Here is a 72089-nt window from a genome sequence, read left to right on the forward strand (position 1 = left end):
GGTGGAGCTATTCCAAGAGGAAAAGAAGACTACTTGATTAAGGCGGAGCTATCCCAAGAGGAAAGAAGACAATTGAAGACAATTAATGGAATTTGATTCAATGTGGAGATTGTTGGGAAATTGCTTCAAATTCCAATTGTGACATGGAAAGTCAATTAGGTTTCCTAGTTGAAGAAGGAAAAATTAATTTGGGTTTCCTTTGTGTGGAAGGAAAGACTATTCTTTGGGGTGGAAAGAAAGTTTATTCCTTGGTGTGAAAGGAAAGACTATTCTTTGGTGTGGAAGGAAAGTCTATTCCTTGGCATGGAAGGGAGACTATTCCTTGGTGTAGAAGGAAAGTCTATTCCTTGTTAAAGAAGTAATGTATTCCTAGTTCAAAAGAAAATAGGAAAAAAGTTTTATAAATAGACAATGCTACAAAGAATTTGGCGGCTTTGGCTTTGGCTTTGGCTTTGGCTTTGACTTTGGCTCAAGGGTTCTCCCTATAGGAAGAGGGAAAATAGAGCGTGAAACCAAAAGAGAAAAAAAGGATTTTTGCTTGGGAGGAACACAAGAGGAAGGAGAGAGTAAGGTATTGTCGCCTTCGAGAAGATAGCCAAGGAGGAGAAAGCAAAGTGTTGCCGCCTTCGAAGAGATAGCCATGGAGGAGAAAGTAAAGTGTTGCCGCCTTCGAGGAGATACCCAAGGAGGAAAAAGCAAGGTATTACCCCCTTTAAGGAAATAACCAAGGAGGAGAGAGTAAAGGGTTGCCGCCTTTGAGAAGATAAGCAAAGAGGAGAGAGCAACGTATTACTACCTTCAAGAAGATAGCCAAGGAGGAGAAAGTAAAGGGTTGCTGGTTTCAAGAAGATAGTCAAGGAGGAGAGATCAAAGTGTTGCTGTCTTCGAGGAGATAGCCAAGGAGAGCTATGTAGAAAAGAGAAAGAAGAAAAAGCGAAAGCTAGAGATGAGAGAGCATAGGGTAGCCGCATTTAGATGAGAGCAAAGAAAAATAAGAGAGTTTTTTTTAGCCGTAAGACATACACAAGAAATGTTGGATTAAGATAGATTGACCTTGGTTAATTAATTCAATTACCCAAGTTGATTAATTAAGTCAAATTACATGAAAATCATGGAGGCACCAACAAATCACCAAATAACTAATATGCAGCAGAAAATAAAATAACAAGGTGAATTGTTAACAAATGGGGAAAACCTCTCGCAAGGCAAAAACCCCATCGAGTGAATTCAAGGTCACCATTTCCAAGAATCCACTAATCAATAATCAAGCGGTTACAAGTATAAGGAATCTTATCACTACCTTGGCCTATCCCAAAATACCAACTTACAGTTAAACTTTCGCTTCAATACCCAATTGGACTTGATCTTGTAGTAGCCTTCTTTCCTTTGTTGCACAAATCTCCAATCTGTGATTAACTCCTTTGCATGCATCCCAGTACGTGACTAATTCCAGCAACTTCAATGATTGTTGTTAGCTGCAAAATTCTTCACTTCATCAACAATTAAGATTAGGAAATACTTGGTTGCAAAACTCAAAGGCGTACAAAATGTAGTAGCTTCTCACAGAGTATATATGTTCTAGGTCTCTATTTTCATACTAGATGACTTTTAAAATAATCTTTATATATGACTAGGGTTTTGAGAAAAGAAATCTTAATCATCCAAGTCATTAGGGGCTGACTTTCAGATCTGGAAATTTTGAAATTGTAGATCTTGATAGATCGAGTTTGTGTCAAGCTTCTCCATTAATCCTCAATAGCAACATCTGTCAAGCTTGTGTTGAAACTTAATGAAACAACTTTTCTTCACTTGTTTCTTGGATCAACCTTCATGTCTTTAATGGAATCACTTGATATGTTTGAACAACATATTTCTTGATACATTAAACCCAACTTAGATCTACCCAATTACAAGTAAAGTGTGTTTTGTCAAAGGATTCGCTAATTACATAGAAAACATGACCCTAACAATCTCCCACTTTGGCAATCTGTGATAAAACCACAAGCATAATTAGGAGAGAAGTATAAAACAACAATCTCCATAACTATTACACAAAAGGTACATAAGTTTAACAACTACTATGAACTCTTGAAAAACTTTGCAAAAAGTGAGATCATGTCATAAAATACTTGCAACCTATCTTAAGTGAAACACTTAATCAAGATCCATCAAGGCATCAAGTTTGAAATATAGACAACTTATATAAATTAAGAAACATGTGTATAAAGAGAGAGAAGAAACACCACATGTGAGATAAGGTGAAGAACATACATCATCATCATATATATAGAAAGAAGAAGTACAATGTACGTAAAAAGGTCACGAGACCAAGGTACATGTAATGAGAACTATACAACAAAAACCTCACTACATATCTCAAAAACACTCTCCCCATATCACTAGACTAGTGCTCCCTTTAACATCAAGACTACTCTTTCATAACCAAAACTACTCTCCCTTTTTGTCACAAGCGATAAAAGGTGAATCACAAAGAGACGGTTATATCATCATCGTACTCGGGGCCAGAAGCATCATCACCATCATCATCTCCACTAGCCGAAGACTTTGTAGAAGTTTCGGGTGAAGGAGGAGCAAAACCACCATGGCGTGATTGCCGACAAGCAATACGGAATTCTAGTGTTCATCTGACACATCTCTTCAGAAAGATGGTCAAGACAACTACCAAAATCAATACGCATGAGCTGAATCTGATCCAAGATGGCAGTAAGAGATGCCTCTACTCTAGAAGAAGAAGATGAAGTAGATTAAGAAGGGGGTCGAGGGGCATAGGCAGCATCCTCTGCAGCACGAATGTCAGCCTCCTCCTATTGAGTGGGAATGGACTCCACATAAGGCTGCTTGACCTTAGCAGCTAGCTGTGCATCACTCCTTCGTATAGATTCCTAACTAATAGCACCTATGATAGGAAAGAAAGGGGAAATGGGAATAGGAATGTGCATGTGTGAGAATGCGTGTGATACCTAAAAAAAATATTAGCTTATCACGTGTAGCAGTGTCTTGATAGATATCTAGCATAGATATTATCATGTGTGAAGGAATGTCTATAGAGAGACCTTCCAAGTAGGAGAAAAGAAAACGGGCATGGGGCTTAGTGATGGTGTTATAGTGAGACTGTGGAGTGAGAGCAAAGGTTATCACCATATTAAGGATCCTTGGACCCCTAGCGAAGTCGAGTGTGATGAAGTTAAGAAGTTTACCCCACACCATGCTTTCTCATAAAATCGTGAGGCCAACTTGTCCTGAGAGATGGAACAGAGATGAGGATGACTAGGATAGTCCAGATGAGCTACCCTAGGAACGTGTAGTACCTTGGAAATGGGTTTTAGGGCAACTACGATACGTGTTCCTGTGAATATTGTAGTAAACTGAGGAATAGAGGTATCAATAATGTGTATGTTGGAGTAGAACTCCTATATAAACACACTAAGGCACCTTAAGGGTTTCTCGCAGAGAGATTCCCAACCTTGAGTGCTAAATGCATCGGGAAGAGGTGTGTCTAAAAAATCAAACAGAATGACTTGGCGTTCCGAATGAATCGCCCAGTCACTAAAGTTCTCATCAAAATCCTTTTAGGGTTTCAAATCACGGAACCAATCTCTAACTGGAAGAGAAGGAAGAGAATAAGATGAAGAACCATAGCGAGATATCAGGTTCTTAGAAGGTGCAGATTTTTTAGTTGCCATGTCAGGAAGCTAACGAAAGACAAATGGGAGAGACGCAACAACAAGATAGGCTTAGAATCAAAAAGAAGGAAAAGATCAATGCATGAAAATGCATGAGCATGTTATGTGCAATCTAACACAAAGGTTCATGGGCAAAACCCAAACCAATAGGCAACACAACATATTGTATAGGCAAGATTACAACCTAGAATGCATGAAACATGATTATAATCCTTGAAAATGCAATGCATGAGCATGTGATAAGCATTACAACAAAGCCCAACCCAAAAATTTTGATAAAAACTCAAAAACCCTAAATTTTCCCCAAAAAAAAAAAAAAAAAGACAAAAAATCTAGGTCTAAATGCATGAAAGAAGAGGAAAAGAAGAGATAGAGACCACTTACTAAAGGATTGAAGCTTGGAAGAGGCCCAAAAAGAAAAGGGAAGAAGGATTTTAGTGAAGAAGAAGGGTTTGGATCGAGAGAGAAGAAAGAGAGATTGAAATATTTAAGTGAAAACAGAATTAGGTCGAGCCTCAAGTATATATAGATCCAGGCATCTCAATATATCGAGGAGGTATCGAGAACAGAAACTCAATAGATCGAGAGGTATCGAGGAGGTGTCGATGGCCAAACTTCTTCGATGGATCGAGGAGGTGTCAAGCTTCTATCGAGCAAACAGAGAGTTTAGAAATTTGCCTTAATGCATTGGGCTATCTATTGAGAGGTATCGAGAAAACCCAGAAAATCTTCAATAGAAGAAACTTGTGTCGAGAGGTATCAAATTGGTGTCGAGAGGTATCGAACTGCTGTCGAGCTTCTATTGAGCCAGTATCGAGCAAATAGAAACTAGGTTTTTCAAGGAGGGAAAAACACATGTGATGAATACAAACAAGATAGACACCAAACCAAACATCAAAGAAGCATGTTAAGCACTCAAACATAGCAACATCTCTAGATGCAAAGCATTCTGAGATCAACACACACACACACACACACACACACACACTAAACAAGTCTAACCAATTTTATTTTAAAAAACAAGTCAAGACAGTCTAGTAAGCTTATACTACCACATGTATTCCTTGTGATAGCCAAATCACATTGTACCTGTACAATAGGATCAAGAGTAGCAAAGAGTATGTGTGTTGTGTGTGAAACTTTTGCAAGAAAGCATAAGTGTCTCATCATAGGAAAAAAAATGATATAAGAGAATCAAGAACATCCACACACAATTATAACTATTTGATGGAGACCATCACCTTTAAGGTACATCATATAACTCCCACATCTCCTAGAAACACACTTGCAACCATATATAAAAGCATTTTGATTCTTTTTGCTTTTCATATTCTTTGCATATTTTTCTTTTAAGCATAAAAAGGCATATCATGCATGGGCATATAGGAGAGAGAAAAGAATTACCCAATTATGTATGCCAAACATCCTTTCATGCTGTGCAAGTGCTACACCTTATCAAGCATGGTTTTTATGAATTGCACACAGATGTTTATGATTGATGAGTTTTAGTGGTGAGATGGTTATTTATGCCTTTCTCTTGGGATTTTTTAGTCCTTTCTGTCAAAAAGAGTGATAAGGATATGAATGATACACGATTAACCAAATCATACAAATCACACAACAAGCTACAAAGCTCACATTGCTTAGTTGTGCATGAAGATGCTCATCTAAGCTACAAGTGATACAAAGTTTAAGAAACCTTGTTTTAAAGGCCATCCAAGGGTACACAAGTACCAGTATACACAAACACACATTGTTTTTGTATTTTTTCATTTTTTTTATTGAAAGCAAAAAAACAAAACACAAAAATAAACATATTAAAAAGTAATAAAAACTAGACTGACTCAAAAACAAACAAGAAATGCAAGATTAGGGAAGGAATCACTTGAAGGAGTCTTTTTCCTTCCAAACAGGAGACTTGGAAGGAGATGAAGTTTTCTTGTTCTGAGACCTCTGCATAGGTGAATAGGAAGGAGGATTAAACCCATTGAAATTCTTTAAGAACAGCACTGCCTTTAAGAGTTCCCCAAGAGAAGCCAAAGAGTTTTGAAGTTGATTTTGGCCTCCAAAAGATAACACACTATTGCTTTATTGTGTGACAAGCCACTAAAAGCAATTTGGATGAGTATGTCCCGAAGCTCCACAGTGATGATTGAAGTGAGGTTTCTTCGGTTGAGACTTCTTCTTAGTGGAGTGATGATTGTTTTGCTTATTTTCTTTAACAAACTTAGGGGGTGCTCCTAGAATGGATTTACCTTTATCAAGCTTATCCTCACTAAAAATTTCAAATTTAGGCTCAGTTATCTTTGGTTTAGCATTAGAAGCAGGAGGAACAAAAACAACATTATTCAATGCACTAGAGGAAGTATTACAAGAAGAGAGAGAGAGCGATCATACCTGAGACCAGTTTTATTAGATGCAGCCTTCTGGAAATTCAGCATTTCATCCAGCTTAGCACTTGAAATTCTTTTCAATTGAGCTCTCACTTGAAACAGCTCAGCATCCAGTTTCTTGGTCTTCTTGGCCAGGAAGTTGTTTTCAAACCGCAATGCTCCAATAGTTTAATTTGCTTCATCAACTTTAGTGGAGAGTTCCTCTTGTTCCAACTCCACTTCACTTAGCTTCCTTGTGGCTATACAGCTTTTCATGCTTCTCAGAATTCTTGTAAAGCTTTGAGTAGGTAGTATAGATATCATCTTTTTCATCTATCTCTTCAAACTTGGACTCCATCAGATCCTCTTCCTCATTAACAGGTTCTTCTAGTTCTTTGGAAGAATCAATAGTAGCTATAAAGGCATTGACTATTCCTTCTTGATCACTATTTTTCTAAATCTGCTTCTAGTTCAGTATCACTCAAAGTGGCAGCCAGGGAGTTGACTTGAGATAGGTGGGACATTCATGTTTCATGTGTCCATACCCTTGACACCCATACCATTTTGGACTAGCTGGTATGTTGCTAATTTGTCCAACTTCTTTAGATTCTCTCTTGAATTTATCTTGAGACTTAAATTGAGAGAATCCAGACTGTTTGTGATTCTTGTCATTTGTCTTGACATTCGCATTTTTTGATGAACTTCTTGAATTTTCATCTTTAGACAACTCATCTTCTTCATCAGTCTTGGCTTTTAGAGCCATATTCTTGCTCTTGCCTCCCTTGCCAATCCTTACTAAACCTAATTCATAGGTTTGCAGATTCCTAATCAACTCTGTCACAGGAATGGTGTCAATGTCCTTTGATTCTTCTATAGCGGTGATCTTGGCATGGAATTGCTCTGGAAGAGATCTAAGGATTTTTCCTTACAATTTTAGGCTCTGGAATCTTTTCACCTAAATTGAATGATGAATTCACTATGTCCTTGAGTTTGGCATAGAATTCATCAAATGTCTCATCATCATCCATCCCTATTTCTTCAAAACTCGTGGTAAGCCTTCGAAGCTTGGAATCTTTCATAGCTTTGGTACCTTCATTAGTGTTTTGAAGGATTGTCCATGCCTCATTCGCACTCTCAATGGATGAGTTCTTTTTAAACTCCTCGTTAGTCACAACACTAAACAAGGCATTCAACGCTCTACTTTTGAAATTTGCAACTTTGATCTTATCATTATCCTAAGATGCTAATGGATCAGTAGGTTTGGTCCATCCAACCTCGATAACCAGCTATACATTTTCATCTAAAGACTACAAAAAAGTTTTCATGCATACTTTCCAGTATGTATAATTAGTACCATAAAAAAGAGGAGATATAATCAACGATTGTCCACAATCCATAACAATATGAATCAATAGATCACACAGCAAAGATTAAAATCTAATTAAAGTGTGCCCGCTCTGATACCACTTATTGGGTTAAGATAGATTGACCCTAGTTAATTAATTCAATTACCTAAATTGATTAATTAGGTCAAATTACACGCAAATCGTGGAGACACCAACAAATCACCAAATAACTAATATGCAGCTGAAAATAAAATAACAAGGTGATTTGTTGACAAATGGGGAAAACCTCTCGCAAGGCAAAAACCCCATCGGGTAAATTTAAGGTCACCACTCCCAAGAATCCATTAATCAATAATCAAGCGGTTATACATATAAGGAATCTTACCACTACCCTGGCCTATCCCAAAATACCAACCTATAGTTGAACCTTCGCTCTAGTGCCCAATTGGACTTGATCTTCTAGTAGTCTTCTTTCCTTTGTTGCATAAATCTCCAATCTGTGACTAACTCCTTTGCACAAATCCCAATACTTGACTAACTCTAGCAACTTGAATGATTGTTGTTGGTTACAAAGTTCCACTTCATCAACAATGAAGATCAAGAAGCACTTGGTTACAAAACCCAAAGGTGTAGAAAACACAGTAGCGTCTCATAGAGTATATGTGTTTTAGGTCTCTGTTTCCATACTTGATGACTTTTAAAATAATCTTTATATATGACTAGGGTTGTGAGAAAAGAAACCCTAATCATCCAAGTCATCATGGGCCAAATTTTAGATCTGAAAACTCTGAAATCATAGATCTCGATAGATCAAGCTTGTGTCGATCTTCTCTATTAATCCTTGATAGTAGCATCTGTCGAGCATGTGTTGAGACTTAATGAAGCAACTTTTCTTCACTTGTTTCTTGGATCAACCTTCATGTTTTTAATGGAACCACTTGATATGTTTAAACAACATATTTCTTGATACATTAAACCCAACTTAGATCTACCCAATTACAAATAAAGTGTGTTTTATCAAAGGATTAGTCAATTACATAGAAAATATGATTCTAACAAGAAATATTGTAATTGATTTGAGAATAGTGAAATTATTCGAAATTTGTTTTGTGGTTTTTCCCTTCAAAGAGAAAGGATTTTCCACTTAATTATCTGTGTTCTTGTATGTAATTGCAATTTGAGATTGATAATATTGATGGTAATATTATTCAGGACCCAACAATAAATATATCACATTGTCTAGCTATTGAATAGAAAACCAGTGGGTTGCCAAGTTTAAGTGCCCACTTTTACTCATAGCTGTACATTTTTAGACCCCTTAAACACAAACAGATTAACCTAGTTATTTAGCTAAGTAATTAACTTAGGTAAATTATTCAAATCTATGTTAATACAAGTAAATCATATCATGTAAATAATACGGAAAATAAAGAACACAATGATATGATAATCCTGGAAAACCAAACTGGTAAAAAACCTGAGGAGAATTTAACCTAGCTATCTTCAAGGTAAAATGGATCCATTATGAAAGAATTGAAATTTTACAATAGCGACTTAGACCACTAACATCCTATTGTTACCTCGAGTAGAAAACTTACTACCACGACCACATGATAGCTTCGAGTCCACAGACTACTTCTTTCCTTGATTCACAGCAACCACAAGTACTCCCACTTGTGTTTTTCTTTAAGTTCTTTATGCAACAACTGAAACGATCACCAAGCTCTCGACATCAATCTTGATCTTGATAACCCTAAGTATGTAAAAGAGCAAACACATCTATATCTCATAAGAGATTCACATACACAGCATAAACAACAACATAAAAACGTGGTTAGAGTTTTTCCATTTATATTTAAGGCAAAACATAAAACCATACACGTCATATGGGCTTGGGCTGTGAAAGTTCAAATAGTGTAAAAACACCCTTGAACGTTTAGACCCCCAATTACAAAATAACCAATTCAAACTTTATGACAAACAACAAGTGTGCGGAAAATGAACACAAGCTTTAAACAGAATTGGAAAATAATCTAAGCCAATTAAAATCACATCCACAGCAGAAAATAAAAGGCAAAGATTAAGGGAAGAGAGATGCAAACACAAGGACAACACACGATGTGTTATCGAAGAGGAAACCGAAACCCTCGGCGTAAAACTTCTCCACCGCCCTCCAAGCGGTCAATAATCCACTAGAAAATGTAGTTGGAATACATGAACAGCAATAGACCCTCCAAACCTAATCTACCCGATGTACCTAAGCCCTCCAAGCTTCTTGCTCCAACGAGGTTGCGCTGAACCTTTTTCTTTTCTAGCTTCCTGGATTCCGCTACTTGATCATAGCATCCGCCATCCTTGGCATCTTCCAATACTTCCCAAAGCTCCAAAAACACTCAACACTCTGAATGGGTGTGGATAGTGTTTGGATAGAAATCTCCTCTCGATAGGTATGACAATGAGAGAGGGAATGAGAAGAGACTACAAAGATTTCTCTCTAAGAATGAGTAGCTCTCTCTAATTGGGTGGGTGTTTTGAAGAAACCTCTTTTAGGGTTTTTCTTTCTAAATAGCCACACATATTTTGTGGGAATGAGGGGTATTTATACTGGTGTGAGAAAGGAATGCAAAGAGTCAGTTTTTCCAAAATAGGGTTGGCTGGCGACTTGACCTCACGACTTGACTGAGTCGCGAGTTCAAGCCGTGAGTTAATTGAATGGCCAGTTTGGATTTTTGTCCTGTAGTGCTCTAACTGGCATAACTGTTCAGCTCCCCTGCATGCTCTGCGCATGTGCAACTTTTGGCGGCTTGCAAGCCACGAGCCTCCAGCGAGATCCAGCCGCGAGTCCTTGCTTCACTGCACAGTCTTGAGCATTTCTTCACACTCTCTCACACACTACCCTTACATGATTCCCACCTAAATACAGGGTTTCTAAGTGCTGTATTACAAGAAAATTTGTCACGGAATAAAGCCAACACATGGTTGATTAAATTCAACCTTACAGGTTTAGTTGGAAATTTTGCAGAAAAACATTTTGCACGAGGTTTGATCGATCGAGTCTAATTTTCAATCGACCGAGCCTTGCAAAAAGTGAACAATAATTTTCTGCAATTATTCAATTCCAACCTTACAATAAACATACTTTGAGCAGCCTAAATCTAGACTCTAAGTTTTGATCATGGTTTGCCAACATTACACATTGAAGTTCTAAAACATTTAGATCCTAAATCCTTAGAACATAACACTAGCTGATTTGTACTATAATTTAATAAACACAAGATTATCTTGAAAGAAAGTGAAAACTCACTAAGTGTATAAAACACTTGTGAATGTTTAGACCTCTAAAAACAAATTTTCCAATTCAAGCTTATATTCAAATAGTATATGTGCGGAATATGAAATATAAGCAATACCTAAATAAGCAAACTACTCTAAGCCATTAATTAATCACAACTAGCAGAAATTAAAAGCTAAGAGTAAGGGAAAGAGAGATGCAAACACAAGATAACATTGGTACATGTTATTGAAGAGGAAACCGAAGAACTTGATGAAAAACCTCTCCGCTGTCCTCCAAGTGGTAAATGATCCACTAGAAAATTAATTGGGATACATGAATAGCAATAAAACCTCCAAGCCTAATCTACCCAATGCACCTAAGCTCTTCAAGTTTCTTACTCTAACAAGGTTACGCTGAACTGTGTCTTCTCTAGCTTTCCGAATCTCGTAATTAGCCTATTGCATCAACCAATATGAATTGGTTCTTTCTTGAACAAATTCCCAAACACCAAGAACCTTCTCTCTACTCTGAATTTGATGAGATAAAGATTTGGTTTATAATCCTCTCATGGGTATGTCAATGAAAAGGGTAAGAGCAAAGGAATTTGAAGAATCAAGTGTATAAGATAGTGGATGAATCAATCTTGTTTTTCTCTAGGGTTTTGTCTCTCAAAATTCTCTCTAAAAGCTCTCTACATTTCATGGGTATAAGGGTATTTATAGTAGGGTATGAGATGAAATGTGAAAAGTCACTTTTTAGCAAAACAAGGTGCACTAGTGAGTTACTCGCAACTGGGATGAGTTGCGAGTTCCAGTCATCAATTACCAGACTAGGCCAGACTGTACTTTTTTTCCTGTAGTGATCCAACTATCCTGACTCTTCATATTCCTGCATGCTTCACACGTGTGCTTCATTTTCGCGAGTCACCACTCGCGAGTCAGTCACGAGTCTAGTCACGAGTCACCTTCTTGTTGCACACTCTTGATCAAGTCTTCACACTTTCTCACATACAACCCTTATATTATTCCCACCTAAATATAAGATTTCTAAATGCTGATTTACAAGCAAATTTGGCACAGAATAAAGCCAATACATAGTTGAATAAATTCAACTTTACAGAAAGAATGAAAGCATTTTTTTTATTTATTTAAAGTTTAGAGGCATTTTCCTCCACTAAAATTTGTTAAAATTTCTAGAAAGTGTATTAAATATTGGGAGATTTAATTGTCAACATTATAGTGAAAGTAGTATCTCTCATTTAAAAGACAAAAACCCAACAATGCTCTTTCTATCATCCATAATTCCATATCTATAGTCCTTAAATTGCTATATCCCAAAAGTTTAAATTCTTTAAAAATGGAATAAGGCAATCTAACGTAAAGTGTAAAAAGTTCAAGTATCAATAATTCTATTAGCAATCTTCAAATGTGTCCTAAATAAGCGCATTAAATTTCATGTTGCGACTTTCGAGGCCAATACCAAAGAGAATGTTCTCCGTTGTACGTGTTAGATAACTCAGGCTTTTATCCAAACTATTTAACAATTTTGGGTTTACTTTATCATCATCATTATGAAAGGCTACAAGCCCAATCGCATACACAAACCATTGCTTTTTTTTTTTTTTTTTTTTTTTTTATTGAATTATTCAAACATATTTGGTTTGTTGCTTGTCAAAATTAAACCATTTTCATAATTAAAAAAAGACTCAATCAAGATATCTCAACTCATGTGACTTACAAAGTATGTCACATGGAAATGTATTATTCGGGAGTTTGGAGTGTTTGCTCAAAACACAACTACAAGCGCACTTTTATTTGTATTTAAAAAAATGTCCTCCATCTACTCAAACTTTCTCACACACTTTCCAGCAACACTTCTTTCTCACACACTTTCTGACAAGACAATGCCTTAGTTCATGCCTTAGCCCAGAGAGCGAGAAAGTCATCTCTTTTATTAATATTGATTGAGTTTGTTTCTTTTGAACTTCATGATTGTTTTACTAAAGATTTTACTTCTATGAATATAACAGATAACAGTCTTTCTTCTAAAACGAAAAAAAAGAAAAAGAAAAAACCATGTCTGCCATCAACTCAAACTGGTAATTGACAATGATGATTTGGTGACTTAAAAAGAGAGAGTCATGAAGGTGCGTAAAAAAGCTCTAATTTTCACTACTGAGGTTGTTCTTCAACCTTACTACCCTATATGAAAATTCTTAGCCTAAGCTGTCCTCTATAACTATTTGAATTTTAGAGGATATTTCTATTATTTGTTAAAGCTTTCATACTATTTTTGTTGTTAGTGTTCCTATTGAATGTTTCTCGTGTCTCGTTGTAAATATATGTGAACTCTTAATTCCTTTTAAGAGTATAGCCCATGGCAACAAACTGGAAAAAAACTTCTTCTCCCAGATAAGCATTCAAAAAGCATATTTATCATATATTTGATATCTATATATTTATTTTACGCTATCCTACTTATTATTAATGGTATAATTTCTGAACAAGAAATTAAGGCAAAAATCTCATCCTAATTGATACCCAACGCTAGGCTTACCATTCTTGGTTTGTATCTCTCTACCCTTTTTTTTTTCATCTTATACACCATTGTACATCAATAGCCTCTCTTCCATACATCAAAGTTGTTACTTCCATTTATCATTCTTTTATATTTCCTTGATCTCTTTGTTGATAACATTTCTTTTATATTCTATAGGTCCTCAAACAGGAAAAAAAACGCGTTTGATTATTGATATTCTCTATATGAATCATTGAGATCTTGTATGCTTCCCATTTACCATAATATTTCACTAGAACTTCTTTTTAGAGATGATAATGAAATTATTTTTATGAATAAGAGATGTTGGTGATGGACAAGGATAGGAAAGTTTTTCCAAACTTAATTAACATGTTCTTCTCTAGGTAAAGGAAAAAAAAAAAAAAAAAAAAAAAAAAACAAGATATTTCCCATCTTCTTGGGTGTTCCTATTTCATGTTGATTGATTGGTCCAATTACATGCAAATCCCAATTGAAGGTACAACTACTTTGCTAGCCTAGAGTTAAGTGTAGTAGAAAATAAATTTGACATAGGCAATATGATTACGATAGAAAAACCTTTGCAGGAATAACCCCAATGAGTGATATTTAGGTCACCATTCCTTGAATAATCCACTAACAAACATTGAGTTTATGAGTACAAGAAATATTACCTTAGCCTGTAGTACCTACCTACCTATAGTGGAATCTACTGACCTATCCAAGCTCATATCTAACCTTGTTGGATTACTCTTTTTAGCAGAATTCTTCAAGGTACACGAATCTACCAATGTGTGGTTGAATCTTACAAAAATCCTTGATTGATGCAGTTGATTTGTGCAAAGTTCTTCACAATAACATGCTCCAATACAAATGGTAGTAACTTAGTACAAAACCTTAGGCACACAAAGTCGTAACAACTTCTTAATATGCCTGTCTCTTTGAAGTGCAGTAGAAATGCAAAATTCAGCATTCTCAAGCAATTTCTTGAACAATTTTCTTCATTCTTCAACATGGATATCCAATACACTTTTGGACACTGAAAACTTAGACTCAAAATACATATAAAGTGCATTTTGGAATGAATTTTTCAACACATTCCCTAACACCATGTTATGTTCTTAAACACATGTCAGTCAAAACCAGGGGCGGAGGGAGGGGGGGGCGAGGGGGGGCAGGTGCCCCCCCTGAACTTCCAAAATTTTTACTAATAATGACAGTACATTGCATTGAAATGTATTATTTGCCCCTCTACACAAAATAGAAAAAAACTTTTCTATTTACTGCTACATGTTTCAGAACTCAACAGCCTTAACTAATAAACTCTGAGACTACTATAACTCTAATATAAAACTATGGGTCCCATCTAGTAATGATTAAAAAATAAAAAAACCTACTGCTAATGCTATATGCCCATGCGGAATAAGAATCACAGCAGCCTAATACTAATAGAACTCTGAAAAAAAACAGAGTATATATAATACAGTATAAAGCACACCTTCCATAAAATTAAAAAAAAATTGTATGTTTTTAAAATTAAACAAGGGAAGGTAAATAATTAGTTTTTTCATAGTTTGTAATTTTGTTAATATGGTAAAGGTAAATTTGGTAATTCATTTGGTTAAACATTTTTATGCTCTACTCTCCCTCTAAATCTCTCTAATTTTAGGAGGATTAAAAATGAGGGGTTAGAAGTAGTTAGAACCCCTCCAAGTCCCTCCTCCTCCTCCCTTAAAAAAAATCCAAATAAAGTAATTTAACTTAAATAAAGTAATTTAACTTACTCTCCCTCCTTCTACTCTACTCCCTTCTACTCCCCCTCCATTCAAACAAGCTATTAGAGTATTAGAGTTTCTGTTGAGTTTTTAAAAGCATTCAAGGTGAGTTTTTAAAAACATTCAAGTCATTGAGTCTCTTTTAAATATTCACAAGTATATTGCATACTCTTAATATTCACGTTTAAATTTTTTTAGATTAGTTTTTTACTTTAAATCTTGTCTTTAACCTTGCCCCCCCTGACCTAAATTCCTGGCTCCGCCACTGGTCAAAACTGTATCTTTTGTCCACTCTAATCTTGGATCGTAGCTCTTGATCATTTTAAGAATTTATCAAATCATTCTTTCAGCTATGCCATTTTGATTTACCGATCTAAGGACTTTTAAAGATGGCCAATACTATTTGTTTCATAAAATTCTTTAAATTCATTTTATCTGAATTTGCCCTTCTATCGAATCACAAGGTCTTAATTTCATAACTACTATACTTGTCTACAATAGTTTAAACTTTTTAAATAATTTTAAAATCCTCATAATTCTATTTTAGAAAAAAAAATCATCATTTTGACTAAAATCATCAATGAAGAGAAGAAAATAGTCATTTGTACTTTCCGTCCACACACATCGCTATGAACAAGCTAGAGTCCTCTCACCATATTATTTTTTGATAGCTTAACTTGGTCAGATGTTCAATGTCAGACAGTCCTCTCACCATATTATTTTTTCACCATAAATTATGAAAGTTCAGATAGTGTATAAAACACCCTTGGACGTTTAGACCCCCAATTACAAAACAACCAATTAAAGCTTTATGACAAATAACTAGTGTGCGGAAAATGAACAAAAGCTATAAATATAATTGGTAAACAATCTAAGCCAATTAAAATCACAACCACAGTAGATAATAAAAGGCAAAGATAAAAGGGAAGGAAGATGCAAACACAAGGACAACACTCAATGTGTTATCGAAGAGGAAACCGAAGCCCTCAGCGTAAAACCTCTCCGCCGCCCTCCAAGTGGTAAGTAATCCACTAGAAAATATAGTTGGGACACATGAACAGCAATAGACCCTCCAAGCCTAATCTACCCAGTGTACCTAAGCCCTCCAAGTTTCTTGCTCCAACGAGGTTGCGCCGAACCTATTTCTTTTCTAGCTTCCCAGATTTCACTACTTGACCATAGCATCAAACAATGTAGATTGGTTCCTTCCTAACTGCTTCCCAGAACACCAAACAGCCCTCTCAGAGTAATGGATATGGTGAGAAAAGGTTTTGGTAAAAAGACCTCTCAAGGGTTTAACAATAGAGAGGAAGAGAGTTGAGGAATTTGAAGAGACTCTTATGTAAAGATTGCAGATGAATCAATCTTGTTTTACTCTAGCGTTTCTCTCTCAAAATTCTCTCTGGAAGCTCTCTTTCTTTTGTGGCTCGCAGCTTGGCCTCGCGGCTTGACTGAGTTGCGAGTTCCAGCTGCGAGGTAACTGAACTGCCAGTTGTCCTATTTTGTCCTGTAGTGCTCCAGCTAGCATAACGCTTCAACTTCTGGCATGCTTGGCACGTGTGTTGCTTCTAGCGACTTGAAGCCGCGAGTCACCCGCGAGATTAAGTCGCGAGTCTCTGTTTTCTTGCACACTTTTAAGCATTTCAACACTCTATCTCACTCACTACCCTTACAACAATCCCACCTAAATATAGGGTTACTAAATGTTGAAATACAAGCAAATTTGGCACGGAATAAAGCCAACAAGATGGTTTATTAAATTCAACTTTACAATCTCCCCATTTGGCTATTCCGTAACAAAACCCTAAAACAGACTCTAGACTTAACATGTGAGTTGGGAACAGTTGAGCAAAACTCACTCACACCTAACTCTAGAAACTGTAAAGCTCTTGAATCATATGAACATGAAACTCCTGAAACACAACAATACACCATGATCATTGTATGCAGAAAAGCATGAAATGCATATGAAGCAGGCTATACGTGATCAAGCAAAAATGGAGTTAAGAAACAAACCATGGCTTGATCAACAAAGCAATCACTATAAGGTAGTGACCACAATGTTCATTCACACTTGGAATGAACACTTGAACAAACAAGCTAACAAGCTCAATGCAAGTCACTTGCATGCCCAACACTCAACCAATGCATAATACACTAAGTATATGCATCTAGGAACAATCCTACAAGGGCACAAGAGTGACAGTACTTAACAAGAAAATGCATGACATTTAGTTAAAAGTACTGATTTAACAAAGTATAAAAGGCTGCATAAAGCATGGTACAGACCATAAAGCCTACAGATAAAGCACATAAACCCTAAAAGTTTACAAAAGCAACATGGGTACAAACACAATTATAAACTGAAGAACATCAACAATATATATATAAAGTAAACCAAGTTTCAAAAACATCCATGTGTTATAAGTTGGAATCTAACATACACCAAAACCATAGTGTATCAAACCCATAATATAAACCTATAAGATAAAAGGTAAGACCAAAACAAAAGTATGTGTACTCCCCCTATTACTATGCACACTTTCCTTTGAGCTTTCTCCCCCTTACTGTATTATCTCCCCCTTTTTGGCACAAATAGCTAAAGGCTATCATCTAACTTTTGTTGAATAGCGTCTAGCTGATTCTCTATGGTCTCGAGTCGCATTTGAACATGGTTGTTGGTGAAGTAAAGAAGTGCCACCATTTCTTCAATGCATTTCTGAATGCTTTCAAGCAAACTACCCATTCTATCAGTTTGAGGATCAGACTGTATTTGCGGAATGCTAGTTTGTTGAACTTCAGGGATGACATGCGAAGTGGGTGTGGTATGCTCATGTGTCTCTGACTCAGGAGCAGACGGAGTAACTGGAGAGATGTGTGCACTCTTTGGTATTTTAGATGAATGACTTTTGATGGCTTGTAAAGTGAACATGGAAATTGGACGCAGACGGGTTATCATTTTTCCATCTGAGGGAGGAACAATACCTTCACGAAGAATGATCATCATGATGAGACTGCAAAATGGAATACATCCTCGAGCTGCAGATCGAGCCGCGGTCTTCCTTCTGGTTTGAAAGATGTGAGCACAGATATCAATGGACGTTCCTGTAATAAGATCACATAGGAATTGAGCTCTTCCAAGATTGATGAATGTAGTGTTGGACAGTGGGTAGAGATTAGAGAACATGATCAGCTTTAGTGTGGTCAACTCTGGTGCAAACTTTGTGGTGCTTATGGATGTGCCTGTACTAGATACTTCATGGTCAGGTCCTAGAACTTGTAGAATGTCTTGAGTCTCTGGAGTTCAATCATCATACGGAGTTAGATCCACATCCATAGGTCTAGTGATGCAGAGAATTTCGACTATGGAGTTTGGGGTGATGATAAATTCCTTTCCTCTTACCCAGCAAATTAGCTTAACTCCAAGATCACTTGAATTAGAGTAGCATTCCTTAACCAGTTCATCCATTGGATTGACAAAATTCCCAAATAAGTTTGCCAATCTCTTGGCTCAAAGATTCGAGGGATAAAAGTGGTCCCTAAAGTATCAAACTCAACCACCCGTTCCACTATAGGAGATGCCCTGTCAAAAATGTTTGAGTAGATGTGTGAGGTAAGCGGGGTTCTAAACCTCTCCAAATTGGAGTCTTGAGATGACTGAGATGAGAGTTGAGTCCTTTTAGCAACTGGGGTTGATGGATCATCAGTTACAATGTCTTTGCCCTTAGAGGATTGACGAGACATCTGCAAGATAATAGGCACATAGCAAAGAACCAAAAATAGCACCACAAAAGGACAGATATCAACTTGATTAGATTCAAATATGAATGTAAACCATAGATATCACACACAATTACAAACATAAGTCATGTTAGTATAGAATGAGGCAGGTGCATCAAAATGGTGAAAAATGCAATAGAGCACAGAGTAAGACAAACTTATAGATAACTGTCAATAAGACAATGTACCATGAGTATGATATGCACAGATCAAATACAGTAGAGAAATAAGGAAGAATAGCACAAGTTAGACCAAAGAACATCAAAATGAAAAAATGAAAACCACATTCATCCAAAGTAGAGCAAATGGTAGTGGGACATAACATATAGAAAATAGAATGTTTTAAAGTAATACCCTCAAGACAGAAGCACACACATGTTATGTCAATCATAAAAACACTGTAATACAAGATAGGCAAATCAAAACCATAGACAATTTAAACTCTCATACTCACAAAAGGAGTAAAACACAGAAAAACACCAAACCCATTTACCAAATGAGTATGAAAACCAAAAAAAGCCAAAGCACAGAACAAAGATTAGCACATTGTGACCAACAATATGAAAACAAATGAAATCGGCATTGAACACAACTAACCATACCCAGCAATCTAAGAGAAAAAATTTCGAACACAGTAAGACACAAAATACAGTATCAACTCAAAGGTAAGAAAATAATACTTAAAACATAATATATGAAGTGAGGAAGAGAAGACCCATACCTTTTCTTGATGATTTTGAGAAGAAATGAAGCAACAATGGAGTTCGAAGTGGGTTACATGGAGCGTTTGGGAAGTTGCAGACAAAAGAGAAAATGAACAGTCACAAAAAGTTCGAGGGAAAACTGAAAAAGATTTTAAAAACTGTCCTCACTATGCAAAACACGCGTTTTTCGCGGCTGAGGTAAGTCACCAGATAGTTGCTAGATACACCCGCCAAAACACTTCAAGCCAAAAGTTTTGAAAAAAATTTCTAAGTGTTTTTCGCAATTGGAAGTCTCACTCACGAAGGAGTCACGAGCTGAGTCGCGAAAATCTCTGTGTACCCCTTATGACTGGACCTTCCATTCGTAAACAAGTCGCCAAAATTGACCCGCAAGCTTGCGACTGTGGCATGCGACCACAGTCGCCAAAACAGGGCAACACTGTTTTTTGAAATTTTTAGTTTTTGAAGAACAAAATACTTTCCAAAAACACCTAAAACACTCAAAAATATTTTTGAATTTAAATCAACAAACATTGAGCATGTGAAAACACATTTCATCAAGTACAATCACACAAATGAATATGGCATTTATTGAACATAAACTTGTGTGTTGTGTGTGGGTATCAACAATGAGATAGTCCTTAGTCTAATGTGAAGGTTCAATGATCAATTCAACCAAGGCATACATAATTAGCACTAGATCATATGACCCATCTCAATTATAGAAGTATGCATATATGATCCCCCACAAAACTTGATTACATAATTTAGAGCTTTACATTTGACTCCACTTTCAATCATAACATTTGATCTTTTTGAGACAATCACCTCTCATTGTGAGAATGATATTTGATATTTCACCTTGATGAGATAGCCTTTGGCTTTTTCAATAAACATTCACTTTAATTTTTGGTCGCTTTCCCTTTTTCCTAGTCGAATACTAGTATGTGCGATAGGCTTTTGCAGCTCAATATCTCTTTTCATTTGGAGATTTACATTTGGTGAGCTCTTTTTAGCAAAAACAAAAATAAAGAGTGGGAAGATATATAGACACAAGTCTATGCATGTCTCAAGATCAACATAACTATTCACTAATCATTCATGACAAGTTTGAAAATCTATTTACAATAGTCACATAGATTTCAAGATTTCTTCCACAGTGATAAGAGTGCAAAGAAACAAGCTACGCTCGTAAATGCACAAAACCATTAGCATAAAGGTACAAGGCAAAACAAGTTTTGAGACACAACTTAACAATGTCAATCAAACTTTTTGATCTTCTACTTTTTTATGTGGTTTTTTGGATTTTTGACACATAAGAAGGAAAAAATTGATCAAAAACAACAAAAAGGAATAAACGATAGAATGCAAAAATAAACAAACACATTTCAACCAGTACAATTAAAAAGCAAACAACCAAACTAAGTCACAAAGCATAGAAAGTATTGATGCATGGACATGTTGTAATGCTTATGCATGAGTACCCTTTTTCACCCACACATCACTTGCATTTGGGGTGATTTCCTTATAGGATTGGGTACGAGAGTTAGGGCTTTCAAATCTTCGTGTGAAGCTTTCCAAACAGTTGGTGAAAGCACCAATCATCTTCATCACGTCCATCATTCCGGTATCACCACTTTGATCTCTTGATGGTTCACCAACCCAATTTCTCCTGTCATTTCTAGGTCCCCGTGACCTTGGAGTAGTTGCATTATTCATTGCTCTCAGCTTTTGACAATTTGGCCAAGTATGCCCTTGAAGTCCGCAATGATGACACACATAGTTCAATCTAGGACCTCTTTGTGATCGTGAACGAGACTTGGCTCGAGATTCAGACCTGCCCACAGATTGATTACGAGGGCTATTCAACATCCGTTGGTTCTCCACATTCCTCTTCTCCTCAATCTTGGGCTTCTCAGCAGTAGGGCCAATTTCAGCTGACTCTTTGGCCTTTATAAACTTCACTTCTTTTGTGATATTACCAGATGAGCTACTCCTTCCAATATATTCCAACCCGGATTTGTCTAAAAAGCTCTTTTGTGATGAAATAACATCATCTAGTTTCTTGGTGGTGACACTCTCTATTTTAGCATTTGCTTGCACAACCTCTTGTTCAAGAAATCTCACTTTTGTGTAGGCTTCTGACAGCTCACCATTCAGTATTTCTATCTCACATTTAGCCTCCTTATAGCAAATTAGGAGACTTTTATAGTCCTTCTCTGCCTTCTTCATTTTTCTCACAGCTGCCTTGGCCACCCTTGTGTACTCACCCGACTTCTCCAGGAGTGAGTTATAATTCTCTTGAAGATTGGTTGTGCTTTCATCTTCTTCAACATGTGATTCTTTAACAACTCCCAATGATGCTTCATCACTATATTCTCCAAGTTCTCGTACAAGCAAATTCAACTCGTCTGAAGACTCAATATGGGCAATAGTCATAAAGGCTGAATAATTCCCTTCTCCGTCACAACTTTCCTCAGAATCTGAGTCGGATGAATCCGAGTCACTTAATGTCGTGGCATACACTTTGTCTTTCGACTTCAAATAATTCGGATATTCTTTCTTAAAGTGTCCATGCCCGTTGCATTCAAAATAGGTGACACCTTGTGTAGATTGGGATTCTTTTCCATCTTTCTTTTTGAATTCCCTTCCTGAACTTTAGAATTTCCCTTTATCACCAAATTTGCCATTATTCTTGAATTTCAAGAATTTTCGGAAATTTTTTACAAGGTATGCAACATCTTTGTCAACCACATCTTCATCCGATGAGTCATGGACCTCCACTTTCTCATTAATGGTCTTGAGAGCAAGAGATTTGCTTTTCCGTTGATTGGGCAACGACATTTCATAAGTGTGAAGAAAACCAACTAGCTCTTGGACTTTGATGTCATCAAGGTCTTTGCTCTCTTCAATTGCTGTCACTTTGGCACAAAAACTTTCCGGCAATGATCGAAGAATCTTCCTTACAATTTTAGAATCCTCCGTTTTCTCTCCCAAATTGAACTTGCTTACAACCACCTCATTCAGCTTGCTATAGAAAGAGTCAAAGGACTCATCCTCACTCATTTTTAGCTCCTCAAACCGAGTGGTCAGCATCTGCAGCTTGGTATCTTTCACTTTCTTCGTTCCTTCGTAGGTGGTCTCCAATATCTCCCATGCTTCTTTGGCAACGGTAATGTGAGAAATCCTAAGAAACTCATCTGGAGACACACCACAGAAAATTGCATTAAATGCTTTACTGTTAGGATTAGATGCAGCGAGTGCTGCCTTATCCCATGTGGATTTGGCTTCCTCAGGCCTGGTCCAACCTATATCAACAGCATCCCAAACTAATTCATCAATGGAACATAGAAATGCTCTTATGCGAACTTTCCAAAAAGCATAATTACTACCATCAAAATATGGAGGTGCATTTAGGGATTGAGACCGATCCATCTTAATTGAGAGTCAAGGATCACACTATGGTAATAAAATCACTATAAGTGTACCTGCTTTGATACCAATTGAAAGTTCAAATAGTGTATAAAACACCCTTGGACGTTTAGACCCCTAATTACAAAACAACTAATTCAAACTTTATGACAAACAACTAGTGTGCGGAAAATGAACAAAAGTTATAAATAGAATTGGTAAATAATCTAAGCCAATTAAAATCACAACCACAGCAGATAATAAAAGACAAAGATAAAAGGGAAGGAAGATGCAAATACAAGGATAACACTCGATGTGTTATCAAAGAGGAAACTGAAGCCCTCGGCGTAAAACCTCTTCGCCGCCCTCCAAGCGGTAAGTAATCCACTAGAAAATGTAGTTGGGATACATGAACAGCAATAGACCTTCCAAGCCTAATTTACCCAGTGCACTTAAGCCCTCCAAGCTTCTTGCTCCAACGAAGTTGCGCCGAACCTATTTCTTTTCTAACTTCCCGGATTCTGCTACTTGACCATAGCATCAACCAATGTAGATTGGTTCCTTCCTAACTGCTTCCCAGAACACCAAACAGCCTTCTCACAGTAATGGATATGGTGAGAAAAGGTTTTGGTAAAAAGACCTTTCAAGGGTTTAACAATGGAGAGGAAGAGAGTTGAGAAATTTGAAGAGACTCTTATGTAAAGATTGTAGATGAATCAATCTTGTTTTACTCTAGGGTTTCTCTCTCAAAATTCTCTCTAGAAACTCTCTTTCTTTTGTGGGTAAAAGGGGTATTTATACTGGAGTGAGAATGGAATGTGAAGAGTCAAGTTTTTCAAAATAGGGTTGGCTCGCGGCTTGGCCTCGCGGCTTGACTGAGTCGCGAGTTCCAGTCGCGAGGTAACTGAACGGCTAGTTGTCCTATTTTGTCCTGTAGTGCTCTAGCTAGCATGACGCTTCAACTTCTGACATGCTTGGCACGTGTGCTGCTTCTGGTGGCTTGAAGCCGCAAGTCACCCGCGAGATCAAGTCGCGAGTCTATGTTTTCTTGCACACTCTTGAGCATTTTAACACTCTATCTCACTCACTACCCTTACAACAATCTCACCTAAATACAGGGTTACTAAATGCTGAAATACAAGCAAATTTGGTACAAAATGCCAACAAGATGGTTGATTAAATTCGACCTTACAAATTATAAGTTTAGCAAATTTAAATGTCATCAGCACCTTGCCTATCACATTGTTTCGGTAGTCCCTAACCAACTACAGTCCTTCAAGAGAATACGATGGAACCGAGCCTCGAGAAATTAAGAGGGAGAATGAGAGAATTTAGAGATTTGGAAGAGAATTCACTGAAGTTCTTTATTGCTTAACTTCTAGGATTACAAGAACTAGCCTCTTATACTCAAGGCTTGGTTAGAAACAACTTCTTCTAGAGTACTAACTATCGTAACTAACTATATCTTTCTCCTAATAGCTATCCAACTACTATTATAGCTCATACTAACACGTCCTAATTCAAATAAGCATGTGACCTAACTGGAATAAGCATGTGCGGATTACAATTAACCATATGCCACTAATTGCACATTAACTACATGCTGTTATTGAGTTGATACTGCTTTTGTACTACTTGCTGCTACACTGAGTTTACTGCAAATATTACTCTACAACAATTGTCCAATCAGTTCATTCTTGACATTTGGCCTAGTCTTAAATAATAGTTTTCAAACTTGAATGCTTGAAAATGTGTGAAAACATAAGAGCAATTTAGACTCCCAAATTAAAGTTACAGCTCGATTGATTTTACTCTAACTTAATACTAAGTGCGGAATAGAGTAAATGCAAGCGGATAAACAAAGAAGCTACTCTAACCCATAATCATTATAACACAGCAGTAAAATGAAAGGTAAAAGAGTAGGGAAGAAGAATGCAAACACAAGATAACACGCCGATGTGTTATCGAAGAGGAAACCGAAGAACTCGGTGAAAAACCTCTCCGCCGTCCTCCAAGCAGTAATCGATCCACTAGACAATCAGTTGGGATACATGGGTTGGCAATAGACCCTCTAAGCCTAATCTACCCGATGTACCTAAGCCCTCCAAGCTCCTACTCCAACAAGGCTTCTCAGAACCATGTCTTGTCTAGCTCTCCGGATCCCGCAACAAGCTCCATGTTGCATCTGCCATCCTTGGCTACTTCCAATGCTTCCTAGTAGCACCAAAACCTCATTGAACACTCTGAAAGGGTGTGGTAAGTGTTTGGACTATCAACTTCTCAAGAATATGAAAATGGAGAGGTAGAAGTTGAGGAAAATCTACAAGCAATTGTGTAGAGAAATGTGGGTATAACAATCTCTAACTCTCAAGGTTTGTGGCTAGGGTTTTCTCTCAGAAGTATTCCTCAACATCTGTGGGTAATGTGATTATAAATAGTGTAGGCACAGAAAGTGTGTATCAGAAATGACAGTCTGGCAAAACAGAATGTTTCGCGAGTATCTCGTGGAAAGGCCTTACTCGCAAGCTACTCGTGAAACACAATCATGTGCAGGGCATGACTCTTTGCATTCCAGCCATGTGCAGGGCACATGCATCATTTCGCGGGATGCTTAGTCACGAGCTACCCGCGAAAACTCTTCTGTCTTCAATTGCTTAAGTCTTCACATACTCTCTCTCTATCACACAACCCTTACAATTAAATCCCACAATAAATACAAGGTACAAAAGATTGAATAAAATTACAGTCAAATTTAGCACGGAATTAAAGTCAACAAAACACATAATTGTAAATTACAACTTTACAAAACTGAGCATATAAATATATAATAGACATCATAAATAAAATGGCGATCTATATTTTCTAAGCAAATATGAACCTTTACTTTTTGTTTCAACGGAACTTCATTTGAGTTATTGAAACTTTGAAAGTAACATTTTCAGTTATTGGTTCATCAAAATCTAAAAAAAGCATTTACTCCCACATATTTGGTAATTAGTGCCAATGCCAAAAATGACATGTATCATTCTATTCTCTCTACTCCTTTGTATACTAACAACAAAGTTGACTCTACTTCTTTTTTTATGTCTATATCTTCAAAATATATATATATATATATATATATATATAAAACTTAGATCCCATAAAATTAATCTGGCTTTGACATTGCCCCTAGCTCTCTTTGTATACTACTTAATTCATTAGTAGCATTACATTTATTCAACCTTTACATTTATGTAGATTTGATTCCTAAACACTAACTCCTCGTCATAATTATTATGTTAATAAGAATCATATTTAATCTCTTATAGATTTTTTCCCTCAAGTTTCACCAGACTTTATAGGGATGTTTTAGGCTCATATTGCATTTGCTTTGACATGGTATGGCTCTTGTCTGTACTAAATCCAATGTCTCTAGGTATTTAATTAATATTGAAATTCAGAATCGACAAAAAGTATCAACCGATAGTTGACATGTAGATGTCAGAATAGTTTCGTTTCATTTCATTCTCTGAAAAAAAAAATCTCTGAAAAAAATAAATAAATAATCAAATAAAATGTGGCAGGAGAAAGTGACAAAAAGGGAAACATTGATGATGGCGTTGAGATTTATATGGACTTACACAAAGCTCTGCAAATTGGCGATTGGAATGCTGCCAAGGAGTTCCTTAATTGCCATCTGCACGCAATAACTGCAAAAATCACAGTTACGGACCAGACCGCACTTCATGTTGCTGCTGAAGCTGGACATGTGCATATAGTGGAGGAGTTGGTAAAGCAAATGTCTGAAGAAAATTTGGAAATAAAAGATATTTATGGTTACACAGCTCTAGCTCAGTCAGCTTATTATGGAAAGTACCGTATGGCAGAATGCATGCTTGGAGAGAATAAGAACTTGATCAGTATTGGAAATGAGTTAGGAAATATTCCAGTTGTTCTGGCTCTTTCAAACGGGCATTTAAAATGGCTCGTTATCTCTATTCGCTCACTACGCATGGAATTCTATTGCCAGAAAATGGCACCATCGGGGCTACAGTTGTTTGCGAGGCAATACAAAACAAAGCTTTGGGTAAGAATTAACTCTTCGTTTTAACTATCCGTTGAGTATTATTTCCTACTTGAAATTTTCGCAATATAATTGATTAATTTCTCTGTCCATATGGTACAACACAATAGATATTGCTTTGGATTTAGTCAAGCGTTTTCCACGTTTGGTTGTTGCTCAAGACAGATTTGGTGTATCTCCTGTGTTCGCACTGGCTCGTATGCCTGATTATTTCCTAAGTGGAAATCGGCTCGTATTTTGGAAACGATGGATCTATTCCAGTTAGTACCATCCCTTTTACTCTTCACTCTTGTTTTTCGTTGACTTGTTTTAGTATTATGCAAATAGTGGATGAATTTAATTATATAAATGTGAATTATATATGTGATGATATCCCTTAAAAAAAATCCATGGAAAAGGGGGCCTTGAGGGCCAAACTCATATCCTTCGTTTGTAGATCCAATATAACCTAGAAGAGAAGAGAAGAGATGGTGCCTTTAAGCATTATAAGAGGCCCACTTGACAAATGGATTTAATTTTATTAGGGATTTTTTAGGTAACATCATGCAACAACAGTTTTTGTTTATTTAAGAGGGGGGGGGGGGGGGGGGGGTGCCTAATTGTATCATCCAATAATGGGTTGAAATTTGGAATATCATATATCTTCATTCTTTCATATCTAAATTTACAAATTTTGTCTTTTTTTCCCCCTTTTCATATTGTGATAGTTATAATAGGAAATGAGAGATTTGAATTTTAGATGCCTCTATTAGAAACATAAAGAGGTGCTATCAAGTGCTTTGTAACTTAACTAGTTTGCACCTTTGCACCTAGATACACCAAAGTTCAAACCTCCTCTCCCTCGTTGTAACTATCAATTTTTTATTAAAAAAAGAAAAAACAAAAATAGCTGCCAATTGAATTACAAAATCTTGACAGTTAAACAAACATATCTATAGGTCGTAACACCCAACATTATTAATACTACATCGGGTAACACATGTACAAGTCTGTTTGAAATCCGCTTATTTTGTTAAAACTGAAAACTTTTTACCGAAAGTACTATAAATAAAGGTAAAAGTTAGCTGAAATAGTACAGTGAGACTCATAAATAGTAGCAAAAAGTGCAGTGGGGCCCATGAATAGTAGCAAAAATAAGCTAAATAGTAAAATAAGTTGGCCTTTTAATTTGAAGCCAAGCGCATACGTAGTGGTACTATACTACCGTTTTGATGTAATGAAAATTATTTTTCTTAAAATGTGAATAATTTCTAGAATATCCATGTGATTCATAAGCCTAAATACAAAACAATAATTCTAAAAAATTAAGTTAAGATTAACAGTCTTAAACATTATTCGAAATTAAAAAAAGTAAGATTTTACGTTGATAACTTGATCTCTTTGATAGCATTGGAAATGAAAAATAAGTATATGAAAATATGAATTTTGACATGCTTATGGAAAAAACATGCAAGAATTAGAAAAATTAAGAGGATTTATGTAAGAAATTATTTATATAAGAGACTATTTCTATAGTCGGTAATTGCATGGATCTATTTTTGATATAGATAATCCTAATTTAATATTTTAGGAATGACCAATTGAACTAAAAGACTCTTAGCATATGATCGGTCATATTTTAAATTCGTTAGAATTCTTAGAAAATCGTTACAGTTAAAGGAATACAAGTGAAATGACGTCATTTTTGTTATTATAGTATACGTATGCTTATGCAAAGTACTGGTTAACTTATATGAAAGCTATAGAAAATATTTTAATAAAATATTTGAAATTAAAAAATTATATAGATAATAGAATTATAAGGTTTAAAATATAATTTTTACAAATTATTTAAATAATATATTGTGTAAGTTTAGTGTGGGGCCAGAGAATTCGTGGCCCAGGCCCACTCTACATTAGGGCCTAAGGCCTAAGCCGAGGAGAGCTATTGCCGAGGACGCATAATGAAAGCCCAAAAAAAGGCACAAGGATATGGCCGAGGACGATCTTATGCTCAGCACCTCACAAAACGCCTGAAAAAAAGGACAAACTCAGTACAGGGGCAGGACAAGGGAGAAAGCTGCCAACATCGTAATACAGAATCCTGCATCTGACAGGCCCATACTCCAGACCATGCTATTTAACTTTTCCAACGACCCCCAACCACACGAGGTATGGATTGACAAGACAGGTCTACACCCCAGAAAGTAAAAACTTACACATGGACACTAAAAGGGGAAATGAAGACTAGTATAAAAGGGAAAGAAAGCGAAGGAGAAAGGGATCCCCCCAAGAAGGAGGAAAAAATCCTGCAAAAGGGGGAGTGGGAAGGATACTGTGCTCCTCGGACGCAATCTGAGGACTTAAATCCTACAGCCCATACCAATGGAATGCTTGGCTAGTCAAGCCAAGTCCTCCCATGTAAAAGCTTCCATAAAAATCACGACTAAACCGCTGATCGGTGACCAAGGCCCTGCCTTTCAAGCCCACTCTCTACAAATTATATTGTTAGGGCCCTTTTACATACGAGCCCAATGTCTTTCTTGGGTCGTTAAATAACCGTGTCCCTACAATTGGCGTCGTCTGTGGGAAGGTTTGCGCGTTGGCATAGGTGGCGGTGGAGTTGAGCCTCTGTCAAGCAAAGGTCTGCGAAGGTTCCTCCACTTCCAGCGACATGCTGTTGTTGCTCCAACATAAATTTCTGCTAGGGGCTACGCCTCGCAGTGCCAATGGCACGGGCAGCTCTAGGGGCTTCCAACATCAAGCTAACTCTCCCCACCTTGGTCGAGGGGCTAACCTTCGAAAAATAAATAAATAAGTAAATAAATAAATAAATAAATAAATGAATACAAGTTTTGGACAGAACCAAGGCCTTGTATGGTCCTCGGACTCAAGCCTCTGGGAAAACCAACTACTTAGAAGAAACAGTACAAGTTTTGGATAGAACCAAGGCCTTGTATGGTCCTCGGACTCAAGCCTCTGGGGAAACCAACTACTTAAATGAAACAGTACAAGTATTGGACAGAACCAATACCTTATATGTTCCTCAGACTCAAGCCTCTGGGGAAACTAACTACTTAGAAGAAACAATACAAGTATTAGACAGAACCAAAGCCTTGTATGTTCCTTGGACTCAAGCCTTTGGAGAAACCAACTACTTAGAAGAAACAATACAAGTATTGGACAGAACCAAGACCTTGTATGGTCCTCGGACTTAAGCCTCTGGGGAAACCAACTACTTAGAAGAAACAGTACAAGTATTGGACAGAACCAAGGCCTTGTATGTTCCTCGAACTCAAACCTCTAGGGAAACCAACTACTTAGAAGAAACAATACAAGTATTAGACAGAACCAAGGCCTTGTATGGTCCTCGGACCCAAGTCTCTGGGGAAACCAACTACTTAGAAGAAACAATACAAGTTTTGGACAGAACCAAGGCCTTGTATGTTCCTCGGACTCAAGCCTCTGGGGAAACCAACTACTTAGAAGAAACAGTACAAGTATTGGACAGAACCAAGGCCTTGTATGTTCCTCGGACTCAAGCCTCTGGGGAAACCAACTACTTAGAAGAAACAGTACAAGTTTTGGACAGAACCAAGGCCTTGTATGGTCCTCGGACTCAAGCCTCTGGGGAAACCAACTACTTAGAAGAAACACTACAAGTTTTGGACAGAACCAAGGCCTTGTATGTTCCTCGGACTCAAGCCCCTAGGGAAACAGACTACTTAAGAGAAAAAATACAAGTTTTGGACACAACCTGGACGTTATATGGTCCTTAAACTCTACCCCGGAAAGGAGTTACCCATTAATAGTTGGGTTAGTCCCTAGATTGAATGGAATCCCCAGTCTACCCTCGGATCCTCAATACCAGGGGAACTGATGCGGCTGTGATAGGGCTAGGTGTTATCAAAACACGGCCAAAGTCCCTCACTACTCGGCAACCCTCTCGGATGGTTCATTTTGAGTTTATCATTCTCGGACGGCTGCCTCACGCGCATTACAGAGCGCTCAGCTGTTATCTCGGTTAGTCCCATAAGTTTAATATACTGTAGGTTAGCATTTTTACATTCGATAATGTCGATAAGTTCAAGTTAATAGCTTTTTGTTTGAGGGTTTCCTGCCCTAAGTATCATTAAAGGAAAATACACATGTAGTACACCCATTCACAAAGTAATTGCTACATAATAGAAAAGTACATAGAGGAAAACAGATTCATCTTTTATTAAGACAAAGGAAGAGTACAACGTACAATGAAAGAGCTTGAATAAGCTTATGCTAGAAACTAACTACACAAGCAAAAGAAAAGATACAAGGAAGTTAACAAAAAGACAGAAGAGAGATGCAGCAGTTCTAAAACGGTGTCTACGAAAACCATTCCTTAATACTTTTACATGCCCATAACTCGGGCAGCAAAAGAGCCCAACTTGGGGCTAGCACCGTTGAAGAAAAGGTGCAGAGAGCCCAACTTGGGGCTAGCACCGTTGAAGAAAAGGTGCAGGGAGCCGGAAGTTGATGAGCCTCCATGTTAACCACGCCTGCGATAGAGCAGACGGCGCTGATGGCGGAAAACCTTACTTCTGACGCACCAAGAATCTGATGCGACCAGTACCTGCTTCGGATTTTGACTGAAAGAGGCAGAGATACCATCCCCACCTTGTCAATATGGAAGATTATCTTGAGTCTGTGTCTCCCTTGTCCAGACCGCACCACCTTGAGTCTCGGAAGGACCCGGTGCCTCTGTGGCGAGTGTAATTCCTTCACCCCCGCCCGTGCCTCAAACATATTGCACTAGGGGTGGATAACACTGGATATGGAGACTGTGGTTATGGCTGAAGGATTATAATCTTGAAGGGAGCCGAAGGGTTTATATGTAAGGGGAATAACCTCCTATCCTACTTATATAAAGGCAATGTGGTGGCATTTGATTTATGCAGGTCTCCAAGGAATGCTACGGACAAGATGGTTTTGGCTCGATTTCCAACACCATCCGCAACCATAAGATTTGAAGATCCTCGTGAAGGCACGCCTCGAGCACCGAAACGTCAAAGGACACCGCGTGAGTAAAAACTAAAGGGATGCCTCTTAATTCGGCACATCTCCCATGTAAATGGAAAAACACAAACGTCAGTAAAGTACAGAATTTGAGCAAGCCATGATGTGGGCCCAACATCATCAAAACCCTCCTCCCCGACTAAAAAGTCGGGTAGCAGGATTTTGAGGGGCTATTGTGGAGCTAGAGAATTCGTGGCCCAGGCCCACTCTACATTAGGGCTCAAGGTCTAAGCCGAGGAGAGTTATTGCCGAGGACGCATAATGAAAGCCCAAAAAAAGGCACAAGGATATGACCGAAGACGATCTTATGCTCAGCACCTCACAAAACGCCTGAAGAAAAGGACAAACTCAGTACAGGGGTAAGATAAGGGAGAAAGCTGCCAACATCGTAATACAGAATCCTGCATCTGACAAGCCCATACTCCAGACCATGCTATTTAACTTTTCCAACGACCCCCAACCACTTGAGGTATGGATTGACAGGACAGGTCTGCACCCCAGAAAGTAAAAACTTACACGTGGACACTAAAAGGGGAAATGAAGACTACTATAAAAGGGAAAGAAAGTGAAGGAGAAAGGGATCCCCCCGGGAAGGAGGAAAAAATCCTGCAAAAGGGGGAGTGGGAAGGATATTGTGCTCCTCGGACGCAATCCGAGGACTTAAATCCTACAGCCCATACCAATGGAATGCTTGGCTAGTCAAGCCAAGTCCTCCCATGTAAAAGCTTCCATAAAAATCACGACTAAACTGCTGATCGGTGACCAAGGCCCTGCCTTTCAAGCCCACTCTCTACAAATTATATTGTTAGGGCCCTTTATATACGAGCCCAATGTCTTTCTTGGGTCGTTAAATAACCGTGTCCCTACATTTAGCTTTTATCAAAACCAGGAATTATTGTAGACTATAATTTATAATAAATGGTGAAGCTTCTTTAAAATTCTTGATATATTTTGATAATTAAATTTTAATTGGAGTCTTTTTTTTTAATTTCTTCAAATGTAAGCGGAATTTAATCTATAAAAATCTATCTTAATAATTTTAATTTTATAGTGCAGTATATTGAGAAAGCACGTCCTACAAAGTATAATACTCAAGTCAAGTCACATAGCACAAGCACAATGCCCAATTTTTATTATTAATTCAAAAAATTATTATAAATGATCAAAATAAATTAAAATAAATAATGATTTTTTTAGATATATAAAATTTTTTTATACTAGAATTTTAATAAGAAAAGTATTTCTAAACCTCTTAAAGCTTTGATTATAGAGTTTCTATAATTTTAATGTGCTTATAGTGTGCCCACATAGTGAAAGTATATTTTATGACGTGTAACATTTACATCAAACCAAAATCATATTGCACAAGAATAATGTGTATGACCCAACTTAAATCAATGTTGAAAAAAAAAAACTTCTACTCATATATAACATTCTAATATTCTAATAATTTACAATTTTAGACATGAAAAAGAAACTGACAGAAAATGTGAGTCAGCACTTACAGAATATAACTAAGATTTATTATAAATTAGCTTATTTATATCTTAACCTTGTAATTATATTACTTAAAAAAAATTGGATAAATATATTACTTAAACAGTTAATTCTCATAATAATAATAATAATAATATTCACTTAAAAAGTTATACTAATATGTTCGTTTGATTTGCTTATTCCTAGTAACTTATTCTCATAGTATTTATAAAAAGATATAATTTTTGGTAATTTTTATATTAAATGTGTTGTAAAAGGCTAAAGCTGCTTTTAGCACCAGCTTTTTATTGGCTTTTTGCTGAAACTTATTTACTGTTTGTGGGCCCATGCAAGTCCCACAAAAAAACCAAGCTTATTTTGGTTCAAGTTTAGGATTCCATGTTATATGTATTCTATTGCAAAGTTTTAGTCAAAAAGTTAGCTACAATCAACTATCTATGCATCTCATTTTATAAATTTTGCTCAAAATACCAAGTCTTCTTTTGCTTCTAGTGTTCCACATTACTCTTTTGCTATAGTACTTTCAGGCAAAAATAAATCAGTTTTTTTTTTTTTTTTTTTTAGTTATAGTATTTTTAGCAAAAATCTTTCAACATTAACTTTTGTTTTTTTAGGTTTTTAAGTTTTAGCTACAAAAATTTTAGCAAAAATCTTTTAACAAAGAGAGTTGTTATTATAAAAACAGACACTAAAAACTTATTTATTTCAAAAAAAGATAAAAGTTAGTTTATTTGCAAAAAATTTGAGACAAAAAATAGTTTGTCTATATTTGCCCATATATGTAAATGGGTAACGTCATTGGACTTTATTAATTTTAACTGATTTTAAAAGATGTTTGTCTTATCTATAAATTTACTGAATTAGTTCTATACCAAAAACAATTCTAATATGTTGGGGGGACCAAAATTTGATTCCCTACAATCATTCTAAAAATAGGCTCGCATGGCATGATATCAAATGCCATAAAAGATTTGAGTGTGTCTTCCTCATCACCAATTGGTTTTGAGGTGGAATGGCATAGCTCAAAGTCTGACAAATGGTATCAGAGCCAAGGTCATGGGTTCGAGTCACGGGAGTGTCATTGTGAGGGGGGGATTGTTGGGGGGACCACAATTTGACTCCCTACAACCACTCTAAAAACAGGCCCGCGTGGCATGATGTCAAATGCGATAAAAGATTTGAGTGTGTCTTCCTCATCATCAATAAGTTTTGAGGTGGAATGACATAGCTCACGGTCCGACACAATAGTACATGTTAAAATGGGTAACGTTTGGGCCAAAAGTCTTATATTTCCAAAAAAAAGTCAATTAGGATTTAAACTTCCCTCCAAACTGTAAAATTATACAAAAACAAATAAAAAATAAAAAATAAAATGGGTAACACCTAACACCCCACAAATGTTAATGGGACGTTCCTACCAGTACCACAACTAAAATGTAAGTCCCTTACTTAAAGATTTTAATATTTTTTACGGTGTCACTTTTGTTTCCAAATTTCCAATATTTAAAATGTGTCAATCAATTGTTTGAAGAAATCATTTCCCATTAAACGAATCCGTAGTTTTCTTGATTCTATATGTGTTGCCTTTTGAACATCGCTAGTAATCTAAGATAAGGGTTAAATTTGTTGTACACAAACTCAAGTCATGATTCTAGTTCATTTTGGGGGTGTATAAAATTGTGTAAAATAGTTTGTATGTAATAAACATTACTCCTAGATAAAGCCATATTGCAATAGTTAGTGAAGTTTGAATTATATAATTATGCATGTGTGTATTTTTTTTTCTAGGTATTCATATTCATTTGGGTGGTCCCATCAATGATATTCGTTTGAACATTCAAAAACCTATGGGAAACAGAAGCCAAAGAAATGGTAAAGAAATTATTGGATCAGGTATGTCACTATACAAAGTTCCTTTTCTCAATATTTGGGTTGTAAGAGCATTCACAATAGTGGTGCTAAAATATAGCACCCAATACACTAAAAATACCCACAACATCAAAGATATTATACTTAAAAGGGATAATTACACATAACCCACCTGTGGTTTGGGCGAAAATCACTTTGCCTACCCGTGGTTTGAAAAGTATCACTTAACCCACCTGAGGTGTGTTTCCGTCACTCTCCATAACCCACCTCGGTCTCTGCCGTTACAAAAACAACTTTTAACCCCAAAACAGAACATAACGCGAATCAAAACCCCCAAAACTCAAACACTTTTCGAGAGAGACACCCAAGGTGCAATCAGGCTTGTTCTTCGCGGTTTGGAGCGTGTGGAGAGGGAGAAAGCACTTGTTTTGCATCATCGAACCTGGGCAAGGTATGTGTGATGTTTTTTCATCTGCATTTGGGTTCTTGATGTCATTTTTTTATGGTGACCCACCCACGTAGTTAGGTTTTGCTGTTCATCTGCACAGTAAAAATTTTTTTGTATGTTAAATTAGCATTTTGCTATTTATGTGTAGAATCGCTTAGGATATGCATTTTGCTATTGTTGTTTCTATAATGCATATACCTGAAGGAATCAAGTTTATTTGTCAATGATTGCACTTGTTTGTGAAGTGTGGGTAGTGTGGTCCCTATGAATTTGTTGGGAATCTGGTTTTGCATGTGCTTTATGTGGTCCTTTGTCCGTGTGTTGTTGTCAATTTGTTGGCTTGTTGTCTCTTTTGTCTTCTTCTCACTTTCTGCATGTCAGTGTGTGTAAACAAAATACTTATTTTAATTGCAGATGGATGATGTCACATTTGACCTTGAAATTCATGTTGGGGGATGTTTTGTGGAGGAGCCAACCATACAATATGTGGGTGGGTCTGTACGTTTACTGACAGAGATTGACCCTGACAAGTTGAGTTACTTTGAAATTCGGGATTTATGCCATCTAGTTGGTGCTCCTAAGGAACACAGTAGATATAAGTATTTAATTCCTGATGGTGATCTACAGCATGATTTAAGAGACATAGAAACAGATACAGATGTCGTAAACATGACTAACCTTCATAAGGCATGGTATGCTGAAAAAATCATAATCTATACTGACATAGATGTGGAGCCATTGGCAGTTGAGTATCCTGATGCAGGGGGAGTGGCAGATGGTGGCGTAGGTGGTGATGCAGGGGGAGCGGCAGGGGGAGTGGCAGGTGGTGTAGGTGGTGATGCAGGGAGAGTGGCAGATGGTGTAGGTGGTCATGCAGGTGGTGATGTAAGTGGTGATGCAGCAAGGGTTGAAATAGAATTGGATAGTGATGATGATGAAGATGATGAGAATGATGATGAGAGTGATGATGAAGAAGATGTTGAGGATGTTGACATTGATGCAAGAGATGAAGAACAGAATGCTGAAGGAGATGATGATGATGATGATGATGATTGGCTAAATGAAGGCCTAGAGGGGGATGGCTTTGGTGATGATGTATTTGCTGCTCAAAACTCAGCTCCACAAGGTTCTGCTCCCAATACAAACCCAGAATCAAGCAATGCACCCCACACAGCCCCAGAATCAAGCAATGCACCCCACACAGACCCTGAGTGGGCTGAGCCACCCTTGAGGATGACCTGGTAAGCATGGATGGGTCTGATGATGAGCAGGTACCTGAGCAAGTAGAGTTTAATGCTAAGAGTGACATGAGAAATGTTGTACTGAAGAAGGAGATGAAGTTCCCTAATGCAAAGGTGTTCAGAGCTGCTTTGAGGGAGTATGCAATCAAAAAACCTATTGACATCAAATTCAAGCTTAATGAGAAGACCAAGATATCAGTTCACTGCAAGAATAGGTGTGGGTGGAGATGTTATGCATCTCAAATAAGTGGAGAGCTAACATTTCAAATTAAGACCTTGACTGATGACTGTACTTGTCCCAAGTCTTTCAAAAACAGCCAAGCAACATCAGCTTATGTTGCTAAGAGGTTCATTGAGGATTTTAGCAAAAATCCAAATTGGGAGGTGAGTGGTGTACACAACCATGTGATGCAAAATTTATCTGTTGACCTAAGTGTAAACCAAGTGTATAGGTCAAAGAGAAAGGCAAAGGATTTGATAAATGAAGATGAGCAACTGCAATATGGTGTCCTTAGGGACTATGCACAAATGATAACCACTGTAGACAAGGGGAGTAGGGTTATATTGCAGACAGAAATGGCTGAGGAGACTTCCCAGCCAAAATTTAAGAGGATGTATGTTAGGTTCAATGCTCAGAAGGTAGGATTTTTAGGTGGATGCAGGCCATTTATAGGTTTAGATGGTTGTCACATAAAGCACAGATTTGGTGGGCAAATCTTATCTGCCACTGCCAAGGATGCAAATGACAACATTTTTTCAGTAGCCATGGCTGTTGTGGAACAAGAAACCAGGGAGTCTTGGATATGGTTTTTGGAAATTTTTGCTGATGATATAGGGAGGCCAGAGGAGCTTCAGTTGGTCTTCATTTCTGATAGGCAAAAGGTATGCAAGTTTTGTTTTGTTCAGTTACACTTGAATAGTTGACTTTGTTTGCTGAACTAACTTGTTTTGTTTGTTTGTTTGCTTGCTTATTTACAGGGGCTTATACCTGCAATAGAGACACTATTCCCTACCGTGGAGCATAGATACTGTGTGAAACACATCTACAATCATTTCAAAGTTGATCACAAGGGATTGGAGCTGAAGGATGCATTGTGGAGGTGTGCTGCTGCCACAACAGTAAGGGAGTTTGAGAGATGCATGCAGTACATAAGGGATTTGGATGAAAAGGCATATGAGTATCTTGCAAACATTGCACCTGCACAGTGGACAAGGTCACACTTCACTCCTAGGGCCTTAACAGATTGTTTGGTAAATAATTTGAGTGAGTCTTTTAATGCAATGATATTGAAGTCTAGGGACAAGCCTATCTTGGCAATGTTGGAGTGGATTAGGGTTAGACTTATGACTAGACTTTACACAAAAAGGGAAGGGATACAGAAGTATGCTGGAAAGTTGTGTCCAAGCATACAAGATAGGTTGGAGAAATTGAAGGTTGAAAGTAAGGCATTTAGTGCTACCCCAGCTGGTAGTTTCCTTTATGAGGTAGGCAGTCAATATGAGAGGCATGTAGTTGATTTGGTGAAGAAGACATGTAGCTGTAGGTCTTGGGATTTAAATGGCATTCCCTGCAAACATGCCATAACAGCCATTTATACAAACATTGAGACACCAGAAGACTATACCCACCCATGCTACTTCAAAGAAACTTACATGGAGATATACAAGGAGGTACTTCCTCCCATGCCTGGCCAGTCAGAATGGGCTGAGACTGGACAGCCTGCTCCCCTGGCACCTCACATATACAAACCACTAGGCAGACCACCCAAGCAAAGAAAGAGGGCTTCTGATGAGCCTAGGAACCCTTACAAAGCAAGTAGACAGAACAGACCTGTAAGATGTGGGAAATGCAAAAAGGAAGGGCATAACTCAAGAGGGTGCAAGGCTGGCATCACTGGGGAGACACCATGGCAGAGGAGACAGAGACTTCAAAGAGAAAAAGCTGTAAGTAATTAGGATTTAAATGGCAAAAAAAAAAAACAAAACTTGTTTTTAAACTTACAATAGACACTGTATTGAAACTGGGTTTTGTTGCAGGCAAGGGAAGGGGTGCCTACACCTAGATCTGCACCTCAGCCTGCACCTCAGCCACCATCCCAACAGCCTGCCCAGACCTACAACATGATGTCTGCCACTCAGCCTTCATCCTCACAGCAAGGAAATCAACCTAGGCCATCTCACAAGAGAGCAGGATGGTTCTCTTCCTCACAACCAGAGTTTCACACACCTAGGGAAACCTGGGATACCTTACCAAGTTCTTCACAGGTAACTTAGTCCTGGATGGTTGTGTAGCTTGGGATATTTTTTAACAAGTGGATCTATTTTTTATTTTGTAGCCTTCACATGCAAGTGGGAGCACTGGTGGTGTGAGGACTAGAGGACAGCTTGCTGCACAAAGGCCACCAAAAATGAATCCAGTGGGTGGAAAGAGGAAAGAGTAAAGGCAAGAAATGAATGAAGCTAGTGGGTACGCATGCCAGCATTGGGAGTAAAGCTAGTGGGAACATGTGGGCCTTTTTGGTTTTTTTTTTTTGTGAAGACCACTGTTGGCCTTTTGTAATTATCAATTAGTGTAAAAAACAGTCACTGCTGGCCTTGGAATGTGCTTTTTTGTAATTACTAATTAGTGTAAAAAACAATCACTGCTGGCCTTGGAATGTGCTTTTTTTGTAATTAAGGTACAATACACTCCAGGTTGTTATATGGAAGTTATGATATTACAGTTTGTATGGAACAATATTTGTCCAAACTAGATTATATGGAAGTTTATTTATTGCTGCTACAAATTGTGTCCAAGTATATTATTTTTATTGTGGAATGGTAAGCACAACCAAATTATATGAAAGTTTATTTATTGCTACTACAAATTGTGTCCAAGTATATTTTTCTAATAGAGTGTATGGGAAGTTTTTATTGTGGAATGGTTGTTATGGTATGCACAGCCAAATTATATGGAAGTTTATTTATTGCTACTACAAATTATGTCCAAGTATATTTTTCTAATACAGTGTATGAAAGTTTTTATTGTGGAATGGTTGTTATGGTATGCACAGCCAAATTGATAATTGACCATTACTTCTTCCATTGAATGGTTGTTAGGATATGCACAAAATACTCAAGAATTGACCAATTCTTCATTCATTGACACATCAAAACATTACATCAGTAGGCTAGTGCTATTACAATGCAAATTCATTAACACCATTGCCATAACTGTCTCTACTAACCAATTAACTACTTCAGGGGCAACAATCTAGGTCTCTTCACTCCAGAGAACTCAATTGAGCCAAAACACAATAACATAACAATAACAAAAAAGATCCATGACAAAATGCATGCAGACTTCCACATTCTTTGCTTCTCTTCAGCAAGAATGGCTTTTTCCTTAGCTTTTGCACAGACAGCTCGAGCCTTTCTCTCCCTCTCCTTGGCTTTGGCTTCCTCTTCAAGAGCCTTTTCTGCCATTTGCCTAGCTTCTTCTGCCGTTTCCAGAGCTGTCCTTTCCCTCTCATTTGCAAGTTGGAGAGCAGTCTGAAGCCTAGACATCTTCTCTAGAGCCAAAGGTGCAGCTTCATTCCCACGAGGACAGGTTGGGTTATCAATCCAAACAAAGAAAGGACACTTAGGGCCAACCTTATAACGGCTACAACCCAAGAACCTCCTCCCAAAATTGTGCAAACTCAAACTTGTTCTCAAAACACAAGTCTGCTCATTGCACATATGTCCACATGAACCCGAGAAATTACCACTTGATGAAGACATCTCAACATAACACAATTCCTGGATTTAGACTTTCACACAGTAAGTTCACACTTGAACAAAATCTGAAACCCTAAATCAGGAGCAGACCCAAATGCAGATGAAAAAACATCACACATACCTTGCCCAGGTTCGATGATGCAAACAAGTGCTTTCTCCCTCTCCACACGCTCCAAACCGCGAAGAACAAGCCTGATTGCACCTTGGGTGTCTCTCTCGAAAAGTGTTTGAGTTTTGGGGGTTTTGATTCGCATTATGTTCTGTTTTGGGGTTAAAAGGTGTTTTTGTAACGGCAGAGACCGAGGTGGGTTACGGAGAGTGACGGAAACACACCTCAGGTGGGTTAAGTGATACTTTTCAAACCACGGGTAGGCAAAACCACAGGTGGGTTATGTGTAATTATCCCTACTTAAAAAATTTAAACTCTCAGCTACAGTAAACTGCCATCTTTGGCAGCTGATAGTAGCTGGAAGTTAAACACAAATAATGTTGTTTATTTGGTTCACACGTGCTACTGCTTTCTCCTCTCTTTTCTCTCTTTTAGCTTCTCCTTTATTTCTAATTTTCTATCACCAACGCCTTTATGCCCAGCCTATCATCTTCTCCCTCTCTACTGAAATCAACTTTCTCACTCTATCTTGTCCCTCTCTCCTCTCTCGAGTTTGCTTGTAGCAGTTGGGTTGGGTTATGATCAGATTTACGATGGTCTGATCTGTGCTTCAGTGATTTGGTTGCGATTTTGGTGGTTGGGGGTTGAGGTTCTGGGTGGTAGTGACAGTGGCAGTGGTTGTTGTGGCTGCGGTGGTCGTTGAATGGGTTTTGTGTCTAATGAGTTGTGGTTTTTTGTTTTGTTTTGTTTTGTTTTTCTTTTCTTTTCTTTTCTTTTCTTTTCTTTTTTGGTTTTTTTTTTTTTCGATATTGGTGACTAGTGGTGACTAGTGGTGGTTGTGGGTTTGCTAGGTTGAGAGCATTTGTTCATCCCAACCCTTTTGTATGAGAGAGAGTGCCTTAGTCTAGAGAAACAAATCTCTTTATCATTTCTTCTCCTTTTCTCTCACAAATGACATATCCTTGAGAGAAATTTGTAACCTTCACCTCCATGATCACTAAACCTTGAGTGTTGTGAGTTTGTTGAAGGCCTAGAAACTTAGTGAAGCCAAATCAAATCCAAATCCTTTGTTGTTTTCCGTTTGTGGCTCAACGGTGGTGATTCCAATGAGCTTGATGAAGAAAAGACTCGGCAAAGTTGGTTGCTAGCTGCAGCTTGGATGACTTAAGTACACAGGAGATATAGGCTTGGAGGGTTTATAGTCATCCATGTACTACATTATTCATGCTAGTGGAGTTTTCCGATGGGTGGTCAGTGTGGGCACCCCAAAATATTTTTTGGTAGGTCGCACATTGGGTCCTTGGCAATGTGACTCTTGTGTGCTTGTGTCTCTAGAGTGGGGGGTGGGGGGGGGGGGGTTGTGAGTCCCTTTTTCTTATTTTTATTTTAGGAGTCACTATCAACCATTGGTTTTGTATTAGGTGTGATTGGTCACCAATGTGTCTAATTCGTTTTAGGTTACCTAATTAACTAAACCAAATTTTAAGGGCTCATTAATTAAGGCAAACCAAAAAGTCTCGAACCAAAGATCATGGACTTAGAAGTTTGATTACGCGTGGGGAAGGTGTTAGGCACCGTACAACGCCTATCTGAAGATAGTAACTCGTTTTAATTTAATTCAAACGTCAGCTTTTTGTGTAGAAATAGAGTACTTGGCATTTTGATTTTTGAAAAAAGAGTTTTACAAACAATATATACATATATACATGTGAGCAATTATTTACTTATAATTAGCATGTGAATATTAACTTTAATGAATATTTACGAACTAGCATGTGAGGTATATATGTAGATAGCATGTGTGAGGATATACAAGAACAACCATATGAGTAGAATATTTAATACATAGGTAGCATGTGAGTACTAGCTATTATAAATAAACAAACTACAACACACACACACAAATGGAGTTGGAAGAGTAGCAACTTGCTGTCATCCACCATTTTCTCATTTTTGTCATGCAAAAAAATATGACAAATAAAATTTATTAGTGCTAAAGAAAGTTATAGGGTCAATGTTAGCTTAAAGGGTGTTCAAGGACTCAAGGGAACGAACCATGAACACAAATCTTTAACTACGACTATTCTAAGAAAAGCTTGAGATTAGAATGTATGAAAAAAAAAAAGTTTACCATGTTAACTCTTTTTTTTTTTTTTTTTTTTTTTGATGCGAACTATGACAATTTTATTAAGAAGAAGAAAACATTACATCAGAAGCTACTAACTGCTCCACAAAAGGAGGACAAGTTCCTAACCAACTGAAAGAATCCGATAAGGACTTAGCGTGTTGGGCTAACCCATGCGCTACCTTATTACCACATCGTGGCACAACAGAAAACAAGCAATCCCTGAACCGAGTAGCTTGAAGCAAGGATCCTGAGATCAAATTGTAGATACTGGTTGGAGGATTAACAGAGCCTGTGAGGGAGTTATGAACAACCAACGAGTCACCTTCAAAGATCGCGGAACTGATACCACGTTCCCAAGCGAACCTCAGTCCTTCCTCCATCGCCTTGGCTTCAACTTCCAGAGGACCCAAGTGAATCTTCATGCTCAGCGCAGCGTACACCAGCCCAAAGTGATCCCTAATAACGACTCCGATGCCCACAGCACGTTGTCTCTCAAAAACCGCTCCGTCAACATTAACTTTGAGCCACGAATGTTGAGGAAGAACCCAGCCAACCTCAACCTCTGGATTCTTCACCTTGATACGATGATTTGCCACTTGAAACTCTTCTAAAAACTCCAACGTCCAGCCAGCAATACCAGAAGCCGTCTTGCGAGCCCCACCCACTCGAACTTCATTTCTATTGGACCAAATACCCCAGGCAACAATAAATAGACGAGCCAACTCCTGGACCGACCACTGCTTCACATTCCGAGCATACCAAACCAGATCAATAAATTCACGCACCTCTCCCACGTCTGGACCGAGATCGATATTCGCCGCTATCCACACCTCCTTAGCCTTATCACAATGCCAAAGCACATGTGTCGTAGACTCCACAGCTGCCCCACACTCATCACAAATGTCATCCTGGGTTACTTTCCGGTAGAACAAATTAGCCTTTGTTGGCAAAATGTTCCTACAAGCACGCCATGCAAAATTCTTAATTTTATTGGGCAGAGGTAACTTCCAGATACACCTCCAAAAGGACACCATGTGCTGTGACGTCGAGCTCTCACCCTGCTCTGTATCATTCCTAGCTTGGCGAGCAACACGATAAGCACTGCTCACAGTGAACCGGCCAGCAGGAGTATAAGCCCAAATCAGCCTATCTGCAGGCAACGATGGACTAAGAGGAATAGAGAGGATAGCTTCAGCATCAAAAGGAAGAAACACCTCATGGATTATATCAGACTTCCAGGTTGCTGTCTCCGTATAAATAAGTGCAGAAACTAAAGCATCATCAGGAAAAAAATGGGGAACAGTTGCAGGTTTATGTGAGGGCGGGGAAGGCAGCCACTTATCTCTCCACAAGCTGACCGAACTCCCATTACCAATTTGCCAGCGACATCCTAATTGAACAACCTTCTGGGCTTCCATAATACTCCGCCAAGAGTAGGATGGGTGCCTCCCCAACGAAGCAGTCACAAAATCTCCATGTGGAAAATACTTGGCTTTATACACTCGATAAAATAATGAGTTTGGACAATTCTGAAGCCGCCACCCTTGTTTGGCCAGTAAAGCAATGTTAAAAGCTTTCAAGTCACGAAAACCCATACCTCCTTCCTCTTTTGGAGCACACATTTTATCCCAACTTAGCCACATCAATTTATTTTGGTTTTCCTGCTGCCCCCACCAAAAACGCCTCACCATGCCAGCAAGTTCATCACACAAAGCATCAATTTAACTCTTTATTGTTTTGAAAAAGCACTTTTTTTTTTTTTTTGGAAAAGTTTTTATATAGGATTTTTGAGAAAAAAAACTTTTTTTTTTTTTTGAAGGAATTCCAATGTGGTAAAGACTATTTTTTATTTTTTTTTGGAAAAATTCTCTCTTATTTTCATATTAAAAAAAAGGAAAGAAAGTTTTTGAAAAATTCTTTTTTTGAAAACATTTTCCAACGTGGTAAAAACGTATTTTTTGGAAACCTATTTTTTGATTTAGTATTATTTTTAATTAAAGGGAGGGGAAAACATTTTTTGAGGGGAAATCTAACGCGGTAAAAACATTTACTAACATGGTAAAAAAAACATTTTCCCTTTTTCTTGGCAAAAAATTTGGATTCCCTCAAGGAGGGAAGAGAAAAACAATTTTTTTGAGACTACTATTTTGAAAACACCTATTTTTTTTTTAATGTGGTAAGAACATTTTTTTTAGAGAAACATTTTTTTAGAACACCTTCTTTAAATTTTTAAGAAAAGAATGGAGGGAGATTTTTTTTTGGAAACTTTTTTGAAAGGAAGAGATTTTTTTTTTTTTTTTAGCAAAACATCTTTTGGAAAAACTCTCTTTTTTTAAGAAAACTTCATCATTCTTTTTGAAAAGGGTGAAAAGGATTTTGAGAAGCACTTCCTTAGAATAGTTGTGTAAAGAAGTTGTTTTACCCAAGCATATTTATTTTATGGCAACAGTATTGATGAGAAAAATAAAAGGACAACAATAATAAAGTGCAGAAAATAAATTGCAAGGAAAATAAAGTGCAAAAATTTAAATGACATAAAAGTAAAGAGCTGAAATATTGTAAAGGTTGATTGAAAAGTTTCTTTTTTTGTCTCTCTTAAATAGATTAATCTCTTTCAAGCCCTATGGGTCTTTCATCATAAAGAAATGAGAGTTTTAAACCATCAACCATTCTTATTAGACATACCCATATTGTGCTCTAATGGAGGTTTAAAAACCATTTAAGAGAGAAGGAGCAGAAAATCTTTTTATTTATTTATTTAATATTTAGGTATCTAGATATAATATATATATATATATATATATAGACACACACATATATATAAGTGCAATAAAGTAAAGAGGGACGGGGATTGTGCAAGAAAATTAAAGGGATGACATAAATTAAAAGGAGAGGGGATTGCTTTAAATGTTAAGCAAGGAAAATAAAATCCTAGATGCTTAGGTGGGATGAGATTTCTTCTTCCTAAGGGTACTTCCCATACAAACCCTAGGAGATGGTCCTACTCATCTAGGAAACAAGCACAATATCATAAAAAAGCAATAGTAACCTGGACATAAAGATAAAGAGAGATATTTACACAATAACAAAATAAAGAGACAGTATAAAGGAAAGCACTTCATATATAAATAAATATGATGTTTACAAGATAGTAAAAGGAAATGGGATGGGTGTAGTCATTAAGAAAGTACCCCATCCCTATAAGCTTACCCACAAAATTACAAGTAAAAAAAGGGAAGAGGATCTTTCTTTGTGGTGGGTTTCCTAGAGAGGGGGAAAAGAATTTTTTTCAGAATTTCTAGGGTATTTTTCTTAGAATTTTTCCACTCTTACTCTATTTTTTCCTATGTTTCTCACTTTTACTTCCTATTTTTTCTAAAAAATGAGGGGGTGTTTATAAGGGGATGAGGAAAATGGGGGGCTAGCTAGGTGTAACATGTTACACCTAAGCTAGGATGATATGTTGTCAATATAGTATATTTCATTAGGGATTTCCTTTTCCTTCATCATCCCATTGTCTTTTGCAATTTTCTTTGGAGTGAATGGAATTAAAAATTGTTTTAAGAGAAAGCCAAGAGGTAGTTGATTGAGCAAGAGTTTAAAAATTAGACTTTTATTTAGAAAAGAAAAAGAAAAGAGTAGACTAGGAGAAGAGAAACGATATTGGGCTTGAGAATAACGAGCAAAGAGAGTGGAATTTGGCTTGGAATGAGTGCTACCACCGCCTTGTCCACAATTGAGCCTCTTTCTTAAGGAATTATCTAATGGTCAAAACTAAGGACAATGCTGATGATGATTATCTGAATTCGCCATCACTTTCTCTCTCAAAGTTTCTTTGAAACGGTAGTTTTAGTGGGAAAATGTGCCAATGTGGCAAAGTCCAGCTCCCGCTTTCTCTCTTACATGGGTTTATTCTTGGTTTTTACCAATGTTATTAATTCCATTCCGTTCCGACCGGAACAGTTGGAAAATACTATATTGGTAAACAAACCGAAACAGTAACTCACCCTATTTCACTCCGGAAATTTTTTTGGGTCATTTTGGTTTATTTCAAGTGTTTTGGATTGTTTCGGTAAATACCGGTTGAAATTCAAGATTTGGCCGGCATGAAGTTTGTACTATAAGAAAAAATTTCTTAAAAACTAAACAAATTTGCATTTTGTACACATAAAAACCTCAAAAAGGAAAAAATGAAAAGAAAAGAAATGAATAAACGTACCCTGTACAGCTAACAAAAAAAATTCACAGTGAGAAATTTGAGAGTGAGAATTGGAGAAGAGGCATTGGTACTGAACTACTGATAGAAGATGAAGAAAAGTGATACTGTGATAAACTCATAAAAGTGGAGATGAAGATGAAGATGTGTTGAAATTCAAAAGTGGGTAGTGTAGAAATCGAGGGGACAGATCATAGAAGACGTGCGTGGATAAGAAAAAGCAAGAGAAAAAAAGAAAAGGAAAAGAGACTAATATATAGCTAGTGAGGAAAAAATAATAATAAAAAGGTTGGAAATAAGTTTGTCTTGGGTAGTGTGCTTAGTTGAAGGAATGATGCCACTACCCCCAGCTTATTTCAATTTTGGCATTTTGTTGCATTAAAAGAATTAACGTGTATTTTAATTAAAATAATAGTATTTTAAGACTTGTGAGTTATATTAGATTAATTTTAAAGTAACAATTTTTAGAAATATATGAAAATATAAATTTTAAGTTTTTATAAAAGTAATAGGATATGAAATTATATATATATATATATATTTTTTTTTTTTTGGAACCTGAAACACACTGAAATGGTATGTCGAAATTGGCCGGTACCAAAATATTTCGTTCCACCGAACAAACCGAAATGGTGTTTGGAACGGTATTTATAACATTGGTTTTTACACACTTCTAACTTTTTGATCTTCATATATTCATCTTTTTATTTATTTTTATGTTTATAATGGTAAACTAACGAGGTGGGTTATGAAGGACTACTGAAAGTAATCTTAGATAGGTAAAGTGATGAAGTCCAAACCACAAATAGGCACTATTAAAATGGGTCTAACCACAAGTTGGTTTACTATAGTAACATTTTTTTTTCTTTATTCTTTTCCCAAAGGTGAAGGAAGATAGTGAATAGTGGTTGTTGTATGTAAACAGAGAGAGAAACAATTTAAAAAAAAATGTGAAAATACCATTTTAGTTCCTATATTTTGACCCTATTCCCATTTTGGTTCCTACTTTTTAATTTTACCGTATTTAGTCTCTAAAATCAAAAAGTGATCTTGATTTGGTCCCTACTATCATCTCACTAACAGAAATTGTCTACATGATAGACGAAGTGCATTGTTGGTGCAGTAACTTTCACAAATTTTCTTAAACTTTCTTGGTAACCAAACACATTATTAGAACTCAAGCTCATATTTACTTCCAGAAAAAAATCTGATCCAACTCATATTTTCCAAGCTCTCTCTTTCTTTCTACAAGCTGATTGAAGGTGATCTCTCTCTCTCTCTCTCTCTCTCTCTAAATCCATAGCCAAAAATCCTATTCTCTCTCTAAACTTAGGTCAGAAACCCAACTCTCTCTCTCTCTCTCTCTATCTCTCTCTCTAAATCTTGGCCGAAAACCCAGCTCTCTCTCTCTCTCTCTCTCTCTCTCTCTCTCTCTCTAAACCTATGGCCAAAAACCCAACTCTCTCTATCTAAACCCATGGCTGAAACCAATAGTGGCTTTCTCTCTAAACCCATGGACTTAATTGGTGGTGGCTTTTGGACTTGGGGTTGGAGGTGGTGTGGTTGTTGTGTTTAAGGTTGTGTGGCTATTTGTGGTTTCTAATTTGGGGTTTTGTTCATTGATTTGATATTTGAGTATTGTGTTTGGTTTCTCAGAAAACATAAGAAAATATGGGTTGAGTTTTGTATTTGGTTGTGCATGGGGGCCGAAAATCTGGGTTTGAGTTTTGTATTTTTGTGTTTGGTTTCAAAGCATAAGAAAATCTTGTTGAATGTCTTTGTGTTTTGTAAATTTTTGTGGGCATGTCTTTGTATTTTGTAAATTTGAGTAATTTTATGGGTTTGGTTGCTAAGAAAACGCAAGAAAAAAAAAATCTAGATTTTTTAACTTTATGGGCAAGGTTAGTTGGGAAGAAAATGAAGAACATGATTTACCGGGAAGAACACATGATCTGAGTTCTTAAAAAAAAAAAAATTAATTCTTTTCTTTTCTTTAAAAAAAAAAAATAAGTAGCTTAGAATTTTTATTATTATTTTTATCTGATGTGGCTTTTTTTTAATTAAATTGCTGACGAGGCATTTTTAAAATTCTAAATAATTTTTAAAATATTATTTTAATGTGACCAACAATGGACTTCGTCTACTATGTAGATAATTTCCGTTAGTGAGATGACGGTAGGGATCAAAAAGAGATCGTTTTTTATTTTAGGGACTAAATATGGTAAAATTAAAAAGTAAGATTAAAATAATGAAATTTAAATTTTAGTACTTATTTGGAAATTAGGATTAAAATTTAGGGTTTTACATATATAATGCTTACCTCACCTATTCTTTTTATAGTATGTAATAATTTTCAAATACACAATTAAGCAAGGTTTATACATTGCAGGGATATATTCATTGAGCTGGCTAGTTTCAAATCTCCGAACTCTCTTGGGTATTGTACTTTATAACTCAGTTTATTATATTTCCTTAAGTTCAATAAATTAGATCATATAACTAAATTAAAACATATAATTATTTTGAATTATATTATTTTAAAAATAATAACATTATTTATGTTTTATCAGTTAACATAAATGGAAACCTATAAACCTAAAAAACTGGTATCCAAGTTTTTCACATTAAGTGTTTGACAATTCCTATAATCACATCAACTAAGAATTGTTTCACGTTTGTAGGTAGGTTTTCTTTTGAAAACCCTACGACGGTGAAACAACTTGTCTGTCTCTTGCACAGACCATCTTTTCCCCAATTTTTGGTGGAAATCTTTTTTTGTTGTTTTTTTTGTCTACGCACGCTATGGACGATCTTCAAGGGAGATGGGTGAAGTTGTCACTCAATACAAAGGAAACCCAAATGGTAAACCTTTCTACTAACGTTGTGGAAATTGATGGCTAAGTTCTTTACCAAACAGAGGATAAATCTAGAAGCTATTATGAAAACGCTAAAGATCATGCGGAGGTATGGGGGAAGTTTTGATATACGCGACCTTGGGAACAATATGGTTATGCTTTTATTTGATGATGAAGATGACCCAAAGCATATATTGATGCAGGGACCATGGCCTTTCGATAAATACATGGTTAGCTTATTTCATCTAGGTGAAGCTACAATAGTGGAGGATACTAGGTTTGATACAACATCCTTTTGGGTACAGATTTGTGGGCTACAGATTAGATGTATGACAAGGGAGAATGTTGCGGCCATTGGAGGCACTTTGGGCAAGGTTGAATGCGTTAAGGAATCTGCCAAAGGTGATTGTCGTAGATGTTGTATACGAGTTGGGATCAATATCAATATTACACAACCACTGTGTAAAGGTCGGCTAGTGAATATAGGAGGTCCTAAACCACAATGGATCTCGTTTAAATATGAACGCATGCCAATTTTATGATATTTGACGAGGGTGTTTTTAGGAAGAAATAAACTCATTACATACAAGGAAGCCAATGACTCCATTGAGCCCGTCAGCTTCATATGCGTGTGAAGTAATTCGAAATTGACAATGCCATAGGCCGATGACATCACCTCAAAACTCGACAACATCACCTCAAAACTTGACAACATCACCTCAAAACTCGACAACATCACCTCAATACTCGATGGCATCTACATGAGACGACAAGAATCCTTAGGCCGACGAGAAGAGAGAGGCTGACAGGAGCAAAAGAAGCCAACGGGAATAAAGAGCATGATGAGTCCAGTATGGCCTTGCTTGACCTCCACGAATATCTACACAAGGAAATATTTTGTACCCCACGATTAACTCTAATCAAGGGAATCCCTATAAGGAAAGGATCCCGCAAGATACGTGTATTTATGAGGATCTTACCTACAAGGAAAGACCCTTTCCATCAAGAAACAAATGTCAGCCCTACTCTACTATAAAAACCCCAAAACCCTGACAAATCAAGGTACGCATAATTTACCCCAGCTCTAGCACTCTAGAGTTGTGAAAGTTCTCTAACTTAACCTTCAGAGGGTATTTGGCCGGTACCACATCGGTACTTTCTGTAAGGTCTTCTTTTCTGTTTCACAGGTTCTGTCTAGAGCACGTGAGAACTATGCGACTCACTGATGATTTTTGGCATCATCAATTAGCGCGGTCTGTGGGAAAGAAGAGTAAAACAATAACAACCATATTACCACTTCTCAGACAAAGAGTTGTATGGTACTCACTCGCTCGATGGCAACCAATAACCATACCGAAGAAAAACCATGCACTGCTGCCCTTGAAAGGTAGGTATAGACCCTAGTCACGGCTATGGAATGCCTTACCAAGCAAAACCATGGCCTAAAGGAACAGATGCGCCAAAGGGATGCTGGGCCCAACAGTCACGGGGAGGAGCAAGAGGGCACCAACGCCGAAAGGAAGGACCGAGAAGGACCGGAAGGCAGCCATGCCCCAAGTAGGCAAAAGCGACAAGATACCAGCCGTCCATCTGTCACAAATACGACACCACCACATATGGTCGTGGAGATGCAGATGATGAAGGAAAGAATGGACTTCATGATGAATGCCCTCAAGGGGCGGGTGTTAAACGGCCTTGACAAGTTGGTCCATTGGACGGACTTGCCTTTCACAACACCCGTCACTTCGTTCCCCGTTCCTGTAAAGTTCCGTATGCCGCAGATAAAAGCCTATGACGGGTCAAAGGATCCCTTGGACCACCTGGAGTCATTCAAAACCCTCATGCACTTACAAGGTATGGCAAATGAGATCACGCGATGAGCCTTTACAACTACGTTGAAGGGTCCCACAAGAGTGTGATTCAACAGATTGACACCCAACTCTATCGGTACCTTTAAGGAGTTAAGCGTGCAGTTTGCCTTGCACTTTATCAGGGGACACAGGTATAAGAAATTCACTGTATGCCTAATAAGCATCAAGTAATGGGAGGATGAGACACTAAGGTCTTACATAACCCGTTTCAAGAAGGAAGTTGTCTCAATAGATGAAGCTGATGACAAGATACTTGTTGCTGCATTCACCAATGGTCTGCGGAAGGGGAAGTTTTTGTTCTCTTTATACAAGAACGGCCTAAAGACCATAACAGATGTGCTTTACTGAGCTACGAAGTACATGAATGCAAAGGACGCACTGCTAGCTTGAGAGGAGAAACCTAAGAAAAGGGAAAGGCAAGAAGATGCCTGGTAGGAAAGGGGACGAAAGATAACTAGAATCAGAGACCGATAGGAGGACAGGCGCTCCAGACCCCCACTAGAAGGTTCACCAACTTCACCCCGCTAACTGCCCTGATTGATCAGGTGATGATGAAGATCAAGGACGACATGACATTGACATGGCCTGGTAAGTTAAAGAGAGATCCCAGCAAGAGGTCCAGAGATAAGTATTGTCGTTTTCATCGGAACCATGGTCACGACACGTCTGAATGCTATGACTTGAAGCAGCAGATTGAAGCCCTTATTAGACAAGAGAAACTACAATGATTCGTCAGCAAAGAAAGAGCAGATCCACAATAGGAGCAGGTCACTAGAAAGGATAACGAACGCCCTAGGCCAGTCATAGGGGACATAAGGATGATTGTAGGGGGCACCACAGCTTCTAGTTCATCCAAGAAGGCCCATAAGACTTACTTTAGGATGGTTTAGATTGTCCAGCTGACAGTTTCATCCCAAATATGGCAAGGATCGACAACCCTATAATTGGATTCTCGAAAGAAGATGCTTGATGTCTTCACCACCTACATGACGATACATTCATTGTTAGTATTCAGGTTGGCGACTACAACACTCATTGGGTCCTAGTTGATAATGGAAACTCTGTTGATATCCTCTACTACCCGGCATTCCAACAGATGAGGATCGAGAGAGAACAACTCATACCAGCTAATGCGCTGCTTGTTGAGTTCAGAGGAATAAGGTTATACCCCCTCGGCGCGCGGTAACATTTTTTGTGACGGTCGGTGATTACCCTCAACAAATTACTAAGGATGTTACATTCCTTGTTATCGACTACTCATTTGCCTACAATGCCATACTAGGCCGATCTACCCTTAACTCATGGAAGACCGTGACTTCAACCTTTCACCTGATGATCAAATTCCCCACTGAGTACAAAGTAGGAGAGGTACTTGGAGACTAAGTGGCAGCACGCAAGTGCTACATAGCAATGTTAGAGATGGATGACGACTAACAGACCATAAGCATTGAAGAACAGAGAGCGGTTGTAAAGCCCGTTGAAGGATTGGAGGAGATACTTCTCGATAACTCTAAGCCTGAGCAAACTACTAGGATCAGCACCCTCGCCAATCTGCCAGTCCGTCAATAGCTCACGACATTCCTAAAAGAAAACCAAGACGTCTTTGCGTGGAGTCATGAAGACATGCCCGGGATCGACCCTTCAGTCATGGTGCACAGGTTGAATGTGTCACCCTCTTTTCCCCCTATCCGTCAGAAGAAGCGAGTGTTCGCCCAAGAACTAGACCGGGCTAAGTGGAAGAAGTCCACAAACTGCAAGATGTAGAATTTATCAGAGAGGTGTACTATCCCGACTGGCAGGCCAATGTAGTGATGGTTCAAAAAGCCAACGAGAAATGAAGGATGTGTGTAGACTTCACAGACTTGAACAAGGCGTGCCTCAAGGATAGCTACCTACTCACGCGGGTTGACATCCTAGTAGACTCAACAGCAAGACACCGGTTATTGAGCTTTATGGATGCATTTTCTAGTTTCAACCAGATTAAATTAGACGAAGCTGACTAGGAGAAAACCTCGTTCGTCACCAATCAAGGCCTCTTCTGCTATAAGGTGATGCCATTCTCAAGAACGCAGGCGCAACATATCAGAGGCTTATGAATAAAATATTTGTACATCAGATTGGAAGAAATGTTCAAGTTTACGTGGATGACATGCTAGTGAAAAGCCGAAGGGAGGAAAATCATCTAAACAACCTCAAGGAGACCTTTGACGGCCTCCACTCTTACAACATGAAGCTCAATCCAAGCAAATGTGCATTTGGGGTGATGACTGGAAAATTCTTAGGGATTATGGTGTCTCAGAGAGGTATTGAAGTCAACTCAGAAGAGATCTGGGCCATAATGGAGATGGCACCACCAAGGAACACAAAAGAAGTGCAATGCCTCAATGGCAACGTGGCTACGCTAAACAGGTTCATTTTGAGGGTGACGGATAAGTGTTTGTCTTTCTTTCGCATGCTGAAGAAGTCCTTCGAGTGAACAACTGAATGCCAACAAGCTTTTGATGATCTAAAAGCATACCTCTCTTCCCCACCATTGCTAAGTCCCTCCCATCTAGGGGAAGAGTTATTTCTCTATCTAGCCATCTCTCCGATTGTCATCAGTGCGACCTTAGTTAGAGAAGAAGACAAGGTGCAGAAACCCGTGTGCTATACTAGCTGAGCACTCTATGGCGCAGAGGAGAAGTACCCACCGATGGAGAAGCTCAACTTCGCTTTAGTTACCGCAACCCGTAAGCTCAAGCCATACTTTCAGGCCCACACTGTGGTTGTTCTGACAAACAAGCCTCTACGGCGGGCAATGAGTAACCCCAAAGCAGCTGGACGAATGGCGCTATAGGCAATAGAATTATGCAAATTTAACGTATAATACCGCCCGCGTACTTCCATAAGGGACAAGTGGTCGCTGACTTCATTGCGGAATTCACCAACATGGAAAGCTAAAGGGTAGAAGAGCATACCCAATGGAGTATTCACATGGATGGATCGTCTAACAGGCAGACTGGTGGGGCAGGAATAGTGCTTTGTTCTCTAGAAGGGGACGAGATCGAGTGTATGGTTCGTCTCAACTTCCCTATGACCAACAATGAAGCAGAGTACGAGGCCTTAGTGGTAGGACTGGATCTTGCCAAAGCCGCAAGGGCCACAAGTGTGGTTGTGTACTGCGATTCTTAGGTGGTCACAAGTCAGGTGAACGGTGACTACAAATGCAAGAGAGAGAGAGAATGAAGAAATACCTAGAGCAAGTAAGGAAACGAGTGGGCAAGTTTCAGGCCAAGTTTGTTCAAATCCCCAAGGAAGAGAATGAGCAAGTCAACTGTCTTGCCAAAGCCGCATCAGTAGAACACATGCTCATCCCCAGTAAGATACTTTCTTTTGTTTAGCTCTTACCTTTGATAGATTGTGTTGGTGTGCAAGAAATAGACTCGGGAAGTAATTGGACCACACCGATAGTTTCTTATTTGAAAGAAGGTACACTACCTGACGGTAAGGAGGCCGTAAGAAAGCTGAAAGTCCAAGCAGCATGATTTGTCCTGATAAAGGATGTTTTGTATAAAAGAGGCTTCTCCTGCCCATACCTAAGGTGCTTGGGTGCCAAGGAAGCAGACTTTGTCATAAGAGAAGTCCATGAGGGGATCTGCGAGAACCATTTTGGGTCACGGTTGTTGGTGCATAAGCTGATTTAGGCTGGATACTATTGGCTCACTATGCAGAAGGATGCCCAAGCCTATGTCAAAGCCTGCGAAAAATGTTTAAGGTTCGTCCACATCATCAAACAACCAACAGAAGAGCTTACTCCAATGACGACCCCATGGCCTTTCGCTCAATGGGGATTAGACATCATGGGCCCATTCCCAATAACAATGAGACAGTTGAAGTTCTCAGTGGTCGGCATGGATTACTCTACCAAATGGGTGGAAGCTGAAGCCCTACCCACCATCACAAAGAAGAACGTCCGAAGTTTCGTCTGGAGAAGCATCATCTACAGGTACGGGATCCCTAGAATCTTGGTCTCAGATAACAAAAAACAATTCAACAACGACTCGTTCAGAGATTTTTGCTCACAACTAGAAATCAAGAATCACTACTCCTCATTCGCTCACCCTCAGGCCAATGGATAGGTTGAAGTTATGAACCGATCCTTGCTCAAAATCATCAAGACTCGGCTCGAGGGAGCAAAGGGTATATGGCCGGAAGAATTGCCAAGCATTTTATGGGCGTACAGGACAACAGCGAGGACACCTACAGGAGAAACGCCGTTTCAACTAGCATATGGAAGCAAGGCCGTCATCTCAACTAAGGTCGGACTCACAAGCTATAGAGTAGGAAACCATGATGAGAGCAGGAACGATGAAGCTATGCGCTTTCAGCTTGACTTGGTGGATGAGGTCAGAGCAACGGCCGAGCAAAGATTAGCACGGTACCAGAACCTCATGGCCAAGCACTAAAACTCAAGAGTCAAGCACAGAGACTTCTAGGTTGGAGATCTCGTATTGAGAAAAGTGACGAGAGCTACAAGAGATCCCTCCCAGGGAAAGCTAGGACCTAATTGGGAAGGACCCTATAGGATCACTTCATGGTAGAGGAAAGGAACCTACCACCTGGTGACGTTGGATGGACAGAAGTTGCACCACCCATGGAACATAGAGCACCTGAAGAAATACTATTAGTAAACAACAACACGAAGAACAACACTCCTCATTTCCAGTTTACTTCATTTTAGTTAATTTTTACTATCTACAGTACTTTTTAAGCCCAAAGAGTAGGTTTTTATTATTTCAAGAACAATTTTTTACTTATGCAAGCATTTATCATAATAAAAGGAGTTATTCAGATATGACCTATATATGTATGTGTCTCTACAAAACTACATTTGTGACTAAGTCCACTAGTGGATGAGTTCATCCCATGGGGATGCCTTGAAATTACTAAGTCCACAAGTGGGCGAGTTCATCCGATGGGGGTGCTTGAAATTATAGCCCATAAGTGGACGAGTTCAATATTAAATCCACCAGTGGACGAGTTCATTATTGGGTCCACAAGTGGACGAGTTCATTATTAAATCCACCAGTGGACTAGTTCATTATTAGGTCCACTAATGGACGAGTTCATCCCATAGGGATGCCTTGAAATTATAAAGTCCAAAAGTGGACGAGTTCAATATTAAATCCACCAGTGGACAAGTTCATTATTAGGTCCACAAGTGGACGAGTTCATCTCATTAGGATGCCTTGAAATTATTAAGTCCACAAGTGGACGAGTTCATTATTAAATCCACCAGTGGACAAGTTCATTATTAGGTCCACTAGTGGATGACTTCATCCCATATAGATGCCTTGAAATTATAGTCCACAAGTGGACGAGTTCAATATTAAATCCACCAGTAGACAAGTTCATTATTGGGTCCATAAGTGAACGAGTTCATTATTAAATCTACCAGTGGATGAGTTCATTATTAGGTCCACTAGTGGACGAGTTCATCCCATGGGGATGCCTTGAAATTATAGTCCACAAGTGGACGAGTTTAATATTAAATCCACTAGTGGACATGTTCATTATTGGGTCCACAAGTGGACAAGTTCATTATTAAATCCGCTAGTGGACGAGTTCATTATTAGGTCCACTAGTGGACGAGTTCATCTCATGGGGATGCCTTGAAATTATAAAGTCCACAAGTGGATGAGTTCAATATTAAATCCACTAGTGGACAAGATCATTATTGAGTCCACAAGTGAATGAATTCATCCCATGAGGATGCCTTGAAATTATTAAGTCCACAAGTGGACGGGTTCACTATTAAATCCACAAATGGACGAGTTCATTATTAAATCCAAGTGGACGAGTTCATTATTAAATCCACCAGTGGACGAGTTCATTATTAGGTCCACTAGTGGACGAGTTCATTCCATGGGGATGTCTTGAAATTATTAAGTCCACAAGTGGGCGAATTTATTATTAAATCCACCAATGGACGAGTTCATTATTAGGTCCACTATTGGACGAGCTCATCCCATGGGGATGCCTTGAAATTATTAAAACCACAAAAGGACGAGTTCATTATGAAATCCACAAGTGGACGAGTTCATCATTAAGACCTCAAGTGGACGAGTTCATTATAAGTTCCACAAGTGGACGGGTTTATTATTAAGTCTATAAGTGGACGATTACACCAAAGTAGACAGGTTCATCCCAATTATTCTCCAAGTCCTTTAAGGGACAAGTACATCGTAACATGTATACACAAAGATGGATGGACATATGCATATCTTAAAATAAAGAATCAACAAGGGGGTGACAGGTCCTTCGATAGCATGGTTGAGCAAGAACCACACCGTCATCTTTTGGATCTCGCTCTGACGGAGTAGAGTCTTCGGTCTCCTCACTAACAGTGTCGCCACCTGCAGGGGTCGTTGGCAGAGGGTCGTCCATGGTGACTTTAGATAGATCTAGGTTTAGGTAGATGGACCTAACCTGCTTCAGGCAGTCCTCAAACCCGTCACCATAGTAGACTACACAGGCATCAATAAAAGGCTGGGAAGCCTTGACCTCTGCTATGGCATCAGCCCTGGCTGTCTCTACTTGCCCACAAAGGGCCGTCAGCTCCTTCTTCAGGTTCGCCTTGGCCTCTTGCGCCTTCTCTCGGAAACGGGCTTCCTCCTTCAACTTCTCAGTCAAGGTCGTCACCTCCTTTTTAAGAGTATGGAGGGCCCCCTTGTATTGCTCCTGCTCATTGGTTAGGGTCTCATTACGCTTCCGAAGCCGGCTGATCACCCCTTCCTGAGCGACGCCCTTATCTTGAAGCGCCCTCATACGTACCAGTGTCTAAAAACAAGACAACCGCCAGTCAATGAATGAACAACAGTAAAAGAAAGTTTGAAAAAAGGACGTACCCTAGAAAGGTTAAAAGGAGCCGACGCCCCCAAGTCTTCTGTCATTTGTTCGGCACAAAGATCCAAGTCCGTCGCCTTGATGGTTGACTCAACCATCTCAACGGCATGTTCCTTATGCGTGAGAAGATGATGAACGATTCCTTGAGTGACGGGACCAGTCGCCGTCATTAAACCCTTGCCAGCCCCATGGCTAGGTTTGGGAGGTGACGACTTCTTTGGCTTGTCACCTGTAGGGTGGGCCGGTCCTTTCTTGAATGAACGGTCGTCCTTCCCCTCGCTCTTTCGATTGGAAAACCTCTTGATGACGAACTTGGGAGTTGATGAGGAGGCCCCCTCCTTCTCCTTTTGCTTGTGCGCCGCGGCTGATGCCTTTACTAAAGCCCTTTGTTTAGCTGCCTCCATTTCTGCAAAAGGTAAAAGACGAACGTTAGATAAGCAGACATAAATATGAAGCATACAAGGAAAGAGCTAAGATGTAAGAACTTATACCGATGAGAATAAGCATTCAGTCTACGAGCTTCAGGCATCGGCAAAGGGCCATCACAGTAGGCGTGCAACATGTCAAGGGTGATTAGGTCCCTGCCCCTCCATTCGTCAAAAGGGATCTTAAGAACACGACGGATGAAAGCTTCTTGCTCGTCGGTTATGTATGGAAGAATGCTAGCTGAAAAAGAGAAAAAGCAAACGACGTTAAACACTTGAAACAAATAAATAAAGAATAAGAATGTAGACGGTACTAAACCTGAATCTTTGACGATACCCTAAGTATTGTCAAAGCCATGAAGCATCGTCACCCACTCTTCTCGACGGCATACCCTAGTCCGTCCCTTGAACAAAAAAATATCTACTCTTCCAATTTCTATTAGAGTCGGGCATGTCTAACACCAACCTAAGTGACTTCTTCCTCACTGCAAAATGATATATTTCCTTAGACAAGGAGATATGTTGGGGTTTGTAGTACCAAAAGAACTCGTTTAGGGTAAGCTGACGATTCCCCCTGCTAAGATGACCCCAAAGGATTTCAACCCTTATGAATATCCTCCAAGCATTGAGGGCTACTTGACTGACATATAGACCTAGAAAAATGGCCAATAGATGGTGCAATGCCGTCAAAGGCAACCTCAACTCTGCCACAAGCATAGCATTATACATGTCGACATTCGCAGTCTTCCCAGAGTAACACTTTTCAAACTTTCCGGGCAAACGGATTAGAATGTTATCAGGGATTTGATAACGGTCCCATAAGGTTTTGAGGATATTGGTCGTCATCGTCGGCTTAAAGTTGTTGACCGTCCATATCACGGGAAGGATGAAGGGACAGGTGTAACCATCCCTTGAGCTTCCTAAACTTCCTTCCTCAGAAGCTCTTCCGTCACCCTCATCCTCACCCCCGTCACCTTCTCCCTCCTACTACTCTTTGTTCTCTCCTTTTTCTTCGTCACCTTCTCCCTCGTACTTGTCATTCTCCCCCTCACCCTTGTCATATTCGTCCTCTTCCTCTACTCCCTCTCAATCAAAATCTTCTTCGTCATTAGGAGAATGGGTAGACGGTTCCCTCTCTGATGACCAAGATGAGCCCTCTTCGGGCCCTGACCTGACGGGTAGACTTCGTCGTAGCCCACTCCCTCACGAACTAACGACAACTGTTTACTCGTCGCTTCTTTATCTCCTGACATCTATTCACCTACAAGCGACAGAGGTATTCTAAGAACCTAATTAACGAGTCTCTCTATAGAAGTGACGACCAACTAGAAAAACAGAAATTGAAAAGGAATAAAAAAGAGAAGAGGACTTACAAGGTTAATAGACGATTTTGTAGAGGTGACAGGATCAGCAAGTTGACGGTAGCGAAAATGACAAAATGATAGCTCTCTCTTAAGATTTGTAAAGATGAAATAAGGAAGAATGAGAAGAGGTGGTGAACTATTTATAGAGCGAAGAAGCGTGACAAATGAAGGGATGCTTTTGATTGGAAACAAGGCCAACTAGTGAGTGCCACGTGTCGCCTGGCATTTAAGCTTAAGGTTGCCTACACCATTAATGAAACACTCTCTAGTAAAAAACCAAATTAATGGTCATAAATACTCTAGTACTCCGTGGCCTGTCAGCCAAAGCTAACGGTACCATGGAGTAGGGGGCAGCTGACAAGGGTGTTTTTAGGAAGAAATAAATTCATTACATACAAGGAAGCCGACGACTCCATTGAGCCCGTTAGCTTCATATGCGTGTGAAGTAATACAAAATTGACAACGCCATAGGCTAACGACATCACCTCAATACCCAATAACATCACCTCAGTACCCGAGATGACGGGAATCCCTAGGCCGACAAGTAGAGAGAGGCCCATGGGAGTGAAAGAAGCCAACAGGAAGAAAGAGCATGACGAGTCTAGCATGGCCTTGCTTGACCTCCACAAATATCTACAAAAGGAAATATCTTGTACCCCACGATTAACCCTAATCAAGGGAATCCCTGTACGGAAAGGATCCCGCAAGATACGTGTATTTATGAGGATCTTTCCTACAAGGAAAGACCCTCTCCGCCAAGAATCGAATGTCATCTCAACGCTACTATAAAAAACCGAAAACCCTAACAAACTACGCATAATTTACCCCAGCTCTTGCACTCTAGAGTTATGAAAGTTCTCTAACTTAACCTTCAGAGGGTATTTGGCTGGTACCACACCGGTACTTTCTGCAAGGTCTTCTTTGTTTCTGTTTTACAAGTTCTGTCTAGAGCACGTGAGGACCGTGCGGCTCACTGATGATTTTTGGCATCATCACTATTCTTGTGGGATCATGAACCATGATGAGAAGGATTTAAGCTATGGGTGAGTAGTCTAGATACTTTATAGAAGGAAGAACAACAATATGGGTCTTGGATGCGTGCCACAATAGAGAGGTTTCAAGTACACCATGTTGTGAAGAATAAGGAAGATTACAATCGAGAAACATCTAAATCTCACTGTACATGCAAGTTAGATTGTCAAACTTGTAAAGAAAGTGAGCTACAGATTTAACAGTACATTTCAGTGTAAAAGCTCATGAACAATAAAAATGAGAACTTTAACACTTTAACATCTAAAGATTGTAAAGGTAGAACAGGGAAAGTAAAGAAGGCGTGTGACATACATGGAAAACCCTTAGGAATGGATGAAAAACCACGGTGAGTGAAGGACAGAATATCCTTCACTCTTTAAAGCTTTCTATAATGTGATGTTCTTCCCAAAGTTTAAGGGTTTACACATGGTGATGTTCTTCCCAAAAAGCCTCTTTTTTCCTCACTTTACTACCTAGATTTCTACCTCTGTCTCTCTATCTTTCTGTCTCTTGCCCTAGTTGCTCAACAACTTGTTCCTCTTATAGTACAAGGAATGTTGTTAGGTACATAAAAACATGTTCCTCTTATACTATGAGTGTTTTTAAAATTCCGAATACTCTATATGATGAGATGACGAGCATGGTTTGAAATTTTTGGTGGGGGCAAATGGATGGAAAAACTAAGATGACATGGCTTAGTTGGGATAAGATTTGTACACCAAAGGAGGAGGGTGGTTTAGGCTTTCGTGATCTTAAAGCTTTTAATCTTGCACTTTTATCCAAATAGGGGTGGCGACTTCAGACAAATACGTCATCACTAGTCCATAAAGTTTTAAAAGCTCATTATTTCCCGGATAGTGACTTCCTTGGGGCTGCACTAGGATCTCGACCTCCTTTTGCTTGGAGGAGCATAATGGCAACGCAAAAAATTGTCAAACAAGGCTGTAGATGGCAGGTGGGGAATGGAGCATCGATTGGCATTTGGACTAATAAATGGTTACCTAAACCATCCACTTTCAAAGTGATCTCTCCACCCAATAATACCTTTGAACTTTCCAGAGTTAGTGACCTCATTGATCCCTTGAAGTGTGAATGGCAAACAGATTTGGTGAGGCAAATTTTTCTCCCACCCAATGTCCAATCCATTCTTAGCATATTTTTAAGTTCTTGTTTGCCACGAGACCGGCTAGTGTGGGCATACACTCCAAAAAAGAATTCCCGGTTCGTAGTGCTTATAAAATTGCTTTGGATGAAGCCATGAATAGTGGGGTGGGTGAACCTTCAAATGGTGATACACACAGAAAATTCTGGAGAAAAATTTGGAGCTTGAACATGCCGAATAAGTTGAAGACTTCTGCTTGGAGAGCGTGCCGAAATATACTTCCCACAAAAGCAAACTTATGCAGAATGTATGTGAAGCTTGTGGATTGGGTATACAATCTAGTGGACATATTCTCTAGGAATGCGAGAAAGCTTGTGCAGCGTGGCTACTTTCAGGGATTAGTTTTGATACACGGGATACGGTATTTGGAGTTCATGGATTTAGTGTGGTATGTGATCTTTGTCCAGCATGTTTGCAATGACATTTTGGAGATACTTCTCATGATAGCTTGGTCCATGTGGTTTAATAGAAATGCTGTAAGACATAGTCACTCTCGACAATCTACAGAAGTGGTCCAGTTAGCTCGATTTTTGCTAAATGAATTTCAAATAGCAAACCATACTATTTCACAAGTAAAGGACAACTCGGATGATCCAGGGACAGTGCCTCTAGCTCCGAATTATAAGGTTAATGTGGACGATGCGGTTTTTGCTCAGAGTTAGTAGGCTGGTGTCAGGGAGGTGATTAGAGACCATACTGGGAGGGTTATGGCAACACTAAGCAAAATAGTCCACCAGCCACTAGGACCTTTAGAGATAGAGGCCAAGGCAATGGAGGAGGGAGTTACTTTTGCTTGGGATGTGGGTATAAGGGATGTGATTTTTGAAGGAGATTCAAAAATTGTCTCTGATGCCCCGATGGGGTTGGGCTCTCTACCGGTGGCTGTATCAAATATCTTAACTGGAGTATCTCAAAGGCCTCAAGGTTTTAGGTTAGTCAAAATTTCTCATGTGAAGCAACAAGATAATAGGTCAGCACACATTTTGGCAAGTTATGCCAAAGAAGTTTTAAATAGTGATAATTATGTAACTTAGATAGAGGAAAATCCAACATTGATTAAGCCGGCTTTAGCTCAAGATATATTGAATTTATTTTCTTCTTAATAAAGTTACAATCTTCCCATAAAATAAATAAATAAAACTTAGTATAACTTTATTCCAAAAAGAAAAACTAAGAACAATATAATTTTTTTTTTTTTTGGCTTGGTTATTTTTTAATTAAAAATTGGTTTATAATGGGAATTGGGAAAAAAATTATTTTCTTAAATTTCTATTTTAAAATTGTGTTTGTTTTTTAAAGTTACATTCCAATCATAATCGAAACTTAAAATTTACTGTTTCAACTTTCATATTTCTATCTTAATCTAATTTTACATTTGAAAATTTCACATTTCATTCCCTCCAATTGGTTCTTTTAAATTTACATATCCTCCCATTTTAAAAATATCAATTGGTTCTTTATTACATTCCCCTCCAATTTTTAAATTTTTAAATTTTTTATATTTTCCCTTGCTTTTTCTCACGTAATGTCAAGAAAGAATACAAGTGGATAGAATTTATAGGTAATTTTGTTAAAGCTCACCTAAAAAATAATACTCTTAAAGGCCTAATTGGTAGGAGGATTTTTATTTCTGTTTACAAAACAGTATAAAAACAATTTAAAAAAAAATTGAACTTAAAACTAGTTTTTAGATAATAATTTTTATATTTTAGGTATTTGGATCCAACTTTTTAGAACAATCTTCAAAATACTAACAATAAAAAATAATTTTTTGGGAGACCATTTCTATTTTTGAGATTTTAAAAAAAAATATTTACAAAAAGTAACATGTAGAATTTGTAGATTACTTTTTTTTTTTTTTTTAATGATAAGTTTTAAATTTGACTGGTAGGAATTCTTTTTGCATCCTGAAAACATCCCCTTATCCATTTTCAAAATCCTGTTCTAAATCAGGAAAATATGATACTAGTTTTTTTAAAACTGTATTTAGAAAAATGTTAACCAAACAATAAATTTAAGTGTGAGACCCACCATTTTTTGGATTACAAAATAAAAAACTATATTTTAATAACTCTTACCAATCAAGCCCTAACTTATTAGCTAATTTTGTTTTTTTTATTATAAGCACACATGCTTACTCACTTCTTTACACTATTAAACTAAGTCCATGGGATCCGAAATTGTTTTCTTTTTTACCAATTAAATGAAGGAGACAAGTAAATGAATCTTTCAGATATTAATCTCAAGCCCACCTTAAATGGAGTACGCTAATCTTTAAGGTAGCTTAGATAATTACAACTTTACAAGAAAAAGAGATTGTAAGTTTTTTTTTTTTTTAATAATTATATGTTCATCTAGTTAAATTGTCAATGTTTTGATTATTAACCAAGGTATCGAGCATCTATATGAAATGAAGTTGGCCCATTTCCTATCCCGTGAACTCCTCCGTCTCATGAAGGACCAGATATTGATTTCAAATACTCAACAAAGAGCGACTGGTAACGTTAATGGAGCCATCCTCCGTGCAATCGAGGAAGGGATTTTTGAGTTTGTTTTTGATATTGTGAAAGAGGATCAACAACTTTTGTTTACCCATGATGAAAAATCAAGAAACATTTTTTCGGTTGCAGTCCAATATCGTCATGCCAAAATCTTTAGCCTTATCTATGGTCTTGATATTAAAAGCGCTTTGGCAAGTGCTAGAGATTCCTCCAACAAAAATAACTTATTACATATGGCAGGGATGTTAGCACCTTCTACTTCAGTTAATGACATCCCAGGTGCAGCTTTGCAGATGCAAAGAGAACTACAATGGTTTAAGGTTCTCTCTCTCACTTTCAATTTCTCGGTCTTTTAAATATTGGCTATACGTTCACTTAAACAACTATTAGAGTCTTTAATCAAGCAGTAACGGTAGGCTACAAAATGTTACTGTGACCCTATTGAATATTTTTTGTTGTTTGGTTGTAGTATTTTCGCTGGTACTGAAATTTTGCTAGAACATTTCTATATTTTTATGTAAATATTTTATAATAAGTTTTAATTCATTACTTTAAAATATTAATACAGAAAACTAAAATCAAAGTAAAAAAAAACACAATCAAAATAAGAGTACAACAACAAATAAATGATAAAACAATTAATAAAATCTATCAAATAAACTTATACACACATGCAAAATTACGAACACTTCAAACCTATGAAAGGACACTTGAAAATTGTTTTTGAGCTACTTTTAAAAGGACAAAATTCAGCTACAAAATTGGCTACATCCTAAGGTTACAACCTTACTCAATAAAATAAACATTACTATATATTTGAAAATCTAAACGTTGAATTAATTGCATGTTCTTTACACTCTTAATATACGTCAAATTTTGTGTCAATTAGATATTATTTAATATATGATTTATAAACTTATATTTTATGTATAATTTTAAACTACAAAAACTTGTAATTAAAACAATTTATTGATGACATAACTATTGTTTAATTTTCTAAAAAAATTTCAAGCAAGTTGGATATTGGAAGAATATGTAATTCAATGGTAGCTAAATTTCAACCAATTTTGTAGCTAAATTTTGTCTATTTTAAAATATTGGGGGTGATTTTTTAAGTTTTGAGGAATAGCGTGATCAATTTGAAGATTTCATGAGACATTTTTGTCATTCAATGGTCTTTAAGGTTTTGTTTTGTTTTTTTTGGTGGTTGTAGGGGCATTTAAGTGATTTTAGAGGTTTTTGAAGGTATTCTTTTGGCCATTTGGAGGCTTCAAGAACATTTTGGTCATATTTTATAAGTTACTTTCATTATTTTGGATGTTTTTATTATTATTATTTGGTTATTTTGAAGATCTTAGAGGCATGTTAGTCATTTTATAGGTCTCTATTCTAGAGGATGATTTCAGTGAGTACTTTTTTTTTTCCTCATGTTTGTGGTTTTAAGAATATTTTGGTTATCTTGAAGGTTTTAGGGGGATTTTGAAGGCTTTGAGAGGGTAAACAAATAATTTTGGAAAATTTAGAGGAATTTTGTCATTTTGGAGATTTTAAGGGGATATTTAGATCATTTAAAGGTTTTAGGGAATTTTGATTATTTTGAAAATTAAAAGGGTATTTGGTGATTTTGAAAATTTTAGGCAATTGTCTAAGGCCCACAAATAGAAAAAGCCCCCAAATTTTATTTTTTTGCATATGAGATTATTAATTAACTCATATCTTACTAAGTCTTTAATTAATTGGAAGTTGAGACCATCGTCCAAGTCAAAAGGGCTTAATAATATGCTTAATATGGGTCTGATAATATACTTGTATTGGATCATGGTCTCAAAAGCTTGAGTTTGAGCTTAAGCTCGGTTTGATTAATGAATCAAGCTAAACCAAGCCTAGCTTAAGCTTTTGGATTTTTTGATGAGCTCAAGCTTAAACATTATTTGTAGGCTGGGTTCAAGCTCAAGCCAAGTTTCAACATTTCATATTTTTTTGTCAAGCTGAGCTTAAACATTCAATACTCAATAAAGCACAACTTGCGTGTTTACAACCCTACTTTCGAACACTAGTACCAACTTGTGGGGGCCGGTTAATCAATAAATTATTAAAGTCGAGTTAATTGGGCCTGTGGCCCATCCGAGGACATAAAACTGTCCAAGGAGGCCCATTTCAGGTTGTAAGGGTAACCAAACAAAAAGAAGAGTAGATATCACGTAAGGTGAGTTCAGTATTCGTCCGAGGACAAAATCCTTCTCGGCAATATGAGTCCGAGGACGACCAGAACACCACCTTGTTACAAACGTACTTCGGAGCTACGTTACTACTAAAAGTGGGATATGGGACCAAGGGTAAGAAAGAAAAGGCAAACAAATATCTATAACAACAGCTGCCTCCGCATTAATTTCCCCTCAACCAACTCCCTGGCCGCATTAATGTGGAGGTGACGCCTGAACAGTGATGAAGCAGCTTTACAGCTGCTAGTTGGAGGTTCCAGAAGGTGTTAGATGGGACAGAAAGAGATCCCCCGAACCTAACTTACACGTGTGTGGTGAAGATGATATCAAGAGGGCAGTATATAACAGGAAAGAAAGCATTGAGGAGGGGGATCGGAACATCAAAAAAACCAAGAGTATTTAGAAGAAAACCTTATGAACAAAAGAACTGAACTTGTTTCAAAGAAAAATTGATTGTTATATCAATGCTAATCTATCTATAAACGTGAGGATTAATCGTTTTTCTTTTAGAGTTAATCTAGTTCTTGGACACCCACGCTCTACATATTTTATTGTTTGAGCCTTTCACGTTCGAACCCAATATCAGTTTGGGATCGTTACAAATTGAGTCCTTACAATTGACGCCGTCTGTGGGAAGAGCTTGATCTAACTTAAAAGAACTCCAATGCAACGTATATGATGGAGGAAGCAGGTCCACATCACTATGCGGCAGGACCACATCAGGAAGATGCCAACCCGCACCAGGCAGAGTCAAGGGGCTCCCAGTATGGTGATCCCCACTAGAGTCCCGAGCGGAGAGAAGGCCGTGAGGGGAGTGTGCGCACAACTCATACCACCAAAAGTCACTCTCGCGGGAAGAGTCATGTCTCCCATGCAAAGCATGACAGGAACCTGCAACGTGAGATTGACGAGTTGAAAAGAGAGTTGCGTCATGCCTGGAGAGAACGTTCCCCATCCGAGGACGTAAAACTGTCCAAGGAGGCCCATTTCAAGTTGTAAGGGTAACCAAACAAAAAGAAGAGTAGATATCACGTAAGGTGAGTTCAGTATTCGTCCGAGGACAAAATCCTTCTCGGCAATATGAGTCCGAGGACGACCAGAACACCACCTTGTTACAAACGTACTTCGGAGCTACGTTACTACTAAAAGTGGGATATGGGACCAAGGGTAAGAAAGAAAAGGCAAACAAATATCTATAACAACAGCTGCCTCCGCATTAATTTCCCCTCAACCAACTCCCTGGCCGCATTAATGTGGAGGTGACGCCTGAACAGTGATGAAGCAGCTTTACAGCTGCTAGTTGGAGATTCCAGAAGGTGTTAGATGGGACAGAAAGAGATCCCCCGAACCTAACTTACACGTGTGTGGTGAAGATGATATCAAGAGGGCAGTATATAACAGGAAAGAAAGCATTGAGGAGGGGGATCGGAACATCAAAAAAACCAAGAGTATTTAGAAGAAAACCTTATGAACAAAAGAACTGAACTTGTTTCAAAGAAAAATTGATTGTTATATCAATGCTAATCTATCTATAAACGTGAGGATTAATCGTTTTTCTTTTAGAGTTAACCTAGTTCTTGGACACCCACGCTCTACATATTTTATTGTTTGAGCCTTTAACGTTCGAACCCAATATTAGTTTGGGATCGTTACAAATTGAGTCCTTACAATTGGCGCCGTCTGTGGGAAGAGCTTGATCTAACTTAAAAGAACTCCGATGCAACGTATATGATGGAGGAAGCAGGTCCACATCACTATGCGACAGGACCACATCAGGAAGATGCCAACCCGCACCAGGCAGAGTCAAGGGGCTCCCAGTATGGTGATCCCCACCAGAGTCCCGAACGGAGAGAAGGTCGTGAGGGGAGTGTGCGCACAACTCATACCACCAAAAGTCACTCTCGCGGGAAGAGTCATGTCTCCCATGCAAAGCATGACAGGAACCTGCAACGTGAGATTAACGAGTTGAAAAGAGAGTTGCGTCATGCCTGGAGAGAACGTTCCCCACCTTGCTCCGAACCATCATCCGAGGAGACGGATGGAGCTAGTTATAGGCGGAGATCAAGAACTCCGCCTAGTGAGACTTTCTCTTATGAAGAGGCGCACGGCCATCGACATAGGCACAGAAGCCCGCCTAGCAGGGGCTTGGGTAACAACGCCATGAACAAAGCATTGAGCCAAGTTTCTAAATCACCCTTCACGAGGAATATAGAAGATGCAGTTCTTCCTCGGCGATTCCACCAGCCTACGTTCACCCTGTATGATGGCCGGTCAGACCTAGTAGAACACGTTAGCCATTGTAGCCAAAAAATGGCTATCTACTCCAGGGATGAGGCCTTGATGTGCAAGGTTTTTCCATCAAGTTTGGGTCCGGTGGCGATGAGATGGTTCAATGGTTTGAGGGCCAATTCTATTGAGTCCTTCAAAAAGCTTACCCGAGCTTTTGGCGCTCGCTTTATCACATGTAGCAGGGTTCCTCGGCCTTTGGGATCCTTGCTGTCTATGTCCATGCAAGAGGGCGAGACTCTCAAAACTTATTCAGACAGGTACTGGGAAATGTTTAATGAAATAGAAGGAGAACATTATGATGTGGCCATAAGTACTTTCAAAGCTGGCCTCCCAGCTGATCATGATTTAAGGAAATCCCTAACTGGTAAGCCTGTTACCAGCGTGCACCAATTGATGGATAGGATTGATAAGTACAGAAGAGTAGAAGAGGATCAACTTCAAGGAAAAGGAAAGGCTAAGGTAATCCCTCAGGAAAGGAGGGATTTCAGGTCGGACCGTTACAATAGTGACTGACCTCGGAAAGACTTCGTCGGGCAATCAGGTTCTGTGGATACTCAGGTGGTTAATGCAGTGTTTCGGGAGCCGATGCAGCAGGTTTTGGAGAAAATAAAGAATGAACCATTTTTCAAATGGCCGAACAAGATGGCGGGAGAGCCTAGGAAACGCAACCCGAACCTATATTGCCACTATCATCAGGATCATGGGCACACAACGGAAGATTGCAGGAATTTGTGGGACCATTTGGAACAGTTGGTCCGAGAGGGGAAATTGAAGCAACTCTTGCATCATTCCAGTGGTAAGGCAAGCCAAGCAGGCTCAGAGATGCGTGGGGACGCTTCTTCAAGACTCCCCCTTGGTACGATCAACGTTATTTTTGCTGCCCTAGGGAGGACTGGATCTTGCCCTTCCAGGGTACTGTCGGTGTTCCGACCTCCGGCCGAGGATCATTGCCAAGCGTCAAAGAGAGCCAGGGTGGACGTCCCCCTGACTCTGGGCTTTTCGGATGAGGACAAGGTTGGAACCATACAGCCCTATGATGATGCCCTGGTGGTCACGCTGAGAATTGGTGGGTACGATGTCAAAAGGGTGATGGTAGATCAAGGTAGTGCTGTGGATATAATGTATCCAGACTTCTATAAAGGGCTAGGTCTGAAGCCAGAGGACTTAGTAGCCTACAGCTCCCCTCTAGTCAGTTTTGAGGGAAGGATGGTCACTTCGAAAGGGCTGATCAGACTACCTGTGCAAGCCGGTATGGATGTGGTGGAGGTGGACTTTATTGTCGTAGACGTTTTCTCTCCATACACGGCTATTATGGGCAGACCTTGGCTTCATACCCTGGGAGCGGTCTCGTCTACTCTGCATCAGAAAGTGAAGTACCCATTCGGAGGCCAAGTGTTGGAGATAGTAGGAAGCCAAGTGGCCGCTCGGCAATGCCTAGTAGCGGCTATACAACATCGGCCAGAGGCAGAGACCTCGACTACGGCCGATAATGAATTATAGCAATTAAAACCCCTAGCATTACCCTTGGATATGCTAGCTGACGAGGTAAAGTGTGAAGATTTGGAGAGGGTAACTGTTGCTGATGATCCAGAAAAATTCTTCCAGGTTGGGGCTAAGTTGCCTTTGCAAGAGAATGAGAGATTGCTGGAGTTCCTCAGAGCAAATGTAGACGTGTTTGCATGGAACCCATATGAAGCCCCGGGTGTGGATCCGAATTTCATTTGCCATCGACTCAACGTGAATCCCTCCGTTATTCCCAAAAGACAGCCACCTCGGCGACCGTCGAAAGAGCACGCCGAAGCTGTCAGGAGTGAGGTGGCCAAGCTCAAGCAGGCTGGGGCTATCAAAGAATTTTTTTATCCTCAATGGTTGGCCAATACGGTGTTGGTAAAGAAGAAGACAGGAAAGTGGCGAGTGTACGTGGACTTCACGGACCTCAATAAGGCTTATCCCAAGGATCCATTTCCCATGCCGAAGATAGACCAGTTGGTGGATGCAACCGTGGGTCATCCTAGGATGAGTTTCTTGGATGCCTTCCAAGGATACTACCAAATACCGCTAGCATCGGACGATCAGGAGAAGACTGCTTTTGTCACCCCTATTGGAAACTATCATTATAAAGTGATGCCCTTTGGTTTGAAAAACGCCGGATCTACCTACCAACGGATGATGACCAAAATGTTCGAACCACAACTAGGTAGAAGCATTGAAGTTTATA

The 72089-nt window shown here is 38.5% G+C and overlaps 3 protein-coding genes across 3 annotated transcripts; 2 read left to right on the forward strand and 1 right to left on the reverse strand.

The window, feature by feature from the left end:
* Positions 1-35675: 35675 nt before the first annotated feature.
* On the forward strand, positions 35676-37057 carry LOC126722276 (uncharacterized). The gene is made up of 2 exons (XM_050425435.1): positions 35676-35815; positions 36227-37057. The coding sequence occupies exon 2, from the start codon at positions 36227-36229 to the stop codon at positions 37055-37057; it is 831 nt and encodes a 276-aa protein (XP_050281392.1). The 5' UTR covers positions 35676-35815.
* Positions 37058-37059: 2 nt separating this feature from the next.
* LOC126721988 (uncharacterized) lies at positions 37060-39284 on the forward strand. The gene is made up of 4 exons (XM_050425126.1): positions 37060-37935; positions 38032-38997; positions 39091-39179; positions 39269-39284. The coding sequence occupies exons 1-4, from the start codon at positions 37060-37062 to the stop codon at positions 39282-39284; spliced, it is 1947 nt and encodes a 648-aa protein (XP_050281083.1).
* Positions 39285-40167: 883 nt separating this feature from the next.
* Positions 40168-41175, reverse strand: LOC126722277 (uncharacterized). Its single transcript, XM_050425436.1, has 2 exons — positions 40934-41175; positions 40168-40833 (listed from the first exon to the last, which is right to left on the reverse strand). The coding sequence occupies exon 2, from the start codon at positions 40813-40815 to the stop codon at positions 40288-40290; it is 528 nt and encodes a 175-aa protein (XP_050281393.1). The 5' UTR covers positions 40816-40833; positions 40934-41175; the 3' UTR covers positions 40168-40287.
* Positions 41176-72089: the final 30914 nt, after the last annotated feature.

Source organism: Quercus robur, chromosome 4 (genome assembly GCF_932294415.1).
Source record: "Quercus robur chromosome 4, dhQueRobu3.1, whole genome shotgun sequence".
Classification (NCBI taxonomy): domain Eukaryota; kingdom Viridiplantae; phylum Streptophyta; class Magnoliopsida; order Fagales; family Fagaceae; genus Quercus; species Quercus robur.

What these genes read in the sequence shown, in the direction of transcription:
- LOC126721988 (XM_050425126.1), top strand. Translation starts at nt 37,060, where the DNA reads ATGGATGGGTCTGATGATGAGCAGGTACCTGAGCAAGTAGAGTTTAAT. An exon ending in TCATTTCTGATAGGCAAAAG is followed by an intron (nt 37,936 to 38,031) that starts GTATGCAAGTTT and finishes GCTTATTTACAG; the next exon opens with GGGCTTATACCTGCAATAGA. An exon ending in GACTTCAAAGAGAAAAAGCT is followed by an intron (nt 38,998 to 39,090) that starts GTAAGTAATTAG and finishes GTTTTGTTGCAG; the next exon opens with GCAAGGGAAGGGGTGCCTAC.
- LOC126722277 (XM_050425436.1), bottom strand. Translation starts at nt 40,815, where the DNA reads ATGTCTTCATCAAGTGGTAATTTCTCGGGTTCATGTGGACATATGTGC.
- LOC126722276 (XM_050425435.1), top strand. Translation starts at nt 36,227, where the DNA reads ATGGATGATGTCACATTTGACCTTGAAATTCATGTTGGGGGATGTTTT.